The 72,089-nt window shown below is 37.7% G+C and overlaps 1 protein-coding gene across 3 annotated transcripts; it reads right to left on the minus strand.

The window, feature by feature from the left end:
- Positions 1–3,834: 3,834 nt before the first annotated feature.
- On the minus strand, positions 3,835–29,021 carry RGS13 (regulator of G protein signaling 13). Of its 3 annotated transcripts, XM_003938154.4 has the most exons (7): positions 28,808–29,021; positions 27,504–27,574; positions 26,657–26,696; positions 21,169–21,237; positions 17,367–17,428; positions 5,995–6,161; positions 3,835–5,029 (listed from the first exon to the last, which is right to left on the minus strand). In XM_003938154.4, the coding sequence occupies exons 4-7, from the start codon at positions 21,231–21,233 to the stop codon at positions 4,844–4,846; spliced, it is 480 nt and encodes a 159-aa protein (XP_003938203.1). In that variant the 5' UTR covers positions 21,234–21,237; positions 26,657–26,696; positions 27,504–27,574; positions 28,808–29,021; the 3' UTR covers positions 3,835–4,843. The 3 variants fall into 3 exon arrangements, with proteins under 3 accessions (XP_003938203.1, XP_003938202.1, XP_074246178.1); XM_003938153.3 differs by lacking the exon at positions 26,657–26,696; XM_074390077.1 differs by lacking the exons at positions 26,657–26,696; positions 27,504–27,574; positions 28,808–29,021 and having other exon boundaries at positions 21,169–21,275.
- Between the last annotated feature and the right edge of the window lie 43,068 nt (positions 29,022–72,089).

Consider the following 72,089-nt stretch of genomic DNA (forward strand, 5'->3'; position numbering starts at 1 on the left):
AGAGAGAGAATGAGAGCCAAGCGAAACAGGTTTCCCCTTATCAAACCATCAGATCTTGTGACACTGACTCACTACCAGGAGAAGAGTATAGAGGAGACCGCCTCCATGATTCAGTTATCTCCCACCGGCTCCCCCCCAGGACACACAGGCATTATGGGAGTACAATTCAAGATGAGATTTGGGTGGGGACACAGAGCCAAACCATATGTGTAACATTTCCTACTCGCCCATATATTTATGAGTGTGTGTGTGTGTGTGTGTGTATGTGTGTATGTGTGTGTATACATATACATACTCATTCACTGATGGAGTGAGATAGGATAATTTGAAATATGGAATTTTTTTTTTTTCCTGGCTGATAGTGGCTAGAGGTCATCAAGTTTAGATATCTAAGACTTGAACCTGTATTTTTATACTGGTATTTTTAAGATAAAATAAATAAAATCAGTGGCTTAGATAAAATTGGACTACTGTGATGACACCTTCCACAACTAACAACAGTTCACCTTAATCAATTATATACTTTCTAATGAAAATATTCTCTTGTACAGCTAATTCTCTTTCTTGAAAATGAATCCCCCGATATTTATTGTGTGGAATGTCACAAATAAAATTTCCCATTTTAGTTGTGATATTCAAGAATATCACAAAATCAAGAATAATGGTAGTTTACTTTCAATATGGACATGCCTATAATAATCCTTTTGCTTCTTAGTAGGAATTCTAGTTAATGCTCTTTTTATATCATATAGATTTATAAGCATTTCAAATTAGTAATGACGTTTCAGTTGAATTTGAGACCCAGGAAACATTTTTCATACTAGAACTAAATATCTTGAACAAAAATTTTCCACATTTAATTCTTTGGAAAAATAATTTTAAATATTTTAGGTATTCTTTTTTATCAAAGTTATAGAATATTTATCCACTTGTATAGAACATTTATCCTGTGCTATAAGCTGAATAAAGTGAAACAGATGTGAGTTTTTTTCCTCTAAAAATATTCTGACAAATGCTAAGAATCTGCTATGATCATGATGTGAAAAGCAGTCTTTCTGCAAGTGATGGAAGTATTTAATGGAAGTAACTGAACATTTAGAAGCTCAGCTTTAAGAAATTATTTTGAAAAAAATTTGATAAGCCCATTTATTCACATACTAATTCAACTTAACTTCCTGACTTTGGAAAAGAGGACCAAGAGCTCTTGTTTGGAAAAGGAATTACAAGTGGTTTAAAAAAAAATGAAGAGAAAATTGAATGTATTTGTTTATAATGAAAACAACCAATATTATCACTGCTTAAAGCCTGCTGTCCCTTCAACCAGCCAACCGTACCGACTAACTTGTACATTGTCCTGTCCCTCTTAAGCTTGCATTGTTGCACTCCCTCATATCAACAGTATTTAGCAGAACTGATCTTTGTTTGTGCAGTCTATGCATTGGATAAAAGATTTGCTCATTTGTTAAAATTCAGACCATAATGACATATTTTTTATATATGTGTTATCCTGAAATTTTATGTTTTACAAAATCCAGGAATTGTATTTTAACGGTTGGCATTACTATGTTACAGAGTAAAGGAGATGTGACACCAGGTTTATTCGTTTCTCATTGGTGATGAACTGACTCATTTATTTACTCATTCATTCATTCATTTATCTGTTTTTTTGAGTGTCATATGGTCCATGTCCTCTACCTAGCAGTGAGGATATAATGTAAAATAAGATATGGCTCTTGTCTTAAGAAATATATATTCTTCTGTCACCCTTTGGCCTCCACAGCACTGAACAGTATTACCCAGTGCTCCAAGAATCTTAATGATATCCTGTTTTCTCCCACCCAGTGTAAATCATACACTTTCTAACACTTTATACATATTATTGTCAAAGTTTACAGTGAAGTTTAAATACTATAAAGAATATTAATATTTTTTTCTCACAAAACTTCTACATCTTATAATAATAGGATAGTCTGTGAAGGCTTCTTTCAACAGCTTTATTGATATATCATTGATATGTAAAAATAGTATATATTTAAGATGTACAAGTTGATGTTTATATATATATATATATATATATATATATATATATATAGTGACATGACGATCGCAATCCAGTTAATTAACATATCTATCACTCCACATAGTTACCATTTGTGTGTGTGCATGTGTGTGTTAAGCAGATTTAAAATCTGTTCTCTTAGCCAATTTCAAGTATACGATATGGTATTGTTGACTGTTGTCACCATGCTGTACATTAGACCTCCAGAACTTATTCATCCTGCATTACCGAACCTTTGTATCCCTTGACCAATGTATCTCCATTTCCCTGTCCCTCCAGCCCCTGGCAACCGCCATCCTACTCTGCTTCCATGAGTTTGACTATATTAGATTCCACATGTAATTCAGATCATACTGTCTTTCTGTTTCTTGCTTACTTGGCTTAAAAAATGACTTCCAGTTCCATCCATATTGGCACAAATGGTAGCATTTCCTTCTTTTTAAGGCTGAATAATAATCCATTGTGTATGTGTGTATAACTTTTTCTTTATCCATTCAACTGCTGAAGGACATGTAGTTTGTGTCTAGATCTTGGCTGTCAATAATGCGGCAGTGAACACAGGGGTATAGATATTTTTTTGAGATGTTGTTTTCATTTTTTTTGGATCAATACAAGGAAGTAGGATTACTGGATCATATAGTAGTTTAATTTTTTGAGGAATGTCCATACTGGTTTCTATAATTTTTAAGGGCTTCTCTTGGAGCTAAAACACCAGCTTCAGCAGTGAATGGTGTGGGAAGGGCTAGGTCAAGGGAGCAAGTGGGAATGCCAGAGATTGTTCCTGATTTACAAACGTCTGAACACGTGATCTTAGAAGAGTGATTGTTGTGGCAAAGTTCTGCTTTGAATATATGTCATAGTATTACATTTACAAAATCAGAGGCAAGACAAGAGAATATCACAAAAAAACCCTTCAGATATTACACTCAGTAATTTAAAAGTACTTTTCAATGATTCACTAGGAGGAAATTTTTTTTTTAAAGTACTAAAGGTAGTCAGGACTTTGAAGCTGAAAAGGAAATAAGGTATTATCTATTTTAATCACCTCATTTTAAAGAAGAGAAAACTGAGAAGCAGGGAAAATAAGTAATTTGTGTAATATTCTATAGTTTACCTAGACCTAAAGAAATTTATATAGCTAATCTGGGAAATCCAGAACTGAAACCCAACTTTCTTAACAATGAATTCAGTATTCTTTCCATTGTGCTGAATCAAAGTGTATTTAAATTATACCAATGATGCTTCTTTGTTTATTCACTTATTTGTTTATTTATTTTTTGCTAGTTTTTTCTTTCTTTCTTTCTTTCTTTCTTTCTTTCTTTCTTTCTTTCTTTCTTTCTTTCTTTCTTTCTTTCTTTCTTTCTTTTTTTTGTTTCAGAGCTGGAAGCAAGATGGTTTAGTGACTTAGCCCTTCTTAGCACCTATGCTGTGACGGACTGTGTAGTTACTCATGTTGCCCATCTTTTAAAAGTGGAAAGCACTGCAGGAAAACACCTGTGATTTTGTGAACTACAGAAGCATCTGACTGACCAAATTTACACTTTTTGGTACCAAGAAAATGTAATGACTCATGGAATAAATAATTCAGTGGTAAACCAATTAGTGAATCAGTAGAATTACAGGGGAAACTTTGCTTCCCCACAAGGGTCAAATGAGTCTATTTTAAGCCACTTTTCCAAATCAAGAGAAAACATGCATATTTAAAAATGATTCCAATAGGGAAAAATCATTTTTGAATGTTTTCTTCCTTCAGGAATATAAGACTTGAAATTTCTGATTTGTTCCCTTTTAAGTATAAAATGGAACAGATCAAATTTTACGCTTGTAAATATTATGATGAACTTCTGATTATGGATGTTGAATCTGGATTCTATTACTATTTTAAAGTGATAGGATGGTAATAGCCAATGAATGTGTTAAATTGTCTACACTTTCCAGGAAATCTATGGAAAATAAAAATATATATTCTCACTGTTATACCAACTTAGGCCTTTTGAAATTTGTACTAGAAAATATATTTGTTTTACCTTTGAAAAAAATCATGTAAGTCTTCAGTTGATATTTGGCTTTATTGATTTCCAATACAACAATGAGTTCACACTGTAAGGAAAAAAATCTCAAAATATAGAAACCACATTTTATATCCTTATAGGAATGTAAATGTAAGCGCAAATGAAGAAATGCATCTATTTTTTAAGAGCTTAGAATCATCAGAAGTGTTATACATGTAGAAGATACATGTGATAAAGAAGTTTGGTTATGATCAAAATAGTAGAAAAATTTTATAGATAAAATGTCTCTCAAGAACATATCTTTTTGATATTTCTCATGGTATACAATGGATTGTATTGTGAATAGCATTTGTCTATAAATTCAAGGTATTATGAGTACTCTATAGAACATCTTCATGCTAGAAACATAATTCATATGACAGTTTTTAAAGAACTAATTTGTATGACAGTGAATTTTATTAATAAAGGAAATATCCATTAGTTGACTACTACAGTAAAAACTTCAGAATGTTTGTGTAATGAAGAAGGACTCTTCTTTTCAGTATATATTAATTGCACTACATAGGTATGCTGTAAATTTTGTTACTCATGTTATAAAAATTCTAGATTCCATTGCTTTTGGCATCTGTTTCTTTTCAGGAACTAAAAGTCAATTTATAGTTTGTTTGCTGTTCTATTTGTACTGTGTTCCTGATTTTGTGTTTTTCTAAATTAAAAGATCAAACCCACCACTTTCAATATGCTGTTTTCTGTTTAAACTTTTGAGTTACAGTCAGGAACTGTTGTTGGACTGCATAGTTTTCAAAAGTTTTTGGTACATTTCTGACTTTAGAAATCTGGGATAGGAATCCCTTTCCATATGCATATAGACTATTTTTTGAGCTTCTTCAAAACATGTTTCAGTGGGTTCTTGAATGTTCCTGATGATAGTCTCTCTTGTCGAACTGTCAATGTTAATCTGAAAAGTGAAATTACATGTACAGCGTAAGTAAGCATTGTTGAAAAAAGGCACATATAATAGAAAGACTTAATTTATTTCCTGCTCTCCTTTTCAGTGGAATAGGGTAATTTTCTTTGTAGTATTATTGGCATCTAGGAAGATATATAAAAAATAAGCATCGTGCTTTTTAAAAGTAAATATCCACTTCCACATCCAAGAGGAACAAAAAATAAAATGATAAGGCTCAAGACGAGGGAAGTCTCTGAAACCATGGCTTGTTCCGGAGGATGTAAGTGGTTTTTTAGTAGCAGTCTACAAACCAGGGAGTTTATAAGACAAATGTCTCATTTTAAAAAAAGAGAAGTTGGTGCTATTTTAAAATTTATTTTCCTTTAATGGTCACAAATGTTGCTTTAACTGAGTATGCTCTGAAATGGGAAGAAAATGAAGAGAACTGGATAAACAGAGGAGAGAAGTGGCTATTTCAATAAACCAAGTATTTTCCAGACAAGAGTTTTGGGGAATGTGTCAATAACATGGGCTTGCCCTGCATGATAGAAATCTCATGCACTATCCTCTCTCTTCCCTTACAGGACTTTTTAGTTCTCATTGCCCAACAACGCAGGATTTCCGCATGTCTCTTCATGGTATGTACAGTTCCTGCTGGCAAGGCCAATGCTTTTGCCACAGACTCCTTTTTTCTTTTAAGTCTCCTAGAAAATAAGATAATTTAATGGGGAGAAGCTTTGGAACCAGTAGATCTGATTTTGAATCCTAACTTTCCCACTTGACGGCTGTGCAACACTGGACAAGTTCTCAGAGTCTCAGGTTTGTTATCTGCAAAATAAGGTCAGCTATACTGAATTTATGGCATTTTCAAAGATACTGGTTGTAAAGTGCCCAACACTTATGGATGCTTGAGAGATATTAGTGCCCTTGCAGGGATGAACTGATTTCCATTCCTGTCACTGTCACGTAGTTACCTCTCTAGGAGACTGTGGCTGGATGTAAATCTTATAAAGCTTCTTTGCCATAGAAACTCTGCTCCACCGTGAGGCAATTTTCTTATAGGTTTCACATGCCATCCAGAATTTAATGTTCTCATCACTGTGCTCCATTTTTAAATATGCTGCATAGATGGCTGGACCATCTAAAAGTGGAGGAGAAATCAGTTTATTTTCATGGATCAAACTCACCAAAAAATCTAAGCAATGCAGTTTAAAAAAAGTCTGATTAAAACCTCACAAATTATTTAACAAGTATTTTACATCTATCTCTATATATCAGTTTTCATGTGTATCACACACTTAGAGCTAGCATTTGAAGCGTGTTTTGACAATGCTGATCACTGGTGAGGTCATCCCTTTATTATGAGTCACTCAGAATAAAATGCCCACCAATGTAGATGGGTCTAGGACAGATAGGACAGGAGACATGAGAAGAACCTAGGAAAAAGACTTGAAGCTGCTTAGGGGGACAGGGCTCTCATCATGAAGCTGACATGAAAAATGTAAGATCTCATACCAAATGGTAGGGTAAGAGCAGCGCTGCAAATGTAAACTTCTTGGTCAAGGTTGGGAGAAAAATATCCAAGCCATGGAAGAGTGATATTCCAATCAGTTTGTACACCCTGGAGTGTTTCTTAATGTTCAATCAGAGCAGAACACAGACAGATGAAAAATTTAACTTTATATTCATGGTTTATGTTTCAAGCCAGATAAAAGGGAGAAAGCGAGGAATAAAAATTCAAACGGGATACTAGAAACTGTCTCAGAATCTAGTACAGGATAGGGATTATGTGCAGCGTGACCATCAAATGACACTTGATGTGAGGTTCGTATCTCCAGTTCTGAACTTAAAGGGCCTTTCTGAAGCACCTAGATAAGGATAAACATAGGAGGAGCTTTTCCAATTGAGACACTACCTTATATTTGAAGAAGAGGGTTAGGAGAGCTCTCACAAATATAGCATATTAATTGGAATCTTTGGGAGGACCAAGTATTCTTAAGGTTCAAGATATTAAATTTTGGGGGGACTAGAAAGTCTCTTGGTATATCTGAGGAATTGGAATGCTAAATGAGAAAACAATAATGTAACTTTCGATTAATGTTACTAGAAATGTTTTTGTAGGCACACTGGATAATGACCACTTGGCATAGGATATTTTGTTTATCAGAAGCTGTGCATAGTTTAGTACAACTTGATGAATTTGGAGATAAGTATACACTCAAGGAACCGTCACCACAATCAATGCCATAAGTATATCTATCACCTCCAAAAACACAGGATTTTTATTAACAGTATCTTGGTCAGTATCATTTACTGTTACGAGAAATAATAGTAGATATAACTCTTGGTCAGTATCATTTACTGTTATGAGAAATAATGGAATGGAAATGATGAGTAAGATCATATTTTCCTGGATCTTCATCTAAGAGATCATATCAAGTTTTCTAGCACTAGAAAGCCAGGCTCCTTCACAGCTTGGCTTTGTTAGCAGTGATAAAGGAACAAAGATAACAAATTATTTTGTCTTCAAGAAAAAGAATGCAAATAGAAGTAGATCTCTTCTAAGGAGGCACTGGAGTTGGGGAAAGCTGAATATAAATATTGTATCCTAGAAATACTCAGAATTGGAGCATGGCATTATTATTATCATGTGAGCAAATGCAGCCTTCAGGACATGGTGTGAGAGATGGTTCAACAAGGACATAACATGAGATGAGTTAAGAGGACAGATGAGGTGGAGGCATTATATAAACATAACATAGAAAATGATATAGCTTAGATATTCCTATCCAACGTGAGGGGCATTTCAAACAAGAAGTTTATTTTCAGACTGAAGTGACTCTAAGTTGTGTGTTGTCTCACATACGCACAGAAAGGTGGGAATGGAGAACACTGATGCAGGAATTGGTACTCCTATTAGAGAGATAGCTGAATCGTGGGCAAACCAAAAAACAAACACATGAACGAGTGAATCAGAACAAAAGGCTGTTGGTGGCTTAACAAGTAAAGTTGGAAGCCAATATTTAAATAGTTTGTACTTAGCTATGGAACAAAAAAAAAAAATGAGAGGCCAGATAAAAATCTGTGGATCATGGAATGTCAGTCACACAGTCTACTTGGATGGGCCGAGTGGGTGAGTAGGTAGGGGCAGGAAAATGATCTGGAGGCAATATTAGATTCCAAGCTAGTGTTCTGAATTTGTGTTTATGTTTAGCCTAATTGTACAGTAAAATGTGTATAGATTATCATTTTAGAACCAACTGTATCTGTGTCTGGTTTCTTTCATTTCCTTCCCGATAGATTGGAAGAAGTATCCTTGCTTCTTTTTGGCTGGCCAAATGGTTCTACTGTTCTTGACGTACCAAAGTCTTTTGCTAATGAAGCCATATATGCATTGCTTTGTTTGTCTGTCTGTCTGTCTGTCTATCTTTTTTTCTGTCTTCACAATCTATTTCTTCTATCTATCTGTCTCTCCACACATAAATACACAGATCATAGATCCCAAGTTGTAGTATTGTATATATACTGCATGGATATATGGTATTCTATATATACCGCTTAGATATATAGTATTCTATATATACTATTAAAATATGATATATTTCAGATACTTGATGTGGCAGATTGTAGTATTATTCCTCAGTTATTTCCTGATCTTCGTGTCAGGGGATTATACTTCCATGTCCCGTTTATATCAGGGTTGGCCATTGAACTTTTGTTAGGCAATGAAATATGTGCAGGAGTGCCATGGACATGTTCAAGCAGAAGGTTTTAGAACAATCATGTGGTTCAGTTTCCCATGTCTCACAGCCACCAAAAGAAGAGCATATTCTAGAAAAGAGCTACTCCTTTAGCCTGAAGGTTGGAATGAATGCATGGAATAGAACTGGAGCTGACCCTAGCTATTGTGTATCGTGAAAAAGAAGTGAATCTTTATTACTGTAAATCACAAGGATTTTATGTCACTTGTTACTGTGTGATAACTAACGAAAGCTGGACTACTTGAGCCTGTCTGATATTTCAGATATAACTCTAGTGTACACAATGAGTAGACTCATGTCATTGGCGTATTTGACAGAATTCCGTCTTCATCAGGCTAATTTTTGTCTCAGTATGCTGCAAGTTACTCAAGCTAGCGGCTGACAGTGCATTTGTGTAAAAATGTTCCAGGAATCTTAGTAACTATTAAAGTCACAACTGAATTGCTCAGTTTAGAATTTCTATTGATTCACACAACAAGTGAATTACAAGGTGGAAAAGCCTTTTCTAAATCAGGCGATGTAGGCTGTCCTGAAGTTTTAAATGATACTAATTCCAGAACATTTATGCTCAAGAGATTCTACTTGAGCAGAGTGAATAAGGGATAAACAACAGAATTGCTCATTTAAATTGGAAGGATGAAAGAAATGGCTTATGTCATACACAGTGTGTACTTTTTCCTTAAAGAGTGAGAGTGGTGCCTGGGGGAATCTCTAGCCTGTTCTTCTAAAGCTTGTCACTAAAATTAGTATTTCTATGACACACAAGGTGACACATGCCAGTGTTCTTGATGCAGAAGGGAAACGTGGGCTTTCTCATGGCTGAGTCAGAACAGTGGCCCATCTATTCCAGAATGATATTTTTCTGTAAGACTGCAAGGCTTACATCAGGCAGGAGATCCCAAAGGTGTGCTATGTTGTGGCACCATTAGAAATGCCTCTAAACCAATTTAAAATACATTTTATTTTCAATCTGTACCACTGGGGATCATGCATTTCATAATTCTACAATAATCCGTGTGGAGTTTTACAGTGAATTTTTCAGTTTTATTAAAATTCTCTGTTATGGCTTCTATGCTGTTAATAATTTCTGATTTTTCTCCTTCCTTGTCATTGTTATTAATATTATTAATACTATAAATACAGCTTAAAGAACTGTGGACCATTTTTAATGCAGAAAACGTCTAGTAAAGCAATAAGCCCTGTTAACAATTTGGTATATTTCCTTTCATTCTTTTAATCATTTTTTCATGACTAATTGCCTACCTAGCTAGAATTCATTAATCTGTACAAACACAGGTACACGCTGGAATGATCTTATCGGCATTATCATAGGAAAGCAATTGTGTATCATTCTTATTCTTTCATAGCTAATAGCACATAGCAAATACTTTCTCCTTTTTACTTGAAATGATCATGCAATAGTCTATTGATGGGTAAGGCCATAATATATTTAGCCTCCCAATTATTATTGAAATTTAGATCGTTTCCCCTTTTCTTGGTTATAAGTTATCCTACATTGAATATTTTGGCTTATAAATCTTTGAATATCTATTTTCTTAGAGAAAAGAATTGACTTAAAGTAGTAGAATTTTTAGATTGAAGATGCAATGGTTTTTGGAGACTCTTGATATATATTGTAAAATTGCTTTCAGAAGGATTTCATTATTTTTCATTCCCAGTGGCAGTGTTGACTTACTCCACCCTCTTCACTCGAATGTGGCGAAATCAGTAACTTGTAATTGTTCAAATATGCAGTTGTAAAATATTAATGCTTAAACCGTTTTTCATTTTTACTGACCATTTCTTTTTTTCCTGTGAATTCTAAATCATTTGTCTGTTTTTTCTTTGCATTGCTAGTATCTCTTTAATACACTAAAGACACTATCTCTGTTCTCTTTATTGCATTACCTTCTGTTCTCCTTTTACATATTATTTTTGTTTGCGATTTTTTAGATATATTTGTAAACCATCAAATCTAAAGAAGCCTTGATTCATCTATCCGATCCCGCTTTCAATTTTCTCTGTCATTTTATTAGAGAAAACCCTTTAAAACAAAAATCTAGCCACAACCCTTCCCCGCTCAACAATTCCCATTGCCCCAGTGACAAAGGTCAGCCCTCTTTGCTGTGGTTTCCTTTTATTCCGGCGAACTCTTAGAGGATTAGGACTGCAGCTTATACATCTTCATGCACCCAGTGCCTCAACACTGCCTGCTACTGGACACACGAATGCCAGTTTGCGGGTACTGGACACACGAATGCCAGTTTGCGGGTACTGAACACACGAATGCCAGTTTGCGGGTACTGGACACACGAATGCCAGTTTGCGGGTACTGAACACACGAATGCCAGTTTGGCCTTTTGGATTCCTCATGTTTCTATGTTTCAAAATGACTCTGTGGCTCCTGAAAAGTGAAGAAGCAGACCCTAATTATTCAATATCTAAGAAGCACTAAAGACCATAGGATTACATTGGATATGCTATTACTTTTTGCTTTTCTGAAAGCAACACCAAAAAAAAAAGAAAAAATGTACCAATGTAGCAGTGATGTCTATACCAGGCCAGGTTTTTTTCCCTTTGCAAAGTGAAGAAGAGCCCGAGAAGTTAAAGAAGACAAAAAGTGCTAAGTGGGAAGGGCAGAGGCAGGCAGTGCAGGTCACGTGAGGGCTGATGAAGGGAACCATGGCAACAGCAGGAGGTAGCAGAGACTGGAATAGTGACAGTGTAGGAACCTGCCGATCACGCTGAGCAGCAAAGGAGCTTGCACAGGTGAAAACAGTGAAGAGAATCACTCTGCCTTTGGGATCCGGACGTACACAGGGAGCAACGGTGACCATCAGTAACTTCTGCTGCCGACTTCGCACCGTGATGCCGATGAAGATGCGCCAGCCCACGCAGATGGATCACCATACGGAGCAGCCTTCGTTGTCTTTGGCAGGAGGGCAACCCTACACTAACTGACTGGCATTTCTAAGGTTGTCTGCATGGGATTGTGATAATTTAGAAAGGGTGGAAAATAGTGCATTCAAGGATGATTTTGATCCAAAGATTGAAGCGAACTCTGTGATTTGGAGCACTTGCTTATCTGGAATGGCTTCATGTCTGCTCTGTGCGTGTGTTGGGGCGACCTGAACAAGCCAGAAAAAAATGCACAGCTGTGGTTTTTCATTTGAAATAATAGCTTCAGATTTTAAACGGACACTCAACACTGCCCAGTTATCCAGTGATCCTTCCATAGTATTGTGGCTCTCTCAATCTGCAGAAACTGCTTCACACCTTCTCCCTTGTTACATTAAAACATACGAACACATCCTCTTCTCAGCAGTCTATGGAGACCTGGCCTCAGACTTCAGTGAGAGCACAGATTAATCGGATGGATATTCACTGTCTTCTTTCCAGCAAATGACCAGAGTACTTCCATCTGCATTCCTTTATAACCTCCCTCCTGAGAGGCAAGTTTCCCTGTTCTTTTTCGGGATGGCTAAACAATTTTCTTCTGGTTCCCTTCTACTTTTGTTTTTTCTATCACTTCACGTTCCTCTATTCTTCTTATAATCCTCTCCACTCTCTTCTGTCGTCAGTTTCTTCCTCATGAATAGTTGACGTCATCATACAAATATGTGGCTGTATTTCCCAAGTGTAACTAGTAACAACGACTGACTCAAACTCCCGCTGTTGACCTCATTTTCGCTTTCAGTCGCTGCTCTTTTCTCTGCAGACCTCCACAGCAAAACTTTCGTAAATGATTCCCTATCCTGTGTCTCACTTCTGTTTCTACCTGTCTCCACGACACCCGTGAAACTGCTCTTGTTGAGGCACGGTTGACTTTCATATTGCCGTGTCTAGAGGCCACTGTTCCTCGCCTCACCTGATTTCTCAGCCTGTTGACAATTTGCAGCTTCCTTCCTGAAACACTCCCTTCTTTGGCTTCCACGATAATGTGCAATTTGGGTCATTCTTTCTTCACTTTTCCATCCACTTCGCTGACCTCTCTGCTTACCTGGACTTGGAAGTAGTACACACCTAAATTTCATCTCTGGGTGTGTTTTCCTTTGTCTGAACTCTGCCCCTCAGTGGTCTCATGGCCCTATGGCTTTCATTAGCATTTACGTGCAAATTCTCCCAGCCTTGTCTTCTTCACTGAGTTCCAATTTTACCTGAATTATTGCAGCAGCCTTCTAGCTAGTCTTTCTACTTTACTTCCTCAGGAGAGAATCAGGGGGATCTTTTAAAAGTACATTTAATCTTGCTACTTTGCAATTTAAGGTTATTCATGTGGCCTATGGGGCCCTGTGCTTCTGTCATGTTGAGCTGCTTTTGATTATGTGAACACGCTGCCCTCACTCATCTCTCAGGGCCTTTTGAACACGGTTTCCCTCTGCTTGGGCCACTCTGCCCACAGACTCTAGCATGGCTGCTTCTCATCATTCAGCTCTTTGCTCAAAGTTTACCCCTTCTGACAGTCCTTCTCTAAGTATCCAATTAAATTACACTCTTGTGCCTGCCTTTCTTTTTCATATCACCTGGTTTTATTTTCTTCAAAGCACGAATCCCTTTGCAGAGTTATTTATTCACTTGTTTGCTTGTCTGTCTCCTCCCTCTAGAGGGAGCACACCAGCTGAGCACGTTGACTGCTTGTGCCCCTTTCACCCCAGTGTCCCCGGTGCTGGGACCCTCTGCCAGGCACAGGGCAGGATTGAATGGGTCATCCAAGGCAGTTAGTGGTGGTTTTACTAACTTTCTTGTTATTTATAGGAAGCATAATGTACTCAAATATCAACAGGCAATCCCTATTCTCAACTTTTGTGATTTAGTCAATAAATGTAAGTATGAATCTTCTAGCTCAATTTTTTCTGGCATTATAGATTTTGATTTTTTTTCAGTCCTTGGAGTTTAGGTGATTGTAGTTCCCCATGTTATTTCAGATGCTTTTTTTTTTTTTTTTTTTTTTTTTTTGGTATCTTTTCTAGTTCTACTGTATCTCTACTGATGTTAAGCCATTAGAAATACCCGCAGGATTTTTTTTTTTTTTTCCCCAGTTTTCACCCTAGGAATGCCTGAAACTTTAACCGTATTTTTGGGTGTAGAGCCATAGTTTGAGTCAACACCATTCAAATAAAAAAATCTTAGGTTTCTCTTAGATAGTTTTATGGGAAGATGACTAACAGCTCAGACAAACTTTCCTGGCTGGTCTAAAAACTTCTCACTAATTCTGTGCCCATTTGAAAATTAGTTATTTCCTTAGAACTTAGATGTTTGGAAACTTGGAGAAGTTTCTGTGACCTGTATACTTGGGAATTTTCAGGGTGCTTTCTGCCTAATTCACTGTGAAGAGTTCTTAATGATACTGGTTTTCGTACCAAATCCTGAGGAATGTTTCACACTACATTTCTTCAGTGAAAGGCATGCCTATTTATCTTTATTTTGCTCACTTCTTCTAAACCATCTTTCTGTCTTTAAAATGCTGCTGCTCAGGCCCCATATGCAACCTTCCATGAAACTTTTTGTCAAAGGCTACCATTTGTAACAAGTTTGTTTTGTCTTCGGAATTCCATTCAGGGTGTTACTAGATGTCGCTTTAATCACTATTTTCTACTTTACCTTAATGTGCCAAAAATGATAGCCTTCCTTGTTTTCTTCTAGGGGGTTTTCAGTTTTCAAAAATATCTTTTTTTGTGTATGGTATTGTTATGAGCCCGTGGATTTTTTTTTTTCCTAAGCACACTGCCAGATGCTTAAAGAGTACTTAATACATATTTATTGAATGAATATTGAACACATACACTCTTTAAAAAAAAAAACTTTTACATTTGAAAAATCATTTGTGAATAATGTATCCTTAAATAGCATATCTTGAATGCGTCTAAGTTGCTAACATTCTTAATTTCTAACTAACGTTTGGATTTTGCCATAGTTCTGTTCTCAAACTGATGGTTTTCTTGGATCTCACTTTCCCACCAAGATGTCGAATTTAATTATATTTTGATGACTATGACTTAATGGCTCCCCAACAAACATCTCTAAACCAATTCCTGTTCATCTATTGACACCCTGGCTGATTTATTTCTTTTTCATGTGTGTTTCTTAGCTACATATTCTTAGAAATAATGTTTTAATCTATGTAAAAATATGCATCTGCGTATCTCAGCTAAAGAATGCATTTTACTAATGTCCTTGGTTAAGGTAAACACATTTTTATCCTTTGGCACATTTAATATTTTTATTCTTAGTTTTATCTTATTGGCTGGATGATTCATAGAATGGTTTGTTTTATCAGTTAACTATGTGATTATTAAATTTTTACATAAACTTCATAGTATATGATTTCTGGAAAGGCTCTTACCCTATTTTTGCTGGCTTTTATAAAAGGCAGTGTGATGTTTCCCTATTCTCACCTTTGCTAGAGCGTTTTCTTATTCTCATGACACTAGATTTATACATTGCTGATTCTAGCAAGGCAGATGACCACTCGAAATCCTTGCCAAATAATTAAGCCTATTCACTTTGCTTATGAGGCTTCTAGGATTGGCACAGAAGATTACATAATATGGCTTGGAGTTTTGATCTTTTCTCGCTAATTTTTTTTTTGTATTTATTCATTGAACACTTATTACATGCTCATTAGCTACAAAGCACTTTTTCAGTTTCTCAGGGATTTGAAAGGTAAATGAGAGGCAAGCTGTGCTCTCAAGGAATTTACAGTCTAGTGAGAAAGCTACTATATAAAAAATCCAGTACACAAAGTAGCTACAATTAAAAGCAGAGTAAATGTTAACACTAACAAAATAGGAGACAAAGGAAAAATGTCAAAGCAGTTTCCTGGAGAAAGTGGCACTGGAATTTGACTTTCAAAGATGAACAGAGTAAGTGGAGTTGAAAAGGACTTTGAACAAAAGCCTGGACCAGAAGAATCACAGATGTGCAAGTAGAAAATGAAGTGACGGTCACATTGGTGGAGGGCGTGTTGTGTGAAGGGGCATAGCTGAGACAAGTTTTAGAAAATGTTTTGGGTTAGGGTGTAGAGAGTACCAGATACCGTGGTTTTGGACTTGTTGGTAGGCAGCAGACAAAAAAGAATGCTATTCAAAGACATGTACTTTATTACTCTTAAAAGAAACTGCCGATCACTGTGTGCCTAATCTATATTAGGCATTGAGCTAGATGTTTTGTATCTCACCTGCACAATAAAGCTGAAAGGATACGTGATATTACTCCCATTTTGCAGATGAAGAGTATGAAACTCCAAGAAAGAGATCAATCTATCAAGGTTGCTAAATGCGGATTACAAAGGATTGGGACAAAGATTTACCATATAGTTAACTGAATATACGCCTTTGTCTCTTCATCTCATTTCAGTGCTCTAAAATTGACCCAGAAGATGTTTGTTTTAAATTCTCATTCATGCTGGCAAATCGCATTATAAACTATGGGGGAATACCTGAAAAGTGAAATGCACTGGTGATTGCATCAAAGAAAGAAACTATGGCCCCAAATGCCCATTGGAAAGGCATGCTACAAAAAAGGAGAGCTCAGGTGGCGACCCGAGCCTGTAGAGGTAGATCTAGCCCTAGGGGTGGGGCTGAAGTAAGTACCAGAATCGTTGATCAATGTGTTTCAGTAAGAGTAGCCAAGGATCTACACCTATTGCCATTGCTCTGTAGGCTGGGCAGTGACAACTGAGTCAGAAGGAGAAGATAGTGAGCATGGCAACCCCCAAGGAGGAACAGAAGGCACCTTGCCCAGAAGAGCCACTGGTACACCCCACGAGTTAAAGTACAGCTCGCTCTCCTTCATAGTCTATAGTTCTAAACAGATGAAATATTCACAGAGAGGCTAAAATGAGATCTTAAATAAAGAGGTAGGTCTATAGGCAGAAATTAACAGGCATTGAGGGGAACCAAGTCCACTTAAAAAATTACCAAATTCAACAGGAGAATTTTCTGTGACTACACTCTACATTTTTTTTCTGTACCTATCTCCTGGTTTTATCATTTTCTACAACCTGCCAGTATTACTGACCCCAAACGCAATTGACTATTCTCTTGAATGCACCTCCTGCTTTATTTTTACTGCATGAGCCCTGACTTTGCTGATATTATCATCTATTGCTGATATCTCTAATTTATACCATGTGAATGTCGATATTTACCTACAGCTATATACAGAACCATGTATAGTCCCACGTAAATCAAACACCGAAAATGTTGTCACAAACTTTGGGGAGGAGTTTTAGAACATCAAGACTCAAACTTACTCTTACTTTTGAAGGCAGCAAGACCAGCTAGTTAAAAGTGTTTGAAGCCATGGTATGTGTTACTATTTAAGCGTATTTTCCAAGGGGTTTTGAGCATATACTTGTGAAGAATAAATACTCACAGTGACTAATCTGGTTTTAATTAACACTAGAGAAAATAATAGTGGTTGACACAACAAACTATTTTCAGGTTTTCTTTTTTTAAACGTGTCAGTTGCCAGTTAGAAGGCTGTGAAAAGAACAGCATACGTTCATCATCTGGCACCCTCACCTTTACCTCAAAGAATGAAACTCGCTAGTTATTCAAAGATGACATACGCACAATACTCACATTTTGTAGCCATTAATTTTTCAAAAGACTGGGCCCACTGTAACACTTCCTCCAAAGTAAGCCTTTGAAAAGAAACAAAAAGCACCGTTTGGGGTAAATATTCTCAAGGTTTTTGTTGAACTAAATAAAATTGTATTATCTTGAAAACGACACCAAAATATATTCACATTCCATTTGTGTGTTGTTTTGGTTGGAAAGTTATCTTCCTATGATATTTTACATGTTATCTTTCCTATTTAAATTGTTTAAATGATAAAAATTATGAAAATAGTATAGACTTGAAAATATAGTTGAATAAGTGCTATACCGAACCATAGGCCTATAATCTCCCTATTAACAAATTACCACTATTAGTACTTTGATGTGGGTTTTAAAAGTTTTTTTTGTGTTTGTATTTGTGTATTTGTTATATTTGTGTTTGTGTGTTTTTAATCAAGGCGTAATCACACTCTTTAATGTGGGTATGTATACTTTGTGTGTGTATACTCTCACTTAGCATTGTATGCCGTCACAATTGTCTTCGTTTATAGTGTTATAATTTATAATTACAAATATATAATCATTGATAGTCATATTGCTTGTAGTGATGGTGAAATACGCTACAAGCAATAGTGGGCATTCCACAGTTCACTTAATAGTTCTCAAACAGCATATTGATTTTCTCTCATTTTTCACTTTTAAAACTCAAATGTAGCTCACTTGTGTTTAAGGCTTGCCGTGGCCACATGGTTAGAGTAATTCAAGGACACTAGCAGAAGTAGAATCAAAGTTGGTTAAAAGAGGCACATTTTTAAGGTTTTTGGTACAAATTGCCAAATGGCTTTTTAAAAGGTTATGTGCTGTTTGCTGTTGCAAACAGCCAAGGGTTTACCTATTTATCTATTAGAATTTTAGAGTTAATCCACAAAACCTATTTGCATGCACTCACGTAATATAATTAGTAACCCTAAAGCTAATATTTTCTCAGTTTCTTATTTTCTAGAATTATTTTTCTGTCGGTTTTAATTTTTATTAAGGTGTATTATGTCAAGTTACATTTGACTTAAACGGTATCAATGAAGCCATTTACCATTTAGAAAATAGTTGTGAAAGATTCTGGAATTCTGTTCATTTTGCTGAGCTTCATGAGGTGAACTGGCAAATGACCGTATTCTTAAATACAAATAACTTTATTCACTGTGGAATACTATGCAGCCATGAAAAGGAACCAGATCACCTCCTTTGCAGGGACATGGCTGGAGCTGGAAGCCTGTACCCTCAGCAAACTAATGCAGAAACAGAAAACCAAATGCTGCATGTTCTCACTTATAAGTGGGAGCTGAATGCTGAGAACATATGGACACATAGGGGAGAACAATACACACTGGGGCCTGTTGTAGGGTGGGGTGTGGGAGGAGGGAGGGCATCAGGAATAATTAATGCTGGCCGATGGCTCTCTGGGTGCCGTTATCAGAATGGCTTGAAACACCTTTTCTCCGGATACAGGTCCTCCTTTGTGTTCCCTCCATTCTCCTGGGCAGGTGGGCAGTGGATACCACGCAGATACGAAAGCATTTTAAGACAGCACAATGGATGCTGGGCTTAATAACCTAGGTGATGCGGTGATCTGTGCAGCAAGCCTTCATGACGTGCATTGGCCTGTGTGACAAACCTGCACATCTGCACATGTAACTCCTGAACTCAAAAGTTGGAAAAAAAAAAAGAAAAAAAAGAAATAGCCAAAAGGTTTATTGCCATTCAATTTGTGGTGCGTTCTTAATCGTCCTACTTTCAACAATGAGATAATTGAAGATGGCTATAGACAGATGCAGGCACTGTCCATTGGCTATACCTGTTCGAGTCAGCCTGAAAATTAGTGCTTCAGGAACAGCCATTAGCATTAGCACGCTGCTAACACCGTGGAGGAGGATTAGTGAAAGCGATTAAAAGCATCCTAGAACATGGAAAAACATTGGCAGTCTTTAAAAGGGCAAAGATCTTTTGTTTTCCAAAAAATCAGATGAATCCTGCCAGTTTTGGATGGGCTGCTTGCATCACTACGGAGGCTTAACAGTGTACTGTGCTAAGATTGCTTTCAAAAAACATTTCCATGAAATGCTATCTGAGTCATTGCTATTTTGTTAGAACTTTAGAAAAAGTAACCTAAAATAACCTTTTCAATCTAGTGAAATGGAAAGAGCTAGGCAAGGTTTATTGCGTGCCTGTTCGTTCTAATCATTCCTATTATATAGAGAAGAATAAAATCTACAGCACGAGCGAAGAGTCATCGATGTGTTGGGTTAGCTTAAAATTCTGTGTCGATAATTGTTGGTAAGAGAATTATTCTGTCTCTAAGACTCATGAGATTTATGGGGAGAGATTATTGGAGTAATTATGGTTGGGAGTAAAGATGGGAAATAGAATTTTGTTTTTAACTGAACCCCATTTTTGCTTTTAGTTTTTTTCTGAGGATCTCACAAGTTTAATGCTGGCCTTTGGCCATCCAGGTGCCTTTATTAGAATTATTTGAAATGCCTTTTTTCCTGATAGAAGTTCTCCTTTGTGTTCCCTCCATTCTTCTGGGCAGATGGGCAGTGGATACCAACACGGATGTGAAAGTACTTTGAGATACCGTGATGTTGCAGACAAAGGAATGAAGAAGGTTTAGAGTCTGTGAGACGCCCAGGTTCTAATGCCAGTGCTGTACTTAATTGTTCTTGGTCTTGCTTAAAAGCTCCAAACCCCAATTTTATTGTCTATAAAACGGGGGAAAATAACGTCTGTCTCACAGAGTTATCATGAAAATTAAATTAGGTCATGAATGCCAAGCACCTATGAAATAACTTTTATCTGTGAAATAACTGTTACCTGGCAGCTTTCCATTAATATGATTTTTGTGTTTTTGGTCTTCCCCCTTTCTCACAGTGAGTCTATAAGGCAGATAGAAGAAATGTAAGCTCTGATAGTGAGATTCTGTGGGAATCATTAGAAGAAAGAAGAGCTGTCCCTTAATTTGCAGGTTGTATCTTTGTCCTCGGATATACCTGTGTAGTGCAGTAGCTTTCACTGGTCATTTGAAATGCTGAACTTTGGGTCTTACTCTCCACCCTGCCCACCATGGCAGCGTCCTTCCCCTTCTCCCTGTCACACAGCAGCGTGTAAGCCTTTTTGGACATTTTGGTACTTTAGTGAAAGCATGCCAGGGGCTCTGACCATGCAGAAAGGTGTGGCCAGAACTGAGGGCTGCACATGGCTTAGGTTAGGCACTCATGGTTAGTCTAACAGGGGTTCTCAACTCTGGGATTCGTTGAGGTGAGCAACTCCCATACAATGGTCTATTCCTCTTCTCAGGCATTATTCTTTTCACTGTTCCTGTCCAAATGGCTACATTTTGAGTTATGGCAAAGTATGGAGGAAGAGACGTGGGAGTTTAGTAAACAGTTGATTCCTTTTTCAGTCTCACCTTCTTTATCTAGGGATGAAGCTTTCTGGCACTTCATATGTGGAGGGTTGGAACCAAGAAAATATTTTGGACTAAAGAATCTCATTTTAACACAAACAATATTCTTTGTTTTTAAAAAAGAACAGAGACTATTCATAATAGATTCTAAAGCATTTAACCTGCTGGATTCTCAAGTGTAAAACACAAATAATGAAAACAGAATCTTAGTAACACATGACTGCTCTTCTGGTGAAGTGACTCATGTAAATGCAAATTTTACTTTCGGAACAAAATATGTTATAATAGTTTTATAAGTATATACCTACTTATCATCTGATAAATGTGCCTTACAATTACCATAGAAACTTAAATGCTACTTACTTTGAAGGGGGCCTCTTAGATTCGTCTCTGCGCATCTTACAGAGCCAACAAATCTGACTGCTCATTTTTCTAAGGAAATATAGTACATATTTGTATAATTTAGTCATTTAAAATAATTATGTGTTAGAGTCAGTTTTTAAGGAATGTACAGTATTATAAATAATTAAAAAAATAAGGATGGGTTCTTGAAGTTACTGGAATACAGTCAGTGGGAGAGTAGAGAGGAAAATAAAATGAGTCATTTTTCATAAATATTTTGTAAAAATATAGGTGCTTAGATTTGTAAATGACTTGACTTAACTGGCCTAACTATTTATCAAACAGTTAGGTTTAAAAAACATCAGTCTTTGGAAAAAGATCTTTTCATTTAGAGGCTGTTAATAATGAATTCACCAATTCCCAAGGCTTTTCTTTGGTGACAATTCTTATTTTTATTTTTCTGAGACAGGGTCTCACACTTTCACCCAGGTTGGAGTGCAGTGGCGTGATCATGGCTCACTGCAGTCTTCACATCCCTGGTCTTAGGTGACCCTCCCACCTCAGCCTCCCGAGTAGCTGGGACTACAGGCATGTGCCACCATGTCTAGCTAACTGGTGTGTTTTTTGGTAGAGAAGGGGTTTCACCACATTGCCCAGGTTGGTCTCGAACTCCTGGGCCCAAGCAGCTTGCCTACTTCAGCTTCCCAAACTGCTGGGATTACAGGCATGAGCCCCCGTGCCCAGCCCCAATTCTTATTTTTAGAAAGTTCCCTCAATATATTAAAAAAGAATTAGCCTCATTTTAACTGGACAAGTGAAATAGTGCAAACAGCCAAATAAAAAACTGCCTTCTGAGTGAGTTCTAAGAAGGGTGTTGCTTACCTGGTTTTATCTACTCTGAGCTCAGGGACTCTGACTTTAAAATCCAGTTAGAGTTTATTCATCCCAGACACGTTTATGTAACAATACATGTTATAGAAGGTTTTTCACTCAGGACTTCCAGAAAACAACTCACAGATTTGTTAAGAGTTATTATATCCACATTTTAAAGCTGGAAATGGTTTGCTAAACATATATACACACACATAAAATGAATTATTAAGGATAAATTATTCTTAATGAGGATAATTATTAAGGATATATGAATTTTTATATCAGTCTTTATGGTTCATTGAAAACGTCTGTTGAGTACTTGTTATCTGCCAATTTCTGGCTGCCTGTGATCCGTAAACAGCTTGTCTCTCGTCTTCCTGTCCTCACTGACAAGCAATTAAAATACACGTGGTGAGCTAGGGCTAGTGGTTGATGCCCGTAATGCCAGCACTTTGGGAGGCAAAGGGGGAGGATTACTTGAGCCCAGGAGTTCTAGAAGAGCCTGGGCGACATGGTGAAATTCTGTCTCTACAAAAATAAAAAACATGAGCTGGTTATGTTGACTGGTGCCTGTAGTCCCAGCTGCTTGGGAGGCTGTGGTGGGAGAATCTCTTGAGCCCAGGAGATGGAGGCTGTAGTAAGCTGTGATTCTACCTCTATGCTGTAGTCTGGGTGACAGAGTGAGACCCTGTGTCAAAAACAAAAAATCCCCAAAATGTGATGGGAACTTAGATACAGGAAGTGCAGGGGTCCTGAATGCCCTCAGAAAGGGAACCTAACTAGGCTTGAGGGGTTAGCGAAGGCAGCCCAGTCAAACAATATCTGAGCTGGCACCAGCGGGTTACACAAGAGTGCGCTGAGGGAAGGAGGGACAACTTAAGAAGAGAATCAGGGGCACTGAGTCATGTCCCACTGAGGACATAAAAGGAATTTAGGCTGAGCGCTGCGGCTCAGGCCTGTAATCCCAACACTTTGCAAGGCTGAGGCAGGAGGATCTCCTGAGCCCACGAGTTTGAGACCAGCCTGGGCAGCATAGAGAGACCCTGTCTCTACAAGACAAACAAACACACAAAAAAATTAGCTGGGCATGGTTGTGTGCACTTGTAGTCCCAGCTACTCAGGAGGCTGAGGTGGGAGGATCACTTGAGCTCGGGGGGTTGAGGCTGCAGTGTGCCGTAATCATACCATTGCCCTCCAGCCTGGGTGACAGAGCTGTCTCAAAAAAAGAAAAAAGGATTTATATTACACGAATTTACAGTGTGGCAGACAGAGTGAGAGAGAGAGCTGACAGGCTTAGAGAGTTAGGATTGAATCAGTAATCATGTTTAAAAATGTTCACTGCAGCAAGAAAGCGGTGGGAGAATTTGTAATGCTAGGCAGAGGCGGAGCATGTTAAGCCATCCAGGCTGTAGATTTCATAGTAAGGAGCTGGGAAATCACTGCAGGATTTAAAATTCAGAACAGACATGATAAGATTTGAAACAGGTTTGTGAGTAGAATAAATTGCTTTGCGGCAAGAGTGGCATCAGGGAGACCAGTTAGGGGGTGACTGCAGGAGTTCAGGTGAGGAATGGCTAGGAAGATGGCAGTGGAGATGATGGGAAGGAGAGACATTTTAGACATTTTGGAGGAGGAACTATTAGAATTTGTTGACCCATTGGATATGGAAGGTGAGACAGAAAGAGAAGAAATTGACTATTTTCATAAAACTTATAAGAGGAGCAAAAAAAAAAAAAAAAGAGATGGTCTAGGAAGAGAATGTGAACTATGAAAAGCAGACAGCCCAATATAAGTTCCTGAACACAAACATTTAAGAGAAAGACTGTGAAAAAGAAGTTTGTGCCAGAATAACACAGTATCACTGAAACCAAGGAATGAGTTTGTTGAAAAGGAAAGAGTGGCCAATTGAGTGTTAAAAGCCGTGAAGAGCTTAAGAGGGCAAAGGATCAAAAACTGTCACAGTTGTTCACAGGATGCTTGTTAATGACCTTGCTGAGAGTGGTTTCCGCAGAGCAGGGAGGATAGAAACAAGAAGGAAGAAAGCAAGAGAAAATAAAGGGTTGGAGATAAGAGCATATGGGCAATGTCGTCTGATGGGCTTCATTTTCTATGTGGGTCTCTGCTGTAAGTGAGGAGGACCAAGACACAAGAAAGTGACACGTATCTACGGGAAGGAACACAGTGGAAGGGGAATAGGTCAATTCGTATTAGGACTCTTCCCGTTGCAAACACAGATTAACATTACTTAAGCAAAAGGGAGAGTTTATTAAAGGGATATGTTTGTGTGTATAGCTAGGTTCTAGATGACCTTAAATAGGAGACTAAAGATGTTAGATTATTTTTTAGTAAAAGTAATCCACAGAAATCTTTAAATAGCAGTGTGATGAAAATAAAAACCTTTTTCTAGAAAGATAACTCTGCCTGAAAATGATTAACACTGAAATGTTACATTGACTGGCTGTCAATAGCTGGTCCAATGTGTAATTGGACCTTGAACTACATTTGTTCAAGTTTCACGATTCCTTATCTCTGTGATCACCCATATAATCTAGTTACACAATGACTCGAAGCTTATCTTCTAAGTAAAAGGATGGGAAAAAATTTACTTCCTTCATACGTCTTCTCTGTAAGTATAATTAGTCATCTCTGTCTTCTACTGACAATTGACCTCTTCCTTACCCTGTATTTTTAACGATAGTTTTTCTCTCCCACTGCCTTCTCACTTGATTTGTTGGAGCTGTGTGTACATATTTTCAGACCTTTTTTGTGTGGTGATTCCTGTAACTCAAATGTACGTCTATTAATAGGTTATCATATTTTCTTTTATAAATTTAATGAAATTGGCAAAAGCAGAACGGTCTTAGTGTGCAGCACTCACTACGGGCAGAAGTACAATGAAGGTAAAGTAATTTCTGGATGTTGCACCAGAGCTTAGGGGGTTCCCACAGCTCCTGTGAGTTGACAGAGTACATTCAAATCATTCTGGGGGTTGAAGCCAGACAGACATGTGCCTGAGGCCAGGCTCTTATTAGCTGTGTGACCTTGGGCATATTAATGAAACCTCAGATGCTCATTTTGGCGGAAGAACTCACTTCCTTTTCCTTTTTTCTAAAATAGAACTATAAAGATTAGAAAAATAACATGTATGCAAAAATTTTCTTTCTTCATATTTGATTTTCCTTCAGCTACTTGCGTAATGCCACTCTGGAAATAGTTCCTGAGTTCTTTTGTACGTACCAGGAAACACATATTCTGTTAGACTGCATTTTTTCCTCTTTTTAAATTTCATCTCAGAGCTCACAAGTTTTCCCCATTAACTTTATTCATTCTTCAACATGTCAACATATAATCTGCAAATCCTCCTTCTCTGAATTTTTGCTGTTCCCGTGTTTCTATATTTCTGTCGTTCACACATTCTATCAGTGGCCGAGTCCCAGCTTTAGAATTAGTTGGGTCTACAACAGTGATTCCCAGACATCTGAGTGTGTGAATGTATCATGCTGATGGATTGGGGCTCCCAGGGAACATAGGGATGCTTGGGTGTTACAGAAAAAGGGACAAGAAGACAGCCCAGCCACAGCTTCCCTTTAAATCCAGTTACTCAGCTTGTTCTCTCTATGGAGATGCCTGGTCCAAAAGGAGAGAGAGGCCGAGACCCACCCAGACTTCCCTTGCCAAGTGTGGAGCCAAGTGCGGCTTCCTTCACGTGGTGAAAAGGCTACTTTTTAGTAATTCCAGTCAAGACTCTTTGTAGACTAATAGCAGCCCTGTGCTCAGCTACATGACTGATTCAGTGGAAGTTCCTTGGTCAAAGCCACTTAATAGGTGACATTGAAAATGAAGTAATACATATATAATGTTATTTACGTTTCTGACTTATCTACTGCTACTAGACTTCAAGTTCCCGAACTTGTTACATTAGAATGTGATTTGATAATTACATATAAGCAGTTGTTTATATGTTGGTTAGCATTCTAAATTATGGAATACAAATAGATATGTCATAAAAGCATCAATGATTAAATCTGCAAATTTATTAAATTATGGAATACAAATAGATATGTCATAAAAACATCAATGATTAAATTGCAGAAAATATTTAGTGACAGAATTGTGTACGAGATGTGTTATGCACAGAACAAATAGACCATACTAAGTTCTCTGCTGTTCCTGTCCTTTAGGAAATGGGACTGGAGACTGGACACTGTCCCAGTGACTGGAGTTCTGCTCCAGTGCCCAGAGCACCAGGGTGTCTTCCCACCTGTATTCTAAGATTTCTAGAACTGAAAGTCTATCCACTTGTCTGTGTTTCTTTCTATTGATTACACTGGATTCACAAACAACATGTACCAGGCCTTTGTGGAATATCACAGAACCCCCCACCCCGCATCCTTATAATGCTCTCCACATTGAAACTAAGAGACAAATTCATGAATATTTAACCCAGCTTCAGGGAAGAAAAGTCAGATTGACCACCTGAGTTTATTATCTCTTCCAATGAAAGCACTAATAATATTATAGTAAAGGAACATGCAAGACTTAAACATGAAGGAAAAAGGAGATAAAACAATGAGAAAAAAAAATGACAAAATATTCCGAAGATCAAAGGCAGAAGTAGAAATTAAAATTCTCATACCTCTAAAATGAGAAGAGAAAAGGCAGCCTTGGAATATCATCTGACAAAATTAGAAAATATAATCCACAGTTTGAGGATGAGTAATTTGCAAAATAACCAGTGGTTTATAAAGAAGTATCTGTAATCCTGTATTCAACAATATTTATCATTAAATAATACATCTCAATCGACAGTTTAATAGCACCAATATAGAGTGGCAGAATGAAATCCTCTCACATTTACAATTGACAACTTCTAAAGAAATATTTTGGTAATTCCATAAAGGGTACATCCTAAGTTTTTTTTACAAAAGTAATGTTCTTTAGGGTAAGATTTCATTAAAACATCCTATTGATAAATTTATTTTGTTTATTAGCTAAATCCAGCCAAGGTCATCTTTAGTTATACCCTTCAAAATAGTCAACACTGATAAAAATAAAAATTAATGACTGGATGCAGTGGCTCATGCCTGTAATCCCAGCACTTTGGGAGGCTGAGGTGGTGGATCATGACGTCAGGAGTTCGAGAGCACCTTGACCAACATGGTGAAACCCTGTCTGTACTGAAAATACAAAAATTAGCTGGGCATGGTGGTGCCCGCCTGTAATCCCAGCTACTCAGGAGGCTGAGGCAGGAGAATAGCTTGAACCCGGGAGGTGGCTGTTGCGGTGAGCCAAGGTGGTGCTATTATACTCCAGCCTGGGCGACAGAGTGAGACTCCATCTCAACAAAAAAATAAAAATAAAAAAAAATAATTTCAAATATTTTATAGGACTATAAATCTACTTTGGAAAAAAGAGTATTCCCAGTGAAAGAGTGATCTAAATTGGCATGACATAGAACTGATTTAAATTGTGGGTAAACTTACCAAGCTTCAAAGAAACAGTGATCATTTTTTTCTCATGTTGGTGGTATAATAAGTGGAAACATTCCATTGACCTAAAAATAAAATAATAGCAAAATCAAACAAAAACAAAAAGATTATTGTGTGCTTCCTGGAGAATGCGTATTTGGCAAGGATGTCTATAAATACTCTTAAGTTTTAAGTAAATAATTTTTCCACCTCATAAATTCTGGATTATGGTTATTCCCATTTTTTATTAACTCTTTATCTAAAACTGTGTTAATTTCATGGATTATTATAAAAATTTCTATACTACTTTAATTTGTATTTTACCATTGCTTTTTCTTTAAATAATCTGTATTTATCTTAACATTGTGTATTAATTTGCTTATCTTCTTTATTTTTCAATACTCTCTTGGTAAAACTAGTGTGTGCTTTCACAATCTAAGCATAGAGTGTTTAGAACAAGTTTATGTCTCCATAGTGATTTTGCCTACTGTTTTCTCCTGATCATTATTTGAAAGAAATACATTTCATTGATAGAATCTAATACTCAGAGTGATTATAAATGCATTGATAATGGATTGAGTTGTATTAGTAGTATGCCAGAAATAGATTTGTTTCCTCCATTATTTAAATGAAATCTTAAAGTGTTATAAAATAAATAAATTTTCTTAAAGCAGTTCTGTCTACATATACTTGCATTTAAATATGTTTCTTTATGATACAGCATGTTACATAAAATTTAGTAAAATTTGGAGCAATTTACATTTTAGCAATATTTTTTTACCACAGCGCACAAATTTCTTATCCTTTAAAAAATGCAAGAAATTTGTACATAGTCGTGCTTAAGCATAACATAAAAGAACTCTGTAAAATAAAGATTAACAATATTTCAGATAAACCTTATAATCACACCTGGGTTCAGTACCACTAATAAAGTAATGGAACTAATAATTTGGTAATGCATGATTTTTAAAACAATTCAGAAATGTCTGATTTTATAATATGTTTTAATCTAAACATATAAAATGGAAAACATTTAAAATGAACACATACACAAAAACCATATAAAATAAAATAATGTACTTTAAAACTGTAGTATTTCCTCTGTTGCCCAATTCAGAAGATTCATTTATATAGTGACTGTAAGTTTTGTTTGAACTATAGAAAGCCAGGCCAAAGAATATGTGTTTGTTAGTTTGTTTTCTTCTTAGAAAAACTAACACTCCCAGCCGTCCCCCTGTTGAAATCAGCATCCATTTAGTCATTTCTATCAAACCAATAGTCTTATATTTATCAACTATTTTATAGAATCTGATACTTACAAATGTAGCCTGTCGAACAGTCCACCATGCTAAAGTTTATCTCCTCTTTGTTATAATTCGTTTGAAATCAGGTTCTGAAATTTTATGAGACACCCAGCATTTTATTTTTCCCAGCATTAAAGGATTTTGCTGTCTCTATAATTACCGTCGATGGCACTCTGGCCTCAGTATGAATGTCCTGTTTTTACACACACGTATCTATGCAAAGAGAGGTTTTGTTGAATATGGAAAGTAGTGCTGTAGGACTCCAGTGTATTACTGATAAAGAGGTTTTATCTAACATTATCAGAGCATCCGAAGTGATCAGATGATTGGAAGCAGCAGCTCCACTAAATATCAAAGTAATACTCAAACTTTTTTTTCCAAAATAATATTTCTAGTTTTCGAAAATGTATAAAGTAAAATTCCCTTTTAAAAAAGACAGAACTGAGAACAAGCACGTATGACATCACTGCAAGCACACGTTATCAAATAGTTGAGAACTATTAAAATCAATCTGTCTGTAATAGTCAGATGACTGGGGACTTTTCACAACTGAAGCACCTAAAAAGGTTTCTTTTCTAGTTACGCCTCTCTGGTTCCTTCAACTGGTCCTCTATAGCAGTTCTGGACTCCATTGTTTACACTTTGTGAATAGGCCTTCAAAATCTGAATTGAACACAGTGCTTGAGATGAAGTCTGATGAATACAGAATATGGTAAGATTATGAATGTCCTTGCCTGGATCTACTGCAGTTCTGTGGGGGGTGGGGGGGGGCAGGGAGCGGGGGCGGGGAACAGAGTGGTGGGAGTTGAGAAATGCTGGAATAAAACAGCAGTAAAGAAGCTCAAAATGTGGTTGATGGAGTGTTTCTTAAAATGCTTAGGAGCCCAATGAGACAGAAGATTAACTTTACTTTTCTTTAATAGTTTTGAGATTCAAACTCAAGGAAATTGAATTTATCAAACCTGATGGATAAGTTTGGGACTAGAAAAGGAAAGTCAACTGTGGAAAGTCAGAAGCTGTATAGATGTGGCAATGATGTAGGAAGTAAAGGGCAGGTGTGTGCCATAGTTGGGGAGGATCTGGGTTGTTTGTGGATAGCACTCATTTCACTGGTTGCTAGTTGTGCAAATTCTTCCCAACCTCAGGACATTTGGGATGCTGGATCTCTTCAGGAAATCTTCAGTGTCGTAGTCAAGGCTTTCCCTCACCCCGAATAATTCATTTTTGGGGATTCAGGAATGTTTGCTCTTTCTTGGTTTGGATGCAAGGAGCTGGCAGAAGATTCTGGAAATAACACCCTGTGCGGGTGTCAGTTTCAAAGCTTGCTTAATGGAGTCAAACATGAGAATCTCCCTGCAGAGTAAAACTTAAGTGTCAACAGGGACTGAGAAACAAAAAAATCATAGAGTGAAGAGTTAACAGCCTGAGTAGGTGGAAATTCCTGGAGGGATTCAAGAGAAAGGTATAGATATTTGTGACAGATTTCTAAACATTTTTTTGTTTCTCTGAAAAAGGGCAGTTCAAGTTCGGTTTATGGAATCAGAGCAATATAATGCTTTGTATGGCGCCTGGGTGGATCCGACTAATTCAGAGCTGGCGGGTTAGGGCAGGTAACAGGATTAAGCTTTCGTCGGTGCAGCCTGGGAGTGCCCTTTCCATTGGAAGGCTGTCCTTCTGATTAACTGGTCTGCTTACTCTAGAGCACTTTCACTGTATTTCAATTTCAGCCAACATAAGTCTAAATTAACACAAGTTTGAATGTGCACAATTAAAAAAATTTAATATTGTTATGTTATAAATTCGAAATGAACTTTATAAGAACATGTAGTATTAGAAATTATGAATTTAGAATTTGCCATTTCTATCTTTTACAAAGAGGGGAGAGATATAATTCCTGGCTAATGTTGCTGATGGCAGCTTAAGAAATAAGGCTCCTATTTTCAGTGCATCCTATTTGTACTATTTAGTTGTTGCCATTTGTTCAGAGGGTGGCACTTTCTGACATATTCTGGAAGCAAGATAAACTCTAGGACACTGGAGTGAATTCTCTGGTGAAATGTATCCAGTAGGCAGCAGTTTGTGCCAATGTTTGGAAGAAGACTGGGGTCTGCTCCTGCTTTCCATCAGCTCTGATCTGTCCCTCTTAGCCTTTCAGCTCTGTCCTCTCAGCCTTCATTATCTTCCCTGCTTTTTCGCAGAGCATCCTCTGTCTTCATAGATTCAGTGTCCACATCTTGGAGTGGATGACTCAGAGACTTGGCCTGTCACCTGTCCTCTCTGGCTTGTTGCCAATTAGAAACAATCTAACTTTAGCTTTTGATTTGTGTGAACACAAAATATACTGACAACAAAAATGAGAAACAGGTTACTGAACATTCAATATTACGGTTAGCACAAAATAAACCTCAGTAGCAAGTAAAGTTAGTTACTGATTCTGTCTGCATTTATTCAGATGACTTGCTTTAAAGATGCCTTTAATTCTAATCATCGTCCTGTTAGGCTGTAAAGTTTAGTCACTAACTCCCAATCATTCTGAGTTTCCTCTTGGTAGCCGCTGCAAATCCATTCTCTTGGCCCTCCCAGGAAGTCAGCAATGCTCTTAGGTTTCGGATCTCCAACGTGTAATTGAAAACAAACAGTGGTCCTACTTGGTTTTATTTTCTCCTGAGCACTTGGTGGGTTATCCTGTCCTTCCTGACTGAATTCTGGGGAATCCATTCAAATCTTATTGTTTCCTCCAGTGTATATAGGGTAACATTAACATAGGTAGGAAAGTGTTCTTTTTCCTGGAGTAAAAAATGGAGACAGTCGGCAGTTGTTTAATTTGCACTGAGATGAGTCTATTAGCAGTTTTGCACTTTCACATTGTTTGATCTGTAAAATTCTCTAAGGATGGGGTTAAGGGCATGTCCCTTTGAAGAAGATTTGCTTTGGCTCTGTCAGACAGTCCAGGCACTTCCCCAACCCAGGGCTGCTTTGTTATTTTCTTAGCTTGGGTCTCCTGGGCCACACAGGTAGGGTAAATTTAAATTATAGACCTGGTATTATGCTGAAATAGACATGTTTCCCTGTCATCAGTTTTTGTAGGTGACTTGTTTTTTTCTGTCTGCTCTTTCACTGATGGTGTAGCAGTTCAGGAGCTCCTGGCTCAAGTGAGGACAGCCTTTGATTTTGTTTTCTGGCTTGCAACAACTCTTAAAAGCCAGATCTCTAGGTTACTGAGATTAGCAAATGCTGAACTCAGCTAAACTTTAAATACTAGTTTATCATGCTGATTTAGGATTCCCTATTTTTTTTTCTTGATTTTTCTTAGTTTTTGCAAGCTTGCCTATGCATTTAAATGGGGTTATTTGTTATATATTTTTCTAGTATTTCTGGATGTCTGGTAGAGAGATTTTCAAGATACGTCTTGTCTGCCATGCTTGAGGTATCGTTTTATATGAGATAATGTTGTATACTCATTTTTAGATAAAAGTAGATGAATTAAAATATCAAGGAAATTGGGACTTGAGTACTTCCTTGTTATCACAGATGGAAAGCAACATTACTTGCCTCTGTAGATGAGGAATGCTTTTAACATGCAAGGGCCACTGATGTGCAATTGCCAAGCCAAGGCCTATTTCCAATCTCCTAATCAACTCACTATCTTGTATTCTTTAGGTTAGCCTGTCCTGTTCTGCCATGTGCAAAGTATCTAAGTTTTCTACTACAGAAGGGCAGAACAGACGTCCTTGTGCCACATTTCCTGGTTTTTTTCCTATCACAGAAATTAAAATGTTTTTTCTATAGATCACTATTTAAATACTTTTTGTCTTAATCTTGAAAGAAATCTACCCCCCCGGACAATGGTGAATGGAGATGAATGGCCCCATCCCACCCATTCATGGAAACTTATGTGGTGGTTAGTGACTCAAGGAAGAAGATGGCTAGGGAGTGAATCAGAGGCAAGGAAAATCTGAAAAGAAATAGGTACCTCAGTCAGCTGTTAGGAGAGACCTAAAACAACACAGAGCTCAGAATTAGCCTCCTCCCTTCTTTACCAAAGGAATCTCCCGCTCTTCTCGGTCATGCTTCTAATGCATATATGGACATAGCATTTAGACTGATGTAGTAGATGCTCCATAAATATTTGAAGAATGAATGGATATAGTTTTTTTCCCAGCAAGATTTATCCAAACTACAAATGACCCTTAATGCTCATTTTAACCAATTTTTACTTAGATAAAAATTATGGAGTGAAGTTTGGGAAGGATTATATTATATAGGTTTCCCATATCTCCTACTTTCCTAAGAAATAGTTCTGCCTTTTTATCACCTATAATTTGTGTAGTGGTTAATGATATATATCTGGAAATACTTTGTAAGTATAATTTACACAAACATATATCTTTATGAGGCATGCAAATTTAAACAATGGTGTCCTTGTGACTCAGTTAAATAAGGAACTAGAATAAAATACAAGACAAATATTTGCCTTTAGGATTATGACACTATATCATAAAACCTCTGAAGGACATGATAATGCAAATAAGATCAGATAAAACAAATTCAGTTTTGTAGAAAAGGCAAAGAATTAAAAAAATTGCAATCTCAGAAGCTTCAGAAACCTACTTTTATATGCTTTCCTCCATAAAAAAGTGTTTTTTCATTCCCCCTCAAGTTTGAATATTTCAGGAGTTGCCTTAAGAACTTTAAAACTAGTGCATCAAATACATGCTATTTGCAGATGTGGAAAATACTTTCTTAAACATTTTTACATAAAGAAAAGTAATTCTGCCCAAAGAAAATAACATCCAAAGGAAAATGAAGAATGATTGGTGTTACAGGAAACATAATCCCAGAGGCCTGGAACTGCTTAAGGCGTTCTGAATGTACAGCATGTGATCAATAGAGATTATGCACGTGATTTTTATAGATGAAGCCGAGCAAAGGGGCAGGATGGGAAGAACAAGGGGGACCAAGACACAAGAAGAATGACTTTTGTTTGAAAAAGAAAATGTCAGGGCATTAAAAACAAATACCAATATTCCCCCCAAACGTTTTCAGACACTACAGAAAATAATATGTAGTAAACTGTAAAACTTATTTTGACTCTTTAAAAAATTTCCAAACAGGCCGGGCGCGGTGGCTCAAGCCTGTAATCCCAGCACTTTGGGAGGCCGAGGCGGGTGGATCACGAGGTCAGGAGATCGAGACCATCCTGGTCAACATGGTGAAACCCCGTCTCTACTAAAAATACAAAAAATCAGCTGGGCGTGGTGGCGCGTGCCTGTAATCCCAGCTACTCAGGAGGCTGAGGCAGGAGAATTGCCTGAACCCAGGAGGCGGAGGTTGCGGTGAGCCGAGATCGCGCCATTGCACTCCAGCCTGGGTAACAAGAGCGAAACTCCGTCCCAAAAAAAAAAAAAAAAAAAAAAAAAAAAAATCTAAACAAAGGAACTTAGGAAAAATGTCATTCTAGTTATATTTTCCCCAAGATCAGTCGGAATTTATTTTCCAAGTGAGCAGGCAGAAAGTAAACAGAAATGTGAAATTTGTAGTGATTGTTTCCTTTCCTTGTAACTGTTGGCAAATAGCTTTGTGAAGGCAACTTTTCTAATAAGGAAGGTATTTTTACATTTAAATGTTGGTTTTCTGTGTAGGAAGTGGAAGGGCTTGTTTCAGAGACTGCCTCTCCAACCCCATTTTAAAGTAGAAGTTTTATCATGGACATTTAGAGGTTAAAGGAAATTTAGAAAATCTAGTTCAAAGCTTTCATTTAATTGAAGAAAGACATTGATCTCTTGTGCGTTGCCCTGAGCCACACAGTAGCTGAGACATAGCTGAGAAAAAAACCCAGGCTGCCTAACCCCTGCGTTCTGTGCTTTAAAAACTCAGGCTGACTGGGTATGGTGGCTCACGGCTGTAATCCCACCACTTTGGGAGGCCAAGACGGGTGGATCACGAGGTCAGGAGATTGAGACCATCCTGGCCAATATGGTGAAACCACGTCTCTACTAAAAATACAAAAATTAGCCAGGTGTGATGGCATGTACCTGTAGTCCCAGCTACTCAGGAGGCTGAGGCAGGAGAGTCGCTTGAATCCAGGAGACGGAGGTTGCAGTGAGCTGAGATCGTGCCACTGCACTCCAGCCTGGGATGCAGAGTGAGACTCCATCTCAAAAATAAACCAAAAAGCAACCCAGGCCGCCTAACCCCTGCACTCGGTGTACTTTAATGTCTCTCGTTTATTTTCCAGCTTACTTGTGGTTGAAAATTGAACAATTGTGTATATCTTACATTCTTATCTCAGTTTAGAGAATAATGGCCTGGAGTTTTCAGGCCCATGTGTCTATGTATCTGTCTCCTCTTCTGCTTTCTTTACAAGAAAGACATGTGACAAGATGGTGTGGTTTCATGGCTTCTCCCCGATTCTTGCATTGTTTTATTCATTGTAATTTATTCCATATATAAACTGTTATTAACACGGTTTCTATTGAGTTGAGTAAATGGAATGTTATGCTTCTGAATCTAATTTTTCTGCCTCAGATGATGCAATTTGAGCATCTTTAAAGATACAATATATGCTGCCTAATTATAATGAAATATCTGACAGAATATAAAGGATGATGATTATCATTGAAAATGATTTATTTTACAAAAGAATTTCATAAGCATGCCTTTAGTTAATTCCTCTAGTTTAAATTTCTGAAATTCAGTTTATGTCCAGGATTCAAGCACATGACATAAAGCAAAATGCATTGGCTTTATGCATTTTATGAATTTGCTCTATGCATTTTATGAATTTTCTGCATGTGTTTTATGCATATTGAATTTGATGATAAGTAAGAAACACCCAAACTTTTCTAAACAAAGAAGTTTAGCAGCTCAAAACACTTGTTATATCTAGTAATATAAGCAATAACATCATAATATAGTTCTTAATATTTTATTTTCACTTTCTGCCAAGGCTCAGGGAAATATTTAAATTGCTTATGTGCATGTCTATAAATACGCCGGAGAATCAAATATGCCTGAGAAAAAGGGGTCAAAAAAGTATTGTGAAACAATGGTAACTAAGGAATATTCCACTTAGATCTGTTTCAAGTCAAGCAGTGTTTCAAAGGGACCATGTGGCTTTATTTTTAGGCTGCAGTTCATTGATTCAGGCTGTCACTTCTGCTAACTGGCATAGTTACTCTTAGCCTACAGATGTTTCATTGGGCCTAAATAATGAGAAATTAAACATTTTATCTGTCATTCTGGAAAAAATAAACTGATTACTCCATTGAGAAGAGCTTGCCGAGGGTCAAACCACAGGCAAAATTATTTGAAGATACTGAGATTCACACTGTCCACACACATGGGGATTCCGTTGGCCCATCAGTGATGGATTAGTCAATAAAAATGCAGCCAAAATTTTGGAGGCCATACTTGAAATGGGAATGTGAGGATTAGAAGACCTTCCAGGTACAATCAGTGTAGTGAATTAATTAGTAGTTACCTTGGTCTCTGAGGGGTTGAGACATGAGACTATCAAATGGCAACAGCCCGTGATATAAGCCAGTGGAGCCAAGGGATTGGCAAAAACTCACTGGGAGAGGTTGCTGTGGAGAGAGAGGAAAGACTTCATGGTTGATGAAGACACCACAGTACACACGTTTAGAAGAGTTTAGAACTCAGTAATAAGAGAGACTGGTTTAGCTTCATGTGCATGTGTCATGGCCCACAGTTACACGGGCCAGATTTTGGTTTTAGTACTGCATTGCCCCATCTTAAAATTCTTGATTTTGAAACAAAGGACCTTTCATTTTCATTTTGCCTTGGGCATCACAAATTATTGAGCTGGTTTTGCTGAAAGGGGACGTAAGCTAAGGGATAGATACCAGAAGGCAAATTTTGTGTACATTTTAATTTGGGATGTGAAAAATTTTATTCTGCATTAAAGGGTTTAGAGGAAATGCGTTCAAATAATACTCTTAACATTATGGTTGGATAAAATATCATGAGGGCATTTGACCGCGAAGTTGCAGTGAGTGGAGAGGCATTGACGTTGTTGCTGATGGTGATGTTGCTGGGTGAATAAAGGACAGCATTGAGATTCACAGGGTCAGAGTAATGAGGCGGTGGGGGAGGCAGTGTCAGGGCTGGGATCTCAGAGGGCTACTGCACAGCAGTAGCAGCCGGGTGAGAAATTTCTAACAAGGGTCCTTAAAGTTGCTTGGACAATTGCAGTTGATCTAATTAGGAGGCTTGAGGATTAAATAGAATTTAGAGAGTTGCGTCCTCCATTACTCACTGGCACTGAAGACAAAGTCACTTAACTTCAAGTGTTCTAGATTACTTATCAGAATGATTTTCCATATTAGCTTTCCTCAATAACAAACAGGTTTAATGTGATAGTATCTGTCAAGTGCTCTGAGTCCCGAAGAAGAGATAGGCTCTTTATCAGTTGGTACAGTAGCCTATTCTTTCAACAGAAATAAGTGAATCTGGAGTCTGTAGGGTTGCCTAGTACGATAAGGTTTGGTAGGGAGTTCAAGTGTTCTGGTTGGTAGTCTATAGGGAAATACATACAGTAGCTCCTCCTCCCCAGAAACACTCTAATATATTACCTAGTTATATTTATTTCCTGACAAAATTGAGGATGAGTTCAGGCACAAGATATTAGGTCTCTCAGATATTGCAGATGGGCACTGTTTAGAGGAGTCATAAAAATGATCGTTTGTAAGCTCTTGGAGCATTGCAAACAATTTAGTTTGACTCCTTAAATTTTCAAATGACAAAATTGAAAGAGAGAAAGGTTGTGATTGGCCCAGGCTTCACAGTCAAGTATGGAGAGACATATCCCGTGACCCCACCTCTCACTGCTGGGTCAGGGCTTTTGTCTGCTCTCACAGGTGTCTTCTAGGTAGTCAGGTTCATTATGGCTGTATTTGAGGAGTTCTGTTTCCTTTTGTGTTTACAGATGTCCCCAACACTATTATGAAGTATTTATTAATCAGAGCAATAATAGTAATAACTACCATTACATAAAGCATGAAATAGGCACAATGAGCTAGGAACTTTGCCTAATCTTTTTAACATCCTTGAGAGGCAGATTCTATTATCTTCATTTTTCAGAAGGGGAAATTGAGACTCAATGTCACATGGCCCTTAACTAGATAAACTTTAGGACGTCTTCAACCTTCCAGTAGTTTTTGGCAATTACTCATCTCTGAACAGACTCCAGAGCATTAGTGGAAGCTCTCTCATTATATCCTCATTGAGCAAAAACTAGGATACTAATTACAAAGATATTTATCTTACAACATTTAGGCTTTGTTATAAGGAGTCATTATGAACCCCATCATAGCTGGTCCCATGTTGGTACCTTAGAGATAATTGATAATTATTTATATATAGGTATGCTACAGCTTTGAATAAGCAGGGGAAAATAAGTGAACTAAAATAAGACTTTTTCTTTGTATCATTTAAATTAATGAATGAAATTTAATTTTACCTTTTTTCCAGTTGATGACATAGAAGACTTAATTTCCTCCTCATGATTAATCTCTCAGTTGGAGAGTATACTCACTCTTACAAAGAATCCAGGTGAGAGGAATGGGGAATTAATAAGAGCTAGGAGGGTACCACTTTTATGGAAATATATCAGTGACATATGTATCTGCCAACTATGGAAGACATACTCAAGCCAAATATTTTATTATAAGAAAGGACAATATTTGAAATCAACTTAAGCAGAGCTGACTAGAAATGAAAGGACACCGAAGGGAAATAAAAGATTTATTTCTAGTTGCACTTGCCCAAGTCATGTGGCATTCAGGCTAAAGGTAAGCAAAAGTCAGCACATATATATTCACCCCTCTGCTGGGAGCAGAGGAGCTCAGAGTAGAAGTCCAAGGAGTGTGGCAGATGCCAGTCGGGAGAAGGTGCTATAACCTGGGTGTCCCCTTTATGCTGCAGCCCTTTGCCCACCCTGTTCAGAGACAGAGAGCATATCCCCTGAAATGAACTTAGGGCCCTACTGTCAACTGCTGTCATTTCCATTAGCAGCAAAGCCCTTAGACTTAATTTACCTAAACTCTTCCTCTATAACATTCTTCCCTTATAACATTCATGGTCTGCTAAGGTTGCCGTAAGCAAAGCAGAGTATAAAATCGCACAAGTTCCTGTTTGACAAATGAAGTACCAGTTTCTTATCTCTCCCCAGGGGCCTCTTATAATGAGAAATTGGCCTTGCGAGTTTTGAAACTTTTCCGTTCACAACCCTCTATGTCTTTTATTATTTTGCCTTTTAAAATTAGCATGCTATTAAAAAAAAATAGAGAAACCAGGCTTTAGAAGCACAACAAAGGCATCTGCTTTGCAGAAACTACTTGTTATTCCCTGTCTCTTGACATTGAATTTTCAGTTGCTGCCAAAGTAGAAAAATATGCAAATACATGACCTGTGTGTTGAATGTGTTTTTATCTTGAGGCTTTTCTGCATATCTAAAGGATAGATGTTTGTTTGTGCCTTTGATTGCTATTTCTCTACAAGACTATTTGTGGATTCCAGAATGTGATATTAACCTAGAAGGCGTGATAATTCTGTAAGGTGATTATACGGTAGCTGGTACCTTGCATTATTCCTTCATCACTGAATCATCAAATAGATTTTATTGTTAATAATGACCATGGTTTGTACACACTGGGTTTTCTAATTTAGGTGGCGATTTGAAATTACAGGAAGAATGAGCCTTTGATTTTATAGGTGCTCCTCATTTGTACCCTAAAGGCCCTCTTGTGTTTATTTTTGCATTGCTGTGCTTTTCACCAGGTACTACATTTGCATGCTGAATCATCTGTCTCCTTCACCAGACTCTAAGCAATTTGAGAACAGGCTGTGTGTCGTCTGTCTTGTTCATTACTGGGTCCTTGGAACAAATTGGTGCATGGCCCTCAGTGGGCACTTAATACGTATTTGTTTAATTGAATCAGTACTTTTAGTATAACTTTTTAAAGTATCTTCAACATGACAGGCATTATAAAGGGTACCTTAAACACAGTTTCTCACATAATCTTCACACCAACCGTATGAAATTGTTATTTCAGTCTTTTATGTTAGAGATAAGGAATCTAAACTTCAGAGGGGGTAAGCAACATACTTACATCTTTCACCTGAGCTGTGTGATTTGGGATTGGGAGTAGGTGACTTCAAAGCACATATCTTTATTTCCTATGCTACACTACTTTGTATATCAGAAGGTAGAGTGATAGAAAAATCACCTTGGATACTGATGGGAACTTGCAAAACGAGAGGTGGGGAAGTTTGTAGATATATTGGCAAAGGAACATTGGCAGAGAGAGTTAGCCCCTTCGAAATTTTCACAGGGAAATTCTCTTCATTGACTGCAAATAATTTGTTGCTCTTTAAACAAATAAACCAGAAAAACCTTGTTTGTTCATTAGTTCTGCGATTTGAATTGATAGAACATTATGCTTGAATGTTGTAATTATAGGTAAGGATGGAATAACCATTACTATTTGATTTAATTGACATTATCAAGCAAATACTTTCTGAGAATGATGTTGAGTGGGATTGAGGGTTGGGGCAGAATGGTGAACACAGGTAGCATTATATTTCACAAGCTTACAGTATAATGAGTAATAAGAGTAATCAAATTACTAGAAAGAGAACATACTGAATATAATCAAAGTGGTACAATCTATAGCAGATATAAAAGGAATAAAATCTTAGATTTGTTTGTGGATATCGGAAGTGTATTTATTACTCAAGACGTAGCAGCGGAAAGGCCCTTGAAAAATGCAGCATTGAACGGTTTTATGTGCGGTCCATTTGAAAATGAATAAAGGCGTGGTCTCTTTCCTGAAGAAAGCCAAGGCTCATTGGTAGAAATGAGTCCTGAGTGGGTATTAATAGGTGAGAGAACTGTGAACTCCAGAAAGCAAGTGATAAATAATTATGCAAGTGGCCAGATGGGGGTCTCATGCCTGTCATCCCAGTACTTCAGCAGGCTCATGTAGGAGGATCACATGAGGCCAGGAGTTTGAGACCAGGCCAACATACTGAAACCCTGTCTCTACTAAACGTACAAAAATTAGCTGGGCATGGTAGCACACACCTGTAATCCTAGCTTTTCGGGAGGCTGAGGTAGGAGAATCACTTAAACCTGGGAGGTGGAGGTTGCAGTGAATCAAGATTGTGCCACTATACTCCAGCCTGCATGACAGAGCAAGACTCCATCTCAAAAAATTAAAAAAGAAAAGAAAAAGAATTATGCAGCATAGTAATATAATATTGAGAAGATCATGTGGGACTTTGCGTTTTGCTAGAGGAGTAGTAAAGACTTCAAATATAGGTGGCCAGCAGTCCATGAGCCTGGGGATTTAGAGTATGTTTATCTGATCCCATAAATGGGTTAAAAGTTTGTTCCAAGAAAGGATCCAAAGGGGCTTGCAGGGGTTCCTAGGAAACTGCTCCAACTGATTTAAGTTTCCGTTTAGTTGACGCAGTTTTCATGAGAAGTCAGAATGCTTTGTATGGACTCCATGAGGTTTGGAAAGGGAAAGCCTTCTTCCCTGAAAAGTGGAGTGGACTGTTGTAGTATTCACCAAAATTGGCAAAGAAAAATCAGGCAGCTTTTGTGTTGAGTTATACTGAAGTCACGTCAGACACTGTGAATAATTAAAACCACTCTCAAGGGAGGTGTGTTTTTCCTTCTTGTAAAGCACATATGACTCTGGCCCAGAAAATGTTTTACTAGTTAAATCTTGCTTCATTTCCCATTTAAGATTTGTCACAGTAAATAATCCTTTCTCAAGTGGCAATATCCTGAACATAAATACAGTGAATGCTGTCTGGATATTAGGCAATCAGTTCCACAGTGGGATCAGTCACTTTTTCCTTAGATGAAAACTATAAAACACAATAAAGTAACACACGTAATTACACAGTAGGAATGTTTCTATGGTGAGGAAGTCCGGAGACGGTTTTGCTAATAGAACGAAAATGGGTTGTTAACTATGTTAATTAGCTGTACTATGGCAACAGCTTTGTCCACAAAGCTGTTTCTCATTTGCCTTGCATGTTTACAGCTCAGTGATATTGGCTATGAAAATACAAATCGTATCAAGATGTATTTCAGTTAAAAAGTATTAGTAAGTCATTTTTAATAGCTTTCATGAGGAGTTATTTACATACCATAAAATCCATTCCTCTTGTAAAAATGGTAAAAATTGATGATTTTATGTGTAAATATATAGTATTTGTGCAACCACCACCACGATCTGATTTTAGAACATACCTATCACTCCCGTAACATCTCACATAGCCACTTGCACTCTCTACCCTCCTTGAGTCCCAGGCAAGCACTAGTCTACTTTCTGTCTCTAAGGATTTGCCTTCGACAGATGAATTTAGGACAGAGGGCAAAATTCAACCTATAAAATTTAATAATAATGGTAACAATTATAATAAATACTCATTTGGTACAGAATACAGTAAGCACTGATCTGTAAGCTTTATATAACTAAATTAGGTCTCATAACAGATCTATAAAATAGATAACTGTGATTATCCCTGCTTTAGAGATTTTCAAAAATTGGGGCATAGAAAGGTTACATATCCAGCAAATAGTAGATTGTGGATTGGGCATTAGAATCCAGGCCATGTGGCTTCAATGTGCATACTCTTACACCCCGAAGTACGCTGTACCACACCCTAGGCATTCACAATCTGCCCAAACAGCCTTTCCATTATAATGAAATGGAAAAACTCTTTGATGATGGAGAGTTTACAACCCTCCTCTCTTAGGATGGCATTATGAAGTAAATTATATTCCTCCTTGACAAGGAAATGTAGATTCAGAAGGGTCCTTGATCTCTGCCAAAGAGAGAATACATTATGCAAGATGAACTGACTCAAAACGTATAACATTATTAGGTTGGACCATATGAAATTGTGTTTTTATAAGGTAAAAATGGTAGCATATGGATAACTTTACGTGGTCAAGCTAATTATCTTTATTCCTATTTAAAGCCAACTTGGGTTGGCTTCTACAACTTGTCTCTTCTTGGTAGATCAAGTAGGCAAATCACTTTATTTCTCTAAAAATTTCTTTAGCCTTCCACACTCTGCCCCTCCCACCTATCCCAGACATCTGGGCAGCCAGACCTGCAGCTTTCACTGCTTCAGGGAAGGATGATACACAGCGTGCAGAGAGCAACAAAAACATACGAGGATGACTGGCTTTCAGAGTTCAAATGCCCAAACCAGAATATAACATGTAAATTTTGAGGGCAAGTAGAATTCTTCCCACCTCTGTTCCCAGATTAAATAAGACTTTTAGGATTAGAGAGATACTAAAAGGAAAGAAAAAAGTCTGAGTAGCAACAAGAAGCTTCTTTCCTGAGAAGATGAGAGCCAGTTTCTAAGCAATGGAATGTAATGGAATGTATTCTTCCTTATAATAATACATGATTCTAAGGAAGGTCCCCCCTCGCTGAGCGGGCACAGCTGGAGAAGCTCGGGCGCTGGGTGCAGCTCCTCCTCGTTTCCGGGAGCCTGTCTGCCCTCCGAGCCCAGGCTCCTCTTCGCCCCACCTGCGCGGAGTGGAGAATATCGTGTCTTCGCTGCAAGGTTCTTTGAACTGACTGCACCAGGACTACAGCATGGTGACCCCTGGAACCCACACATACACCTCCAGATGGCCTCCTGGAGCCAGAAAGTCTGAAAACCGCAAAAGGAGAATAGCGAGCTCCTGCAGTGCCTGATTAACCAACTTTGTGACATTCGACCATTGCTCCTGCCTCTACTGATAAGCCAACCTTGTGACCCCCCCCCCCAACTCCCAGCTTGAAAAAACTGCCCTGAATTGTAACTTTCCACTGCCTACCCCCAACCTATAAATGTGCCCTATTTTCTGGTTAGTACCATGGATCACAGCAAGGTGCCACACTCCTCCCGGAACCACGGGGCTTAAGTAACTGACTTCATAGTAAGTCTAAAGTTTCTGACTGAAAATAAGTCCACTTTAAAAAAAAAGTTTTTTGCACACTTAAATTTGTTAAATTTCACACCTTTATTACTCGAATTACTATTTAAAATTTTTAAATCTTAAAATTCAGCTTTTTTCTTTATTTTTTACATGAAATAAATGTTTCAGGTTTTTATAGACATAGTGCTAAGGGCTGAGGTTTCAATATTTATGAGAAAGATTATATTTATATTTTTATTGTAAGTTATAGGATACTTTATGAAGCACTTAGAGAAATATTTATGGTATTAAGAGTTAAAGTATTTTCAGATCACTTTGACTTTGTTTTAAAAAGTTGTATTATGTGAGGCACTAGATCACACAGATAAATAAGGCACAGTCTACATGTTTATTTACATTTTGCATATTTTTACGACTTTAATCTCTATTTGCAACAATTTAGGCAGGTTTACAGATTAAATAAGTTCTGAATATATATGCTGATAGACGTGAATATAGTGAATAAGACAAAGAGAGAAAGTTGAACTTCGTTAAGCTTGAGTTAAAGAGTCCCCAGGTAAACAAATCCCAAATAAGCAGCATGAATCATGGTCAGTTATGACATCTGGAAGGCCCTGATGTAGAGATAACCAATTTTGGTGTTAGAAAGAGAGGGATCTATATTCCCAACTGAGTCACCAAACTATCCACGATTATTAACAAGTTATTTAATATTATAAATGTTAGTTTCCTGAGGAAAATTATTATAAGGATTAGTAGTAACTAATATTTCTCAAGTACTTAGTAATTGATACACTTCATTAATATTTTGTTGCTGATAATGTTTTCCCATGATAATGCCAACTCATTATATTTACCTTTAAATATTAGTAATCATGGTGATTATTTGAGAACAGTGTTTTCACTTATAATAGAAGGAATATTTTATCTATAGTTACCTTTAGCTTATTACGTGCACGGTTATCAACTCAAGGAGATTGTAATTGAATAGGAAAGAAGATGACTGTTTTTATTTACAGCAATTTTTTGAACCAAGTAGTTGATAATGCTTCCATTGTAACAGGCGTCCCCAAACTATGATCCGCGGGCCGCATGCGGCCCCCTGAGGCCATTTATCCGGCCCCCCCCCCCACCGCACTTCAGGAAGGGGCACCTCTTTCATTGGTGGTCAGTGAGAGGAGCACAGTATGTGGCGGCCCTCCAACGGTCTGAGGGACAGTGAACTGGCCCCCTGTGTAAAAAGTTTGGGGACGCCTGCATTATAAAATGAAGAGATTTTCTGGCTAAAATAGTTATCAAATTATTTTAAATTCATGACTGCTCTTTCTAGTAAGAGAGGAAATTCTCTATTTTCTAAACAAAGAGGGAATTGAAAGTCTTAATAGTAAGACAGAAAACTGAAATTGTGACTCACGCTGGCTAATAATCATATGTTTTCCTGGTTGAGGAGAAAGAAAGAAGCTAGTGTCTGGGATATGATGCCTGCACTGAAACAGAAGATAATGCCTTGGGTCTCTACATGTGGGAAATGTGTATTGACTGAAAACACCTAACCCTCTAATCTGTGTTTTTCAGAGTGATAACCATTAGAAATAGGTCAAACTAGAAAATAACTTTCCAGTGGCATAGGAGACAAGAAGAAAAATTAACTGTCTTGGCCTTGTGCTGCAGATAAAAAAAAAATGAAGCCTCCAATGACAATTTGTAAACATGGTAATAGGATTTAAATTTACATTATCCATGAGCTCCTAAAATTCTCAAGTGGCAAATCAATATAAAAAGTAGTATGAGCTGGCCTAACATCCTTGGGGCACCTGGCAGAAGGCAGGCAATAGATCCCTGGAATGACATCTGTTAACACAAGCTACATACGACTCCTATGGATAAATCCATGTTGAAGACGAGCTTAGTATCCAACATTTACAAACACGCAAGCAAGCAAACCCTCATGAAAAAATACCAAATTAAAAAAGAAGCAAGATTAGATTCCTAAGACCTTCAGCTAATAGAATTGCTGAATAGAAACTATGAAACAAAAATATTTAAACTGAATAATCTATTTTTAAAGAAAGATTCTAAATTTTGAAAAGAACAAAACCGTATTTCAAAAGATTAGGCAGATGTGAAAAAAAACACATGACTTCTGGAGGTGAGAAATATAATAAAAAACAAATTAGTGGACAGGTTAAACAACAGGTTAGCTAAAGGAAGGATTTGTGAGCTAATAGATGGACCTAAGAACATTATTTGAAAAATAGGATGATGATATAACAAGATTAAGTATGTAAGGGAATCTGATGAGAATTTTTTATAACCAACAAAAGGTTAACAAGATTCACTATGTTTAAATCCTGAAGCAGAAATCTCTCTCTCTCTCTCTCTCTCTCTTTATTCATCCATGTGTTTATCTATCTATACATCTGTATTTATATCAGTATATCCACACCTTGATATATCATGAGAAAAATGTAGAATTTTACCAAAGTGAAAGAGAAAAAAAATAGTAATTAGATTTATCTAAAAGATTGCTTTGAAATAATAATTTCAGTTAACACAGTAGCAAAAATAGAAACAAGAAGATGATGGAAAAATTTTTTCAAATACTAAGAGAAAACAACTATACATTCTGTATACATTTAAAGTTCTATACATACTATTTGATTCTCAACTAAAGATTCAAATATATATACTCAAGAAAGAAAATTAGAGCAAGAAGAAGACTGCGATGCCAGAAAGAAATGATGAAAGGAAAATGGTGCATGTAGAGTTTTACATACACAACTATTGTTTGCATGAACAATAATCAGTGATATGAAAAACGTGGAATTAAAATGCTGCCAACAATAATGAGTAGGTTAAGAGGGGTTGGTGAGAATTAAGATGTCCTGTCATCCTTGTAGTGAGAATAAAGTAGGTATTTTAAAAATAAACTTTTTACTTTGCCACGTGTATATTCCTGCCATAGTTTTGTGGGTTGTAAGGGTAAGGAACTCCTGCAACTCAGTAACACAAAAACACAATTTAAAAAGAATTGTTTAATAAATCATGTTGGGAAAACTGGCTCACCATAGGCAGAAAGCTGAAACTGGACCCCTTCCTTACACCGTATATAAAAATTAACTCCAGATGGATTAAAGATTCAAGCATAAGATGTAACACCATAAAAACCCTAGAAGAAAACCTAGGCAATACCATTCAGGACATAGGCGTAGGCAAGGACTTCATGACTAAGACACCAAAAGTAACGGCAACAAAAGCCAAAATAGACAAGTGGGATCTAACTAAACTTCAGAGCTTCTGCACAGCAAAAGAAACCATCATTAGAGTGAACACACAACCAACGGAATGGGAAAATTTTTTTGCAGTCTACCCATCTGACAAGGGCTAATATCCAGAATCTATGGAGAACTTAAACAAATTTTCAAGGGAAAAACAACCCCATCAAAAAGTGGGCAAAAGATATGAACAGACTTTTTTTTGAAAGAAGACATTTATGTGGCCAACAAACATATGAAAAAATGCTCATTATCACTGGTCATTAGGGAAATGCAAATCAAAACCACATTGAGACACCATCTCACGCCAGTTAGAATGGCAGTCATTTAAAAATCTGGAGACAACAGATGCTGGAGAGGATGTGGAGAAATAGGAACACTTTTACACTGTTGGTGGGAGTGTAAATAAGTTCAACCATTGTGGAAGACAGGGTGGCACTTCCTCAAGGATCTAGAAATAGAAATACCATTTGACCCAGCAATCCCATTACTGGGTATATACCTAAAGGATTATAAAACATTCTGTTATAAAGATACATGCACACGTATGTTCATAGCAGCAGTGTTCACAATAGCAAAGACCTGGAAACAACCCAAATGCCCATCGAAGGAAAATGTGGCACATATACACCATGGAATACTCTGCAGCCATAAAAAAGGATGAGTTCATGTCCTTTGCAGTGACATGGATGAATCTGGAAACCATCATTCTCAGCAAACTGCCACAAGAACAGGAAACCAAACACTGCATGTTCTCACTCGTAAGTGGGTGTTGAACAATGAGAACACACGGACACAGAGGGGAGCATCACACACAGGGACCTGCCAGGGGTTGTGGGGGACTGGGGGAGGGATAACATTAGGAGACATACCTAAAGTAGATGGCAGGGGGATGGATGCAGCAAACCACCTGTCATGTGTACCTATGTAACAAATCTGTATACCTATGTAACATGTATACCTATGTAACAAATCTGCACATTCAGCACATTTTCCTCAAACTTTAAGTATGATAAATAAATAAAGAATTGCATAGACGTATTTTCAAAAAAGACATAAAAACATGTAACAGGTATATAAAATGCTACTGAATGTCACTAATTGTCAGGAAAATGTATGTCAAAACCAGAATCTTTTATCATCTCACAACTGTTAGGAGGTTATCGTCAAAGAACCCAAGACTAGTATTGGTGAGGATGTAGAAAAATCAGAACCCTTGCATATTGTTTATGGGAATGCCAAATGATATAGCTACTATGGAAAGCAGTAAAGAGATGCCTCAAAAATTTTTTAAAAAAAGAACTACCATGAGATCTAGAAATCCCACTTTGGGTATTTATCCAAAAAAATTGAAATCAGGATTATAAAGAGATATTTGCATTTCCATATTCATTTCAGCATTATTCACAATGGCCCATAAATAAAAATAACCTAAAGAGTTGGATAAATGAATAAAGCAAATGTAGTATACACATAGGGTGGACAGTTATTCAGCCTTAAACAAGAAGGAAATCCTGCAATATGCAACAAACTGGATGAATCTTAAATTATGTCAAGTGGAGTAAGCCAGTCACATGACAAACACTGCGTGATTCACTTCTATGAGAAATTGTCTCTCTAAAATAGCCAAACTCCTAAAAGCAGAGAATGGTGTGCTGGTTTTCAGAGAGTGAGAGAAGTAAGAAATGGAGTGTTGCTAATCAATGGGGATAAAGTTTCAGTTATACTAGACGAATAAATTTAGACATCTGTTGTACAACATTGTGCCGGTAGCTAACAGTACTTTCTATTGTATTGTACACTTAAAATTCTGTTAAGAGGGCGGATTTCAAGTGTTTTCACCACAGTGAAATTTAAAAAACAGAATTTAATCTTCGAAAGATACCTTAAATAGTCCTCATGCATTTAGAAGCCAAAATAAAACAAAAATACACTCTAAATAATGAATGGATCAAACAAGGAATCAAAGTAAAAACTGGAAAATATAAATAAAATATAATAAACATGTTGTGTGTCTGAATTTGTGGGAGAATGCTTAAATGATTTTTTTTTTGAAGAGACAGGCTGGAGCAGTGTTGTGATCATAGATCACTGTAACCTTGAAATCCTGGGCTCAAAGAATCATCCCATCGCAGCATCCAGAGTATCTAGGGCATGTACCACGATGACTTTTTTTTTTTTTTTTAAATGCTGTATTTTTTAAAAAAAGTTTTGTATAAACAGAGTCTCACTATGTTGCCTAGGCTGGTCTTGTACTACTGGCCTCATGCAATCCTCCCAGCTTGACCTCCTAAAGTACTGGGATTACAAGGGTTAATGACTGTGTCAGGCCTAAAATGATTTTTTTAAGGAGAAATTTTATGGCATTAAATGCTTGTATTTTAAAAAAGAAGGAAAACTGTAAAATAATGAGCTATGCAATTAATACCAGAAGAGAGGGAAATAGTACCAAAAAAATAGAAGTTGGAGGGATAGTGCAGACAAAAGCACAAATGAATGGGATAAAAACAGTTGTTATTATAATTTAATAGAAAAGGAATTCAAAAAGGATTAAGAAACAAATTTTATTTCTACGTCAAAGGAGGTCTTTCTGACAAAAGTGATAGAGGAGAAATAGGGAGATGACCTATCAGGTCAGTATCAGGGATAAAATAAGGTTACAGCGATGGATCTACAGTTCTAATAGATACTAAATGGAACCGAAGGAGAATACTATGACCAAAAAATAAATGGTCCTGTTTCTACAAAAATAACACTTACCTGAGCTGACTGAAAAATGATTAGGAAATGTGGTCTATAGCTATTATGGGAATTAAATGAAAGGTTGAAAATCTTCATCTCCTAGTGCATCAGCCTATGCTGCCACCTCCATGCACACTCACGGAAACACGAAGCCAGCTCCAGTTACTTTTACAGGAAGTTTAATCAAATATGTAAGGAACAGGAAATCCAAATATGACAAACTTTTCCAAAAAGTAGAAAATGAGTAAATTTCTAAACACATATTATGACACTAATAAAACTACTACAGTATACCAAAACCAAAGAAAGACAACATGAGAGAAGCCAATTATGGCCTTATCTTTCTTATGAATTTATATGCAGGATTCCTAAGATACTAGCAAATCCAATCTAATACTATGTAAAATAAGACATTAGAACTAAATTGGGTTTATTTTAGAATGCAAGGAAGTTTTACTATTATAAAATATTTTAGTATATTTCTCTCATTAATAGATAAAAGCTCTATGGTTGTCTCAATCAGTGCAGATAAAGTATTTGATAAAATATGCAATACTCACAATAAAGAAGACTAGGAGTAAAGGAGAAATATCTTAATCTTGTGAAGAGTTTGTACCAAAAACAGCAAATGTTATATTAGGAATAAAACATTTGAAGCATTGTCCTATTACTATCATTGTTACTGTTAAACCTTTGCTGGAGGCCACACCTAGTGCAAAATGCAAACAAGTATAAATAATAGTAGTGAAGAGACAAAATGATTATTGTCATAGGGAAGGACTATCAGCTTAACTAAGAAAATCCAAAGAGGTCATAGAGGCAAATTACTTGACACTAAGCAAAGTTGAATTACATTGTTGAAATACAAGATTAATATGTTAAGATAATTGGTGTGGTCTCCATTTCTGTTTTGGTACCAGTATCATGCTGTTTTGGTTACTGTAGCCTTGTACTATAGTTTGAAGTCAGGTAGCATGATGTCTCCAGCTTTGTTCTTTTTGCTTAGGATTGTCTTGGCTATACAGGCTCTTTTTTTAGTTCCATATAAAATTTAAAGTAGCTTTTTCTAATTCTGTGAAGACAGTGAATGGCTTCTTGGTAAGGATAGCATTGAATGTAGAAATTACTTTGGGCAGTATGGCCATTTTCACAATATTGGTTCTTCCTATCCATGAGCATGGAATGTTTTTTCATTTGTGTGTGTCCTCTCTTATTTCCTTGAGCAGTGGTTTGTAATTCTCCTTGAAGAAGTCCTTTACATCCCTTGTAAGTTGTATTCCTGGGTATTTTACTCTCGTTGTAGCAATTGTGATGGGGGTTTACTATGATTTGGTTCTCTGTTAATCTATTATTGGTGTATAGGAATGCTTGTGATTTTTGCACATTGATTCTGTATCCTGAGACTTTGCTGCAGTTGCTTATCATCTTTAGGAGATTTTGGGTTAAGATGGGGTTTCTAAATATACAATCATGTCATCTGCAAAGAGAGACAGTTTGACTTCCTCTCTTCCTTTTCGAATACCCTTTATTTTTTTCTCTTGCCTGATTTCCCCAGCTAGAACTAGCAATACTATGTTGAATAGGAGTGGTTGAGAGGGCAGCCTTGTCTCTTGCTGGTTTTCAAAGGGAGTGCTTCCAGCTTTTGCCCATTCAGTATGATATTGGCTGTGGGTTTCTCATGAATAGCTCTTTTTGTTTGGAGATACATTCCATCAGTAACTAGTTTATTGAGAGTTTTTAGTATGAAGGGGTGCTGAATTTTATTGAAGACCTTTTCTGTGTCTATTGAGATAATTATGTGGGTTTTATCATTGGTTCTATTTATGTCATGGATTACATTTATTGATTTGTTCAACCAGCCTTGCATCCCAGAGATGAAGTCAGCTTGATTTGTGGTGGATAAGCTTTCTGACGTGCTGCAGGATTTGGCTTGCCAGTATTTTATTGAGGATTTTCATATCGATGTTCATAAGGGATATTGACCAGAAATTTTCTTTTTTTGTTGTGTCTCTGCAAGGTTTTGGTATCAGGATGATGATGGCCTCATAAAATGGGTTAGTGGGGAGTCCCTCTTTTTCTGTTTGGAATAGTTTCAGAAGGAATGATACCAGCTCCTCTTTGTGCCTCTGGTAGAATTCAGTTGTGAATCCATCTGGTCTTGGGCTTTTCTTTGGTTGGTAGGCTATTAATTACTGCCTTAAATTTAGAACTTGTTATTGGTCTATTCAGGGATTCAACTTCTTCCTGGTTTAGTCTTAGGGAGGGTTTATATATCCAAAAATTTATCCATTTCTTCTAGATTTACTAGTTTATTTGCATAGAGTTTTGAGTGACTTACTTAACCCTAAGTTCCAATTTGATTGCACTGTGGTGTGAGAGACTGTTTTAATTTCTGTTCTTTTGCATTTGTTGAGGAGTGTTTTACTTCCAATTACGTTGTAAATTTCAGAATCAGTACAATGTGGTGCTGATAAGGATGTATATTCTGTTGATTTGTGGTGAAGAGTTGTGTAGATGCTTATTAGGTTTGCTTGGTCCAGAGTTGAGTTCAAGTCCTGAATATCCCTGTTAATTTTCTGTCTCATTGATCTGTCTGCTATTGACAGTGGGCTTTCGTATTCAGCAAAACTAAGCTGCATAAGTGAAGGAGAAATAAAATAATTTACAGACAAACAAATGCTGAGAGATTTTGTCATCACCAGGACTGCCTTAACAAGAGCTCCTGAAGGAAGCACTAAACATGGAAAGGAACAACCGATACCAGCCACTGCAAAAATGTACCAGATGGTAAAGACCAGTGACACTATGAAGAAAACTGCATCAACTGAGCAGCGAGATAACCAGCTGGCATCATAATGATAGGTTCAAATTCACACTAAGCAATATTAACTGTAAATGTAAACAGGCTAAATGCCCCAATTAAAAGGCACAGATTGGCAAATTGGATAAAAAGTCAAGACTCATGGGTATGCAGTATTCAGGAGACACATCTCACATGCAAAGATACATTAAAATAAAGGGATGGAGGAATATTTACCAAGCAAATGGAAAGCAAAAAAAGCAGGTGTTGCAATCCTCGTCTCTGATAAAACAGACTTAAACCAACAAAAATAAAAAAAGTCCAAGAAGGGCATTACATAATGGTAAAGGGATCATTGCAACAAAAAGAGCTAACTATCCTAAATATATATGCAGCCAATACAGGAGCTCCCAGATTCATAAAGCAAGTTATTAGAGACCTACAAAGAGACTTAGACTCCCTCAGAAAGATTTCTTAAAGAAAAACTAAGGTATAAAACTTAAAAAAAAATTGGAAAATTTTACTACATTGAAATTAACTTCTGTAGAAATTACAGAAGAATATGTAGTTGTATAAACATTTATATAATGTTTTAAAACATGTAAACCCATATATGTATTGCTCCTGGTTATGTGTAATAAAATATATAAAGACATGCATGCAGATTATAAACTCCAAATATAAATAGTGATTTCTGATAAAGATGGAGGCAAGGAATAGGTATACAGGGTCTTATAAAATTACCAAACATTTCAAGATTGAGACTATAACTGAATTAGATATTAAGTACCTATGTTGAATTTATGATCTATAAGAAAATATGTTCCAGAAAAGCTGATTTTATATATATGTATGTATATGTATGTGTGTGTGTGTATATACATATATATATGTGTGTGTGTGTGTATAAATGTGTGTGTATGTGTGTATGTATATATATGTGTGTGTGTGTGTGTGTGTTTGTGTGTATGTATCTGAAAGCTTGAGTTCAGAATGGAACATTTTCATATTCTGTTGTGTTAGGAACAGGTGCCTAGATGAGGAAGACCATATGATTGACAGCAATTTGTAGAGTCTCACGTAAGAAGTTGCTGAAAAGACATGTAAATTCTGACCTTATATTATCAGTTGTAGAATTGAGGCACAGAGAGGTTACACAGTTTGCTCAAGGTCACACAGCTAATTTGAGGCACACTCTGCCTTACATTTCTGTAATTTTAGAAGATTAACTGATTACAATTCCTATATTCACTTTGAGCTTGCATAATGTTATTTTTTTTCTTTTTAACTATGATTGATAGCTAATATATTATCTGAAAATTTATTTAAGTACAATTTTTAAGAGGTGGTCTTTCTTACATACAGTTGACTTTTTTCAGAGTTTTCGTCTTTGTGACAGGAGAGAAAGGTTATATACTTACCTTATTTTTTAAATGTACCAAAAATTCACAAAGGGAAACATTGTCACTGTATTTATTTATTATTTTTTGTTATGTAAATCAGACTTTACTTGCTCTGGTGACGGGTTATTGCCTTCTGCAGCGTCTGCTGACTGGAGGCACAGCTCCCTGCAGGCGGGTGTCTCGAGTCACAGCCCCTGGCAGAGCAGGCCTGGGTCATCTGCCTGGCCCCACCTTCCCCTTTGCCCCCACAGTTGCCAGGAGGGTGACTCTTCCACCAGCTTCTACAGGCTCCGGATTGGTTCAACTTAGCAGTACAGTGCCCTCCACTTAGCCATCTCACTGCTTGTGTGGGGACAGCAACTTTCACCAACTGCCTCCTAAGCCTGTCATACACAGTCCCTGGTTCAGCGTGGGGCCACCCAGAACACTCCATGCTCTGCTATCTACCCGTTACACTAATCTGTCCTTCAAGGCCCAACTCAAGTGCAAACTTCCGTGAAGTCTTTCCTTGCTACCCAACCTGTGGCTCTCTCTCGCTCCTTTGAGTTCTGTTCATCCTTAACCTCTGTCTCACTGATAGACTCCAGTCAGCAACCAATACATTTATTGGGGGTCTATGTGCTAACAATGATGGTTGGCCTGCTCCTCATGTGTTTCTCAACCAGGTTGTGACAGGCTGAGGGCAGAGATTGGTACCCATGGATGTTTTCTGCCAACCCCAGTGCCCAGCACAAGGCCTTGCACATAGCAGATCTCAGTAAAGGTGTTAGCCCTTGACAGGAGCGTATCAGTCAGGACAGGCTAGGCTATGCTGTAGTAACAAATGCTCCCAGATGCTCAGTGACTTAAAACCATGCAAGTTTATTTCTTGTTCACGCCACCTGTCTGTTGCAAGTTGGCTGGCAGATTCTGCTTATCTTAGTTTCTCAGGGACCCAGGCTGATACAACAGCCACCAACCTGAATATTGCATGGAAAAGTCTCACACTGGCAGTGAAATAAAGCTTTGTCTTAGAAGTGACACAGCACACCTCCACCCACAAGCCACGTGGCCCCAGCAAACCTAAAGGGGCCAGAAAGTGCAATCCTACCAGGTCTCAAGAAGGCAGATAGCAGGAAATACTTGGTCAATAGCACCAGTGGCTTCTCCAAACTGCTTTGTTAATAAATTCCATGAGGAATGTGCTACATCTGTTTTGTCCACCACTGAATCCCTAGTGGCTGACGTGGTACATAATAGGTACTCAGTAAATACTTACGCCGATGGTCAACCTTGTTCTGATGCTTTATCTTCATGTAGAGCTGAGTTCATGTGCTATCTTGGCCTTTGATCTGCCTGCCGTGTCTCTGTGACGATCAGCCCGTGGAAGCAAGCGGCAAGCCTTCACTGCCTTGCAGTCCTTACACACAAGGGTCAGTGTTCCTTAGGTGCATTGCCTTCTACGAGGCACAGTGCTGTTGAGGTGCATTGCCTTCTGAACCATAAGAAAGGAAGGAAAGGAGGGGAACAATGACCTGTTGAGGCTACTCTTTGTTATTTGGTAAGCAGACACTTTTTGAAAAGTATGTATATAAAAAGTTTGTGTGTTTGTGTGTGTGTACAAGTGTGTACTGGATGGGAAGAAGGTAGAGTAATTTCATATCTTATCACTGCGTATCTCCCGCTAGCAGTTAATCAGTATCACCTGCATAATTTGATGCAATACTTGGTAGTGGGGATTGGGGGAAAGACCCGAGGAAATCGTGTGATTCTTTGACTCCTACTCCCATCTTCTTTATACACACACACACACACACACACACACACACACACACGCACATATGTTTTATTGCACTTTAGGTTCTGGGGTCCATGTGCAGATCATGCAGGACTGTTGCATAGGTACATACATGGCAATGTGGTTTGCTGCCTCCATGTCCCTGTCACCTATATCTGCCATTTCTCCCCGTGTTATCCCTCCCCAACCTCCCCACCCCCTGCTGTCCCTCCCCTATTCCCCCCCAACAGACCCCAGTGTGTGATGCTCCCCTCCTTGTATGTCCATGTGTTCTCATTGTTCAACACCCGCCTGTGCGTGAGAACATGCGGTGTTTGATTTTCTCTTCTTGTGTCGGTTTGCCGAGGATGATGGTTTCCAGATTCATCCAGGCCGAATAGGAACAGCTCTGGAGTGCAGCTCTCAGTGAGAGCAATGTAGAGGGTGAGTGGTCACAGCATTTCCAAGCAAGTTTTTATGTATTTTTTTTTTTTTTTAATTAAAAACTGTTTACACTGGTCAAATCGGGGATTTTGAAATACAGCCACTAGATGTCATCATAGGCCATTGCAATTAAAAACCAGCATGTAACTTCCTTGAAAAGCTAATAGCAAAATTTTTGCTGAAACAGTGACCCTTTTGTAAATCTAGATGCATAGCTCTATATTAATATATTTAATAAATATACCAGGGATGAAAAACATTTAAATCAATATAAAATGATTTGTTATTTTTATATTTGTATTGAATATAACAATGTTCCATATTTAAGCCCTAGGTGGTAAGAGTAATCAGAAATAGATTTCACATAGTTGCTACCATAGCCCATGAATAAGAAATTATGATTGTAGTACTGAGGATTTTAGTGACTTAAACAGTATGTTTAGCCAGTGTTAACTAATGACAACATTTGTCCTGTTTTGGGATTCCACTTGCATGTTGCTTTGTCACAAGAGAGAGAAAGTTGGGGGTAGACACAAGATGGGCCCCTCTTGGTTCTGTTTGAGGGTGTAGGAGGAATGTCAGAGGCAATAGTTCTGCAGGCTTGAAGGCTGACAGAAAGCCATTCAGGCACCTGCTTACTCTTGTACGTCAGTCTGTGGTACCATGCTTCCGCTTATATAAAGGTTTGTTTTCTTCAAATAAGATGTTAACCTGCTGTTTCTTGGCTAAACATGAAGGTGTTGGTGGGTTTTTAGAATGGATCTGTCGTATTCCCCGTTGACTTTGAATATTTAGTCACTTGTTTCAGAAAAGGACCGGAAAAGAGGTTTCGGGCTCTCTTGATCTCTACCATGGCATTCTTTGGTTCCTGTTTGTCATTTAGTTTGATTGATCAGGACAAAACTTCTTGAAGAACCCCCTACCTTATAATATGGAGCCCATCTCCCACTACATAAATAACAGATTCCCAATGTTTCAGCCTTTCTTTTAGCTACGACATGGGCACGTGCCATAGTACCTGACAGTCAGATGTGTCTGTGGCAGGATGTGAATCAAAAGTTATTCACAGGAGAAAGAGGAACTGCAGAATGCCGCCGGAAAGAGTGGTGAGGAGGTGCCAGCTACAGTTCACGTAGGTGCTGTGGGACCCCGTAGCAGCAGCTGGTGTTTGGGCCCTGCAGGCAGCACTGCATGTGCCCAGGGATGCTGCTGGTACCAGTTCGTGGGACAGGTTTGCAGCAGGATTTGGGAGGATGTTTCCAACTTCTGGGCTTCCTAGAGATGATAACTATCCAGTAGCCTTCTAATACATAAATTCCTTTCATGCTTATTACATTTTTGTCTTGCATTATTTTTGCTGTAACGTTAAAAAATTCCTGACATATCCTTCCCATTTCCAAAGCAGAAAACATCGATGCCCACATTGTGATAAAGAAAGACTTTTCACCCTTTCTTACTTTCCAAATTATCCATCAATTCCCCACTTTTCTGGATAAAATGGCAGCGGCAGCTGTGGTGGAGGGTGGTGTGTGCAGTGTGCGGGTTGTGAGAGTGTGTACGTTTGACACCAGGGAAGATTCCCACCGTTAGAGAGATGTCAAAGACGCAGGTGCCACCCTTGATGGTTTTTTATGGGCTCGTTTAACTGCTGTGTCTTTTCTTCATCCCTTAGGGCAGCATACACAAGTTATGGCACCAGTAGCCAGGGGGTGTCACAGCTTGTATGTCAGGCAGCGGGTGAACACAGAGAAGGGCTCTGAGTACTTGCCCTCAGCGGTAATAGGTCGCAAATGCCAGCAGCTCCGCTGGAAACTTACTCTCCACACTAAAAGCACCTGAGTCTCAGACCTGAATTCAAATACCTCATTTTATATATATTTTTTACTATGCTGTACATAACCCACTGTCTTATTATTGGAAATTTGGTTGTTATTTTTAGAGCATTTTGGTTAGGAGCATCGGGGTCTGACAGAAATGAATTAAATTCCAGTGTTGGCGTTTAGTTGCTGGGTGACTTTCGGCATGAGTTACTTAAACTTATGTAAAAGTGAATTTTTAATTACACACATAAAATACAAAGCTATTTTCTTTATGAAATGTAAACAATTGCAGATAAGGCTGAATAAAGGTCCGTGACACTTCTTGAGTGCCCCAGTGCCTGACGTTCCCCAGGGGCAAACGCTATCTCCCTTTTCCTCATCTGTAAAATGACTGATAATACCTATAATACCTACTTGACAGGCTTGTGGTGAGGCTCCCTGACTCAGGAAACCAACCTAGAATGCCTTCCCTGGTCTTCCAGACTAACTCAGATAGCCTTGCTCATGATCACATGATGGACACTCTCTACTTCTTCATGGCAATTTTACTGAGGTTATTTATTTCTTTAATTACAGTACAGTATTATTTACCCAGCCTATCCAGGATTTGGTATATACATGATTGATGATATATCCAGAGTTTAGATAACCTTAATTCCAAAGCACAGAAGAGTAGGGAATGCAAAGGATGTAGGATGTCTGGGCCTGCAACGTATGTATTCCATGCCAGATGTGTGTGTGTGTATGTGTGTGTGTGTATATGTGTGTGTGTGTGTGTGTGTGTGTGTGTGTGTGTGTGTGTATTTGCATTATTGTTGCCCTCAGTGGTTGAGTAAATATGATTTCAATTCATTTCTTTTTTCTTCCTTCTTTATCTGTATTTTTATTATTATTACTGTTATGATCTCTCTACCCAAGATAATACAAATAATTAAGTTGCCAGAGTTCACAGGATTTGAATGTAGCTCTGTTTGTCTTCAAGTAGATGGTCTATCCAGGAAAATACACTGCATGTGTTAAACTTCTTGTACACTCTAAAACACTGTAAAAAACTCACAAACCCACAATAGTAATGATTTTTTAGTCAATACAACTGACCAAATATTATTTTCTCCATTAATACTTTAAGTAGCTAAAGTGGCAAAGAGACGTTAGAGACACAGCCTAGGTAGGAATTTCCATATGGGAAACACTAGCCTCCCTGCTTGAGGTTGAGTCTAGAGTAGGCAGCGTGCCCACCACCCAGACAGACCAGCAATGCAGAGTACAGAGATCTCCACTGAGAGGCGTCCGGTCTATGCCGGTGTGAGGGTAGCCCCTGCCTCCCTCCCTCCCTCTCTTCCCTCTGCTCTCCTCCCTCCTTCCCTACCCTCTCTTCCTTTCTTCCCTCTCTCCCTCCCTCCCTCCCTCCCTTCCTCACTTCCTTCTTTCCTTCCTTCCTGTCTCTTTTTCTTTCTTTCTCTCTCTCTCTCTCTGCCCCCTTCCTCCTTCCATATGTGTCTCTCTCTCGCTTTCTGTGTTTCATATAAGATAGGGTCTTTCTATGTTGCTCAGGCTGCTCTGGAACTCCTGGCCTCAAGTAGTCCTTCTGCCCCAGCAGCCTGAGTAGCTGGGATTATAGGCATGCACTGCCATGCCTAGGTATGGAATTCCAATAGTAGTATTAAATAATATTGTTCAGTTTTTAGTGTTTTTATTTAAAAATTCAACTAACGTTGAAAATAATAGCGATTTTCATTCCATAAACTTTCTTTGGAAACACTTTTATTAGATTAATGTTAAATCAAGAACGGTTGGCGAGCCAGTTTTTATATCAGAACTTTTTAGACTTAAGGGAACAGTGGTCTATGCCTATCTTGAGGTTATAAGGTGACCTAAGTGTTCTGAAGGTTATCAAAATATTATAGCAAGGCATGTTAAAATGATAAAGAGAAAAATAACAAAACAAAAAAACCACATCGCAATCAAGCATGTCACACACGTCCAGATAAGGATGATGTCTCTTTGTGGAATTAGATGTCATTGAAAAGCATAGACCATGATTTAAAATAGTTGCTGTGGTCAAACATGTGATACCACAAAGCGGAAGAAGTCTAATCTTGAGCCACATGTATTTTTAAAAACAATTCTAGTGCCCATTTATTTACAGAAACAAGCTTGGCCATTCATTAGTAACCAAGGCAGGAAGAAGTCATCTGACATTCATGCACAAATTTAGCTATTTCCATTTGAATGAATATCATCTTCAAATATTTATATTTATACATAATAATTAAATTTTATGTAACCCATTACTTGTAAAACATTTCGATATATATTATCCAATTTTTGCAATATGATCTTGAGGAAGACAGGGCATTTATTATCTGTATAAGCGAGCAAATAAACTAACAAAGTTAAATGATTTGTCCTAAGTCACAGTTTTTTCTCAGTGCATCCCAGATTCAATTTAGTCCTCTACTCACAAAGACTATAGACTTGGAATAAAGTTAGAAACCATTAGAAAGCATTATCCAGGTTCATTTCTTTGCATCCAGTCTATACATTATTGAAATGAAATTTATCTCAAGAATCTGTTGTCAGCATGATTTAGTATTTCCTGGAATTTTACAATTATAAAACTAGATAGATTCTAGAGATCTAGTGTGGCTATCACCTTTATTTTGTCTTATAAAGATAGTTCCTTTCTGTTAATCCATCAAAATTTTTAATAGTTTATATTTTTAATAAAAAATACTAAATATAATTTGTTGCAAGTTTGGGCATATGATGCTAAATACTTTTTAAAATGTACAAGAAAGTGACATCATATATTAGAACAAGCATTGTAACCTCTTGAGAGAGTGTATAACCTACAGCAGTTTATCCAAAACCTGCTTACATTATAGGGTTTATATCTGACTCTTCCCAATATGTCTTTGGGTCTACTTACTATGGGTTCTCTAGAAATACCCCAATAGCGGAATAACATTTATGTTGGAAGGTGACTGAAAGCTTGTGACTGAGTTTTTCTACATCATTAACATCATGTAAGTGCTCTATCTGTGTATCTGTCTCTATCTATTTGGGGTTAAATTTATAGTCCAATACTTTGTAATTTGTTTTATTAAAATCTCACATATTTTGATGTCTCTTGAGTATTAAAATGTAATTAATGCTTGAATCAAATATATGCTTCGTAACTACTAAGTTACTAGTAACAATTGCATTATCTGCTTGGAGTTGAGGGTGTAAAGAAGGACAAAACATTATGCAGTGCAAATTAGAGCTATTATATTGTTCAGAGGTGAAGCCCTAGTAAAAGCTAGAATGTTCTCGAAGTGGGACATGAACTGGGATTTGAAGGATAGATTTGGCTTTGGAGAAAAGAGGTATAGCATTCTAAAGGTGGAAGACAGCAAAACAAACAAAAAACAGAAAAGAGAGAAGAATAAGTACCTCCGTGGAGTGTGCAGTGAGGAGGCTGTGCTTGTCTGTTTACAAGATGAGCCACACTGCAGAACTTGAGCAGCTGGAATCAGTGGGCTCCACTCTAGGTCCTCTCTAGGATATGGAATGAAGGTTATCTGAGAAGTGAACACACTGGGCAACGTGTGAAACCAGGATGTTTGACTGTCAGGAGAAAGGAAAGTGGGTAATTCTAATCAAGGGGCCAAAACAAGTCCACATCAAGTTGGAAAAAGGCCACCTACCAGTGGCACTTGAAACAGCAGTCACTAAACAGACATTCCGGAGGGCAGGAGGTCGTGAAGATGAGTTAGTGGAGGCCTAGTATCAGTGCCTGTGTACTCAGTAAATTAAGTCCGTATGAGATACTAGTAAAAAGAAAAAAAAATGGAAGTTATTCAGTTATGAGGTTGGAATACAAACAGGCAGCAAGACCAGAGCAACATAGTCCCAGTGAAATCATCAACAGGGGAATATTCATGTTCCCCTGTTTTCAGGGTAGTGTTGCTCAGAGCCTAGAGCCAGGGCTGAGCATATGAATGGGGATACTGAGGCTTCAAAGATAGTGGACATATATGGATTAGGAGCCAAAGATGCCATTCCTCATGATTTAACTTGAGAGTTATGTTAGAGTATGGCAGGGAAATGAATACGAAAACTGGAAGAAAGCGTTCAAGTTTCCTGTGGTTGGTATTCAGTAGGTCCTTGAGCAGAGGAGCCACCACATTAGGTCAGCTCTTAATGCAAACTGTTCTGCCTATAAAATGCAAGATAGCTTGAAAAAGAAAGTGGATATACATGAAGTAGATGAGAGTATTTTGTATTAGTGTGAAGTTATGGAGCACTTCATTTGCCAGGCAGCTTCAGAGAAGTTACAAGGGTGGGGCTTCCAATGCAGTGAGTTGAAAAATGAATATGAAATCTGTAAATGAAATGAGCAAGGGTAGACTATCGTTTTCAAGAGAGTGTCAGGGCACAAGGAAAAATAAATACGAAAGTAGTTAGAACCTAGGGTACCTTTTTTGTTGTTGTTGTTTTTTTTTTTTCAGGGAAGATACTGTTTTCATACAAACTCTTAGGAGGAAAATCCTTTTTTGCTTTTAGGACCAAGGAGAATGGTACTTCTGAGCAATTCTACCTTTTTATATTAGAAACACTTGATTTCGAAATTAATTAGGTTTTTCCATTTTGCCTTGACGGTTAAAAGATTTAAAGTTAACTTTGCTACGTTCAGCTGAAGGAAATTTATTCATGGGTTGAATTTTAAACCTCATTATTGATTTCATTTTAGGCCTTTGTCTTATTTTTCCTCCCATTTGCCATTTGCTCCTATTTTGAGCTCGCCCGCCTGCCCGCCATCCCTCCCTCCCTCCCTCTCTCCCTCCCTTCTTCCCTCCCTCCCTCCCTCCCTTCCTTCCTTCTTTCGTTGTAACCTTAGAGAATTCACTTATATTACCATCTAGAATGAGATGGGAATATAAATAAATTTGTTGTACCCGTACAACAAATACATGATAAGATCTTAAATAGTGTTTATTAAATGAATTGAACCAAGAATATAAAGAGAAAGAAGATCCTTATGCTTTGTAGGATCATGTGACAGGACTTATTGATAGACTGTATAAAGGCAATGAGGACAGGAGGTAGCGAAAGGTATTTGTTCTGATCTGGAATTCCTATGGGGCTATCTGGAACAAAAGTGGGTATTAAAAGGCAATGGTGATTTTTAATGGAAAAATAGCTTAGATTTGAAAAAAGTCTTTACTTGGCCATCGTCTGTAAAAAGCTTTATCTTTTTGAATAGATCAGAAGTTGTTCTTCTATTGCTTCGTGTCAACGATGACCTATGTCTATGGCTTTACCTTGGGGGCTGCTGTAGATAGAACTGTGCTCACATTCATGCTGGACACAGGGACTGTTTTCTCTAAAATTACAAGTAAATTTTAAAAATTCCCGTTCTGTATTATCAGCCTGATCACTCCTTTCAATCCTAGACCTCTCCAGGGCACGTACGTCAGTAACATTGTGGTCAGTGTGTGAAGGGCAGGGGCATCTTGGGAGTGAAACGGGAGTATCAAGAATGAACACTGTTCTTATTAATGTGAAATATAAACTGAAAGAGTTAGCAGGAAAAAATTCGAATCTTACTTAGTTTCAAACACTGAGGAGAGAGAGCATCCTTCAAATAAATTCACATGAAAGTGAATAGGGTCTTAATACAATGTAGTCCCAACAAATATTATGTGATTAAATAGGAGAGAGATACAGGCACAAACAACATTTGTTGGCAGTGAGGTGAGGTCAAAGGAGATAATAGTTCCATTGCATTCTGCTAGAGTCCTCTGTTGTCAATCTTTGTAACATCTTGAAGGGATTTTGACTAACTAAGTCATATTCCGGAGACAGTGACTTTAACAGAGCAGCCTCTGGGACCGGTCAGGTGAGAAGTGGCCACAAAATATGTGGTGGTGGATTCTGGAAAAGAGTTCTGTTAAATATCACACAATATAAAAAGGGTGTCATGTGAAAACATGCTTTGGTTTCTTCTGCAAATCTCTGGGGAATGTACTCAAACTGTTATGCACTGAATCAAGACATATTGATTAAGCACGCATTGCTAGTCAGTCTGTTAGGTGGTGGAGAAAGGGAAGGGCGAGGCAGATGCATTCACTGAGGTAAAGGAGTGAGATGATACTTAAACAGACAGGCAAATGCCAAGAGTGGAGTTTTGTGGGATACGGTGGGTGCATACTGCAGTGCAACCAAATGGCAGAAGTTATAGGGGGTCAGATTTTAAAGTAATTATTATTTTACATAAACATATACCCAGTACATAAATGAAGTGAAAATGAAGTGAGCTTCCCAACTGCTAGTCCCCGTGTCCCATTAAGGAGTGTTTTGTTACTAGATATTTTCTACCAGGTGTCAGATGGTTTTTTGTGTAGAATCTCATAGAGATTATATTTTGTTCAGGTGAAAGATTGAATGAGAGACTCTCTTTAGATATTTTCTAACTGCAAGAATTTATTTATAATCATAAAATGTTCAATTATAAAATTTTAATCTACTGGAGTTATTTAAAGTTTCTTAACACGTGAAATAATTAAGCAACCACTAGCCGTAGTTACTTCCTTTTATTCAGTGACTAATCTTATTTATAAAAAGTTTTTTTTTTTTTCCCTGTGGGTGGAAGTAAAAATAAGAGTGCTTAGGAAGGAAAGAAGGGTGATTAATACCCTTAAAAACTTACTACCAGCTTTGGGTTATAAATAAACTTGAGGGAAAAAATTCATCATGTCTCTTTTTTTTCCCTAGAAGTTCACTAAGGGTGGGTTCTTGCCCCTTGAATAATCACCAAAAAAAGGAGAAGAGTCATGTTGTTTATTGTTATGCCATTTATTGACAAAATTAATGATTGTCATTTTTGGGTGCTAATTTGTGATCTTATCTCTCAGAGCTGCCCTGATGGTAATCTCCTCATCTGGATCATCCTGTGATGCTTTAAAATGCTGTCTGGTCCGTTAGACAACACGGGAAAAAATCGTGAAAATTTCTTTTGGATTATTTTAAGCAAAAATTATATTTTAATAATCAAAATGTAGAAAGGAGTTAAAAACCTTAAAAGCACTGGACTGCACCCCAGAGAACTCTAGTTTCCTTTTGTTTTGGGAAAGCTATGTGGGTTTGAGAGGCCTTTGTTTTCCGAGGTGTGTAATCACAGGGCTTGGAAGGGTCGTGTCTAAAACTGGCTCCAAGTTCTACCGTTTGGAGGTGGGTGACATGCTCTGGATAGGCGGGCTTTCCTTTAACACTGGGTGACAACAATGATACCTTGAGTGGTTTATATCAATCTCAATAAAGTGTCTATGAACATTCATTTAAAAACTTAAGAAAACCTTGTTTTCAAATTCTACTAGTAACAATATCAGATATTTGTATTGCATTTTATATTTTTCACATCCATGTCCAAAACATTCTTATATGGTGGATGTAACAGAAGAATCCATAAATAACAGTAAATAAAACCAGTCCATTTTATAAAAAGACACCAAAGTTCATCCAGAGTCACTGTGAAGCCCAAGGTTATATGGCTAATGTGAGGTGGAAGCAAATTTCTGATTTCAATTTCTGTACTCCTGTTCAAATGAACAGCTCTACACAAGTGTTATTTACCTTTGCATTTATGTTACCTATATGTAAGAGAGATACTCTTCCTGACTCTCATCATTGTGCTCCACAGTAGCCTTGAATAAGAAAAGATCACTTCATCACACCATCTGCCCATTTTCTGTTGGAACTTAACCTACCAAATTTGCAGAGAACTGTTAAAGGCAGCAGCCTTTTGAAGATACTTGGGCAATGCCATTTCCTCATGTATTTGAACATTTTGATTCTGTTCAGGTCGCATAGGACATTGGGCCCTCCCATTGGGTGGTTCTGTTTACACCCCAGAGAGACTGCACTCCTGATTGAGCCTTCTGCAGGAGCACAAGGCCCAGGGATACTCCATACCAGCTGCTCAGCTATACGAACACAAAACTCTCTCTGGTTTCTTCTTTTGGTTTGTGTGACTATAATTTCTCATCAGCCATCGAGAGAATCAAGTCACACAGTCAATATTGTTTATCATGGATTAGGCAGGGAAGCCTGGACATCAGTACCTAAGATAGAAGCGAAAAATGTAGCAATTTGTAATGTCAAGAAACTCTGGATATCTCTGTGGCTTCAGAAGTCAGACAGAATAGCTTTAAATCTTGTTTTCCTACTTGGTAGCAGTGTGAACCTGAACAAATTACCTAATATCGATAAGCCTTAATTAGCCCATATGGACAATGTTGAAAATAAAAGCATACATTTTAAAGGATTGTGGGTGAGGATTAAATAAGAAAGCCTAGGCAGAGCCTGGCACAAGGTAGGTGATACACAGACTGGCCGCTCACTTACAATCCCCTTGTGCCTCTGATGTAGTGACCAGCATCTTGGAGACAGAAACTGCCTCTAAAGTCAGGGTACACAGATGGCTGTGAATCAGTGTGAGTTATCATAGAGGAAAAAGCATTGCCTTTGTAATTTTTACAGAGACAATGTAAGTATTAGTCATTGTTTTGGGAATTGCATTTACCCCTTTGAAAACAATAATCCTAAAGCATGGAGATAAATTATAGGTAGTAGATTACGGTCTATCTCTAAAACTGATGGGTCGTCCTCACATTGCTGTTAACTACTTAGGGTCCTTGAAGAAGTTGTTTTGCTTTTCAAAGCTTTTATTAAATGAGACGTAACTGATCTTTAGTATTTCCTCCTGGTTTAAGGGTTTGTGATTCTTGTGAGTCTGTATTCGTCTGTTACTGGTACCTATATTTATGTATTTTTTTCTGGAAATTCCTCTTTGTAGTATTTCCATGACATACTGGAGATTTTCCCCTGGAAAAACTAATGGTCGGAGCACATTCTGAAAATCAGAAGAAGGGAAAAAGTGCCTCTGAAATAGTAACTTTGCTAAAAGAAATTGTCATTCCAGAGGCTGTGTCGCCTTAAAATGTAAAGCACTATATGAAATCTGATTACCGTTTATTGTAAACTTTGCAAATGCTGGCATTAAGGAGCTAGGTCTACTCTCAGGGCTGTATTTGTCACACAAACACACACACATACACACGCAGGCTGGCAGTTAGGGATTGTTCTCATTTTATAGTTGGGAACCCTGAGGTTCAGATTTGTGAAGCGACTTGTTTGAAGTCACTGCTGGTCATGCTGGGCTTTAGGCTCGAGTCTGTGTGGCGCTCCTGCCATGCCCTTGTCTCCACATTGTTTCTGCAAAACGGTTTAAGTATGTAATAGCTAAGAAGGAAAACTCAGTGTTCTGGGGAATAAACTGCTAATTTCTGAGTTTGACATAAATCTGGATAATCTCTTTTTCCCTTTTTTCACTTTTCTATAAAAGTGTTATTTATTGTTGCAGTTATGTTATCTATATGTAAAAGACATGGCTCTTTCTGTTCTCATGGTTGGACTCTGCAGTAGCCTTGATTAAGAAAAGATCACTTCATCACACCCTTTACCAATTTTCTGTTTGAACTTAGCATACCAGATTTGCAGAGAACTGCTAAAGGCAGCAGCCTGTTAACGATACTTGGGCAATGCCATCTCTAGGTACCTGTGCCAATGACTAGGTCAGATAAGCCACAGCATGATTCCATGAGGGAAGGACTTCATGTGTACACCACTGTGCCCCCCAAACGTAGCAAAGTGCTAGAACATAGGAGGCATCAGTCAGTAGGTGCTGAATAACTAACACTCAGGATACAAATTTATTCATTTTTTAAATCCGGCAACCATGTATTGTGTACTTACGGCGAGTAAGGCATTCTAAGATGAAGATGTGTTCTTTGCCTTCCAGATGATAATTTAGGGGGAATAATAAGACATGTATTTTAGTATTATATAAAGTGGCATATTTTTCTCCAAGATGATTATTGTTAAATTCAAGCCTAAGACGTAGACTGGGTAGTAATCAAATTATCTTTAGCGTCTTTTCATATTGCTTGACTTCATGTTTTAATTGGCTTTCGTTTTCTCAGCTCAGGAATATATTTTTATGTGCCTTTTATCTAAAAAAGTTTAACAAATTATTTTGCTAGGATAGCCATCTCTCACATCTGTTCTTGTCAGCATTAGGCAATCCTATTGTCAATAGCATCGGACGGTCTATTTTCCCACTGTATCAGTCAGAGTTCTCTGTACAAACAGAACTCGTAGCATACAAACATTATATAATATATATGATTATATATGTACAATTACATATATGTTTATTTATGAAATAAATATATTCAGGGAGTTCACTTGTGTGATTGTGGGGGTTTGCAAGTCCAAATCTGTAGGACAAGCAGGCACGCTGTAAAGTCTCAGGCAGAAGCTGATGCGGCCCTCTTCAGCCTGAATTTCTTCTTCCTGAGGGTAACCTCAATTTTGCTGTTAAGGACTTTCAACTGATGGGAAAAGTAAGGCTCACCCACATTACTGAGGATGATCTCTTTTATTTAAGGTAAACTGATTGTAGATGTGAGCTATATCTACAAAATACTTTTTTAAAACAACGCCTGGATTCCTGTTTGACTGGGTAACGGTGTACCATGGCCTGGCTAAGCTTATACGTACAACTAGCCGTCATGGTCACCACTTATGACATGAAGAAAGTCTCCAAAATAATAAAACAAACAGTTTAAAAAAATTGCAAACAATAAAGGGATTCTTTTATGCATTATGTTAAACTTCCAGGCCAAATTTTGAGGGTTCGAAATATTCTAAAGGAACCATAGAGTTCTGAGAGATTTAAAGTGATGCGTTGATTTCCATGAAATCGAAAATTGTATCCTTCCAAGAAGTATTATGAGAAACACTTCTAGGACATCCATGCTTCGTAAGACACAACTGAGAAAGCCACTTTTGTTGAGATTTAATTTCCACTTCTTTCTGCCACTTCACGAGCGCTAATGAAAGAAAGAGTACAAATGTTCTTGTCGCAAATGGAGTTGAAGTGTAGCCTCTGTCATTCATCACTTGAAACAGTTCGTTGTAAACAACCAGAAACATCTTCAACTTTTCTTAGATACATTTGCTAAGTGTCTTTAAATGTGAGGAAAACACAGATTAGATATCTAAAGTCAAGGAAAGTTCTGAGTTCAGTTTAGTAACATTTCTGTGCATCAATCCGTATGTTTCTCTGGAACCATCTCTTAATAATTGTATTTCAGATCATATTGGATAATTTGTTCTTCGGAACTATATGTGACTCATTTTTCTTGAGGCTTTCTCTTTGCCTACATCCTAGGTACAAATAACCCCGAAACTTCAATTCATAGCCTGTGTAAATCAAAAACCATACCTAGTGTTCTGTAAATTCTGGGAAAAAGGAGGGAGAGCTGGAGAGCTTTTATTTCATGGTTTCCACTGCTTCTTAAGTTTCTTTTTCCTATTTCATTAGAAGATTTGCTTAATCGTTAGCACCTCAAGGTAGATAAGCTTAGTCTCCTCCTCAGTTTATTAGCAACGATTAAAGAACGTGTCTCCATCCGCACAAAACATTGCTTAGATACTTCGATAAAGACGTAGATGTTATGAAGGGAAATATGCCTAACTGTGTGTGCGTTTTGGAAGGTGAATGAAATGAAGAGCTTTACATTATAAGGAGGCAAATGACCTCAAATGAAGCAATAGGCGCACATGTGCCCCATCCCTGCACCACTCCCTCCCCCCTCCTCCCTGCCACTCCTCCTTCTCCCTCCTCTCCCTCCACCTGTTGAGCTTTCTGGCCCTCTTCTCTCCTTTCTTCTTTCTTTCTCTTCTCCATAGGTAGCTGTCGATTTCTTTCAAGAAGTACTGTAGCAACTCTGTACCTTTTCTTATGCAGAACGTCTTCTCTTCCCCACCTGTATTCCTTCTGTCACCTGTGATTCTAATCTGCTCTGAGGAAAAGCTGTCAGATGTGTTATAATTATGGCAAGAGAACAGTAAGATTAAACACAAAGACAGCCTCATTAAAAGGCATATTTTCATTGCAAATGATGAAAATAATGCAACCCAAAACAAGACTTTCATCTAGAAAAACATATACTATCCAGGCAAAGATTGTAACGTTTTCTATTCCGTGGAAAACTGCTACTGAACCAAAGGAGAATTTTTTTCCCTCTCTCTCCTCTCTTTCAGCTACCTATAGGGATTGCTTAGTTTTCGTCTTCCTTTCACATTTCCAACTCAAGTATTATGGTAAACACTATTGTTCAAGGTTATCGATGAATTGAATGATATTATCATTCATTCTGCAAACATGAGTATTTGCCAGGAGTGATAGGGAGTGGAGATGCAATAATGAATATGACGTTTTGCCTTTAAAGATATTACAGTCCATTGCAGTATCATTTAAATAAATTATACAAATACACATTAGCAGTGCCATGATAAGCCTGTATTTGGGGGGAGGGGGGACATAAAAGAAGGTCTAGACAGCTTTTCACTGGAGTGCTTAGGTGTGGCTCATACAAGTCCTTCTGAAAAACAAGTGATAATTAAATGCTCTAAATGTGGACAATTTAATGCTGTGGAAATTAAAAATGTTTTTCCGATGAATCAAAGTAGGTATTGATTAAGGGTAAGGGCAGGTTGAGAGAAAGGTGAGAAATGATAGAAAAGTAGAATAAAGATGAGGAAAAGTAAAAGGGAAGAGAAATTTTTCTCAATTCTCTTAGTCGATGCAGGAAATTCGAATTACTGGCAGCGATTTTCTCAGAAATGTCTAGTAGAGTTTTGCTTTTCCTTTTTTTCTAGCTTTGAGGATAATAGCTCACTAAATTACACTACACAATAGAACAGTGTATTGGCTGTTAGTGACTATTATGAGGAAGTGGAATAAAGCGGTGTGCCTGGTGCTGGTATGCAGAAGCTAGATACACAGGGAGGCTCCATTAGTTATTGTTCAACTGTTTCATATAGTGTTGTTGACACTTTCACCCTGAGAATCTTGGTAAGCCATAGCTTTGCTATGGATGTGTAGTGCTGTACACAATAAACTGCTCTGTTCCAGTGTCATTAGTGAAAGCAGGCAACAGTCTGCAGCATTGCATTACTGAAATATTACCAGAGCATTGTATTACCAAAGTATTACTGAAATAGTTACCACGTTGTGATTTTATGTACCAGCTTTAGCCAGTGCTATGATTTGAATATGACTTCCCAAAAGCATGTGTTGGAAACTTAATCTGCAAAGCAACAGTTTTGGGAAGTGGGGCCTGATGAGAGGTAATTAGGCCATGAGGGCTGAGTGAATTAATTAATGTAGTTATTGCAGAAGTAGGTTTGTTATAAAAGGGGGAATTTAACCCTTTTCAGTTTTCTCTCTCTCCTTGGCCCTTGCCCTCTCCTGGCCTTTCTGCCTTCAGCCATGGGATGAGGTAGGAAGAAAGCCCTCACCAGGGCTTTCTTGACCTCATGGTCTCGGACTTCCCAGCTCCCAGACTGGTAAGAAGTAAGTTTCTGTTCGTTAGGAATCACCCAGTCTCAGCTATTCTGTTATAGTTACATAAATGGACCAAGAGAGTCAGGGAAGCAGCATGGAACAGTTTATGAAACTTTTGCATCTGAGGCAGGCTCCTGTGCTCTATCTACTCATTTTTATTTTTAACTTTGTGACTTTATTACTTGGGTCTCCTAGAATAAACCATTTAATCTCTTTGCACTGGAGCTTCATAATCTACAAATGGGAAGAGTATGTTAGAAAACTTCTGATCTCCTTTCTAGATGTGACGTTCCATGATTCCAGATGGTGGGATGCTTTTGTTTCCCTCTCCTGGAGTAGATGAGAAATCACGTAAGCAGAAAGCGCATTGATAATGCTTTCCTGCCTCATATTATTTCTCAGACACAATTGGAGTACAATGGATATTTCATAGATCCTTGTTGACTGAATAATGTTCCTTCTGTATGGTCAGGAGCCCTCAGAGACTTTTGTAAATATTCTCAATTTAGACTTCAGGGCATTAAAGGAAGATGCTTCATTTTGCCAATGACATTCTTTTTTGATACAACTAACAGCATGGATTTAGCCTTTTGCTTTATGTGAGTAAAGCAAAGT

The sequence above is a fragment of the Saimiri boliviensis genome, chromosome 19, assembly GCF_048565385.1.
Source record: "Saimiri boliviensis isolate mSaiBol1 chromosome 19, mSaiBol1.pri, whole genome shotgun sequence".
Taxonomy (NCBI): Eukaryota; Metazoa; Chordata; class Mammalia; order Primates; family Cebidae; genus Saimiri; species Saimiri boliviensis.

What these genes read in the sequence shown, in the direction of transcription:
- RGS13 (XM_074390077.1), bottom strand. Translation starts at nt 21,275, where the DNA reads ATGACTAAATTATACAAATATGTACTATATTTCCTTAGAAAAATGAGC. An exon ending in TCTAAGAGGCCCCCTTCAAA is followed by an intron (nt 17,429 to 21,168) that starts GTAAGTAGCATT and finishes TTCTTTTCAAAG; the next exon opens with GCTTACTTTGGAGGAAGTGT. An exon ending in AAAATTAATGGCTACAAAAT is followed by an intron (nt 6,162 to 17,366) that starts GTGAGTATTGTG and finishes CTCCACTTTTAG; the next exon opens with ATGGTCCAGCCATCTATGCA.